This window comes from Schistocerca cancellata, chromosome 5 (genome assembly GCF_023864275.1).
Source record: "Schistocerca cancellata isolate TAMUIC-IGC-003103 chromosome 5, iqSchCanc2.1, whole genome shotgun sequence".
In the NCBI taxonomy this organism is placed as follows: domain Eukaryota; kingdom Metazoa; phylum Arthropoda; class Insecta; order Orthoptera; family Acrididae; genus Schistocerca; species Schistocerca cancellata.
Window position 1 is genome coordinate 668855343 of NC_064630.1, and position 72089 is coordinate 668927431.

The window sequence follows — 72089 nt, forward strand, 5'->3', positions numbered from 1 at the left end:
GCGGGGGTTGGGGTTGGCGGGTAGGAGATGGGGAGGGAGCAGGGGTGAGGGAGGCGTGAGGACCAAAACGGGTGATGGGGAGGCGGGAGAGGATGTCAGTATGGAGGGTTGGGCTGGGGGAGGAGATAAGAACAGAATCCCGTCTGGGAGTAAGGAGAGAGATGGGGGCGCCTGGGAAATGTTGGCGGAGGAGGAGGGAGAGATTCCGGGCCTCGAGGAAGGAAGGATCGGGACGGGACAGGAGATATTTGTAGAGACCGGGTGGGGAGGAGGAGGAGGAGGAGGGAGCGGGGCCTGGTGGGGAGACGTCCATGGCATTTTGGGGTGGGGATGGGGGGCGGGGTGGAGCCTTTTTAGGAGTAGAGGAAGTGGAGGCGCCACCAGGGCGTTTGACAGCGGCAGATGGGCGGGTGGTGACAGGAGGGACGGGAACGACGGGGAGGTGGTGGGAAGGGACAGGTCCCGGCACGGACGCAGCAGTCGGCGCCGGAGGAAGTGACTGTGACGGTGCAGGCGAATGTGGCAGTGATGGCGATGGCGACGATGATGATGACGGCGGTGGTGATGGCGATGGCGACGGCGACGGGGAGAGCTGGGCGTGGGCAGTGGCCCGACGGGCCACCACCCTAGCCGGAGCTGCAGTGACAGGCTGGGGGAGTGGGGGGAAGGGATCAGAACGAGAGGAGGAAGCGGGAGAGGGGGCGACAAAGAGCGAGGGCGAAGGGATAGAGAGGAGGGGAGGGATGGAAGGAGGGGGGTGGGACTGGGCACACCAAGTGATTGTGGTGGAGGCGGCAGAAGGGGACGTATACACGATGGCGGTGGTGGTAGTAGTGACGGTGGTGGTGGGGGCGGACATGACGACAAGAAGAAGAAACAAAAAACACAGCACTAAAAGGACAGGACCCACACACTGGGAGACGGCGGACGGACGGCGACGGCGACGGCGACGGCGACGGCGACGGCGACGGCGACGGCGACGGCGACGGCGAGAGGCAGGGACGCTGCTGCCGCGGACGGGGCCGGGGCGGCGACGGCGAGAGGCAGGGACGCTGCTGCCGCGGACGGGGCCGGGGCGGCGGCGGCGGCGGCGGCGGCGGCTGCTGCTGCTGCTGCTGCTGCTGCTGCTGGCTGGACTGCTGCTGGCAGGACTGCTGCTGCTGCCACCGGAGGGCTGGCAGGCTGGCTGGCAGGCTGGCTGGCTGGCAGGCTGGCTGGCTGGCTGGCTGGCTGGCTGGCTGACCACTGCTGCAGGCCGGGACCGCGAACTGCTGCTGCTGCTGCTGCTGGCTGGCTGGCTGGCTGGCTGGCTGGCTGGCTGGCTGGCTGGCTGGCACCTTTAGTTCTCAGGTTTCGTTTTAGCTCGTTTCGAACTGGAGCGCCAAGTAATCATTAATCTCGTTCAAACGACGAAAATACATCAATCATCCAACATCATCCAAGCGTTCACTGGACGTCCTGGATGACAAGGTGCCAAGCGCGGCCTTATATGCTCCACCGCGGCGGTACTGCGCATGCGGGTCACAGATGCTGCGCCGCCTGTGGCGAAAGCGTACGGACGTTCGATGTGCTTATCGATGTTTGATCGGCGGCGATGACACGGTGACGACTTCTCTGCAATTTAATTAGTCCAAGAGCCGGATTCCATGCTTTGTCCAAATTGAAACCTTTATCTCTGTTTATTAAATTGTTGGCTAATCGAATTTCTATGGCTTCCTTGAATACAGAATCCCAAAAAGAAGAGGTGGATGTTAAAATCTTCACATCACTGTAATTCATGGAATGACCCGTATCAATACAGTGTTCGGCCACAGCTGACTTGTCTGGTTGTAATAGGCGTGTGTATCTTCGGTGCTCCACGCACCTTTCATGAACGGTGCGTGTTGTTTGACCTATGTATGACTGCTCACAATTTCCGCAAGGAATCTGGTACACACCCGCCTTACGAAGCAATAAATCGTCCTTTACAGAGCCGAGTAAAGCCGCAATCTTCGTGGGGGGCCGGAAGATCACCTTAACACAGTGTTTCTCTAGAAAGAGTCCTTTAAAGGTACCTTGGTGTATAATGATACTACGTCAAAACTAACAAGAACATCCATACTATTTAGCCTGACATTGCTAAGTCTCTGAATAAAATCCATAGAATTACGAATGTGGTGACTACATTTTCCTACCAATGGTTTTAATAAGGAAGCTAAATATTTGGCAGAAAAATATGTTTGTGAACCAATAGTGCTCGTTATAGCTTCCTTATTAAAACCATTGGTAGGAAAATATAGTCACCACATTCGTAATTCTATGGATTTTATTCAGAGACTTAGCAGTGTCAGGCTAAATAGTATGGATGTTCTTGTTAGTTCTGACGTAGTATCATTATACACCAAGGTACCTTTAAAGGACTCTTTAGCTCTTATCAACCAACATTTTGATAAGAACATTACGGCCTTATTTGAACATGTGCTTTTATCATCTTATTTTCAGTTTGATGGTGAATTTTATGAGCAAATTGACGGTGTTGCCATGGGAAGCCCCCTCTCCCCTCTGGTAGCTAATTTATTCATGGAAGACTTTGAGGACAAGGCACTGGACTCAGCATGTTTTAAACCCACGGTCTTCTGGAGGTACGTGGACGACACATTCGTGGTATGGCCCCATGGTATGGATGAATTACATCGATTTCTTCAGCATTTGAATTCTATCCATGCTAGCATTAAATTTACCATGGAAATAGAAAAAGACGGGTGCCTCCCCTTTCTGGATGTTGTCGTTCGCCGTAAAAGTGATGGCACATTAGGACATGCCGTACATCGGAAACCAACGCATACAAATCTATACCTTCATGCCAGTAGCTGCCATCACCCTTCTCAGAGCATGGGTGTCCTTAAGACCTTAGTGCATCGGGCGCACTGTGTATCCGATGAAGACAATTTACAAGGAGAGCTAACATACCTCAAGAGTATTTTTAAATCGAATGGATATTCTCCGCAACAAATTCGTAGAGCATTCGATGTAAAACCTAAAAAGAAGGTATACGATGCGGAAGAAGATAGTAATTTCTTCAGATCTAGGGCGTTTCTGCCTTATGTGGGTGCTCTTTCTTCAAAGATAGGCCGTATTCTAGAGAAACACTGTGTTAAGGTGATCTTCCGGCCCCCCACGAAGATTGCGGCTTTACTCGGCTCTGTAAAGGACGATTTATTGCTTCGTAAGGCGGGTGTGTACCAGATTCCTTGCGGAAATTGTGAGCAGTCATACATAGGTCAAACAACACGCACCGTTCATGAAAGGTGCGTGGAGCACCGAAGATACACACGCCTATTACAACCAGACAAGTCAGCTGTGGCCGAACACTGTATTGATACGGGTCATTCCATGAATTACAGTGATGTGAAGATTTTAACATCCACCTCTTCTTTTTGGGATTCTGTATTCAAGGAAGCTATAGAAATTCGATTAGCCAACAATTTAATAAACAGAGATAAAGGTTTCAATTTGGACAAAGCATGGAATCCGGCTCTTGGACTAATTAAATTGCAGAGAAGTCGTCACCGTGTCATCGCCGCCGATCAAACATCGATAAGCACATCGAACGTCCGTACGCTTTCGCCACAGGCGGCGCAGCATCTGTGACCCGCATGCGCAGTACCGCCGCGGTGGAGCATATAAGGCCGCGCTTGGCACCTTGTCATCAGTCTTGTGACTCGCTCTGAAGATGGCCGGACGATACGCGGCCGAAATATCAGTAGAAGAAATTTTATTTGCGCGGCTGCATGCCCGAAATTTAATGGAGTATCATACATGTCGATACCTTGACGTTGTGCGTTTGTGCTGCTCGGCGGCTGGCTCTGGGTGCTGGTACAGAGTCCTCGTTCAGCGTCAGCAACCTGCAACAGTTAGGTTTGTTATCGATCTTGTGTCCGATAGGTCATATACCGGAGGCACAGTGTGAGGGAATGTTGGCAGATTGTTTGTGCGTCTGTGGGCGATCTCGTCGGTGTCTCTGCTGTGGCCTGTTGGTCGGCTCTAATAGCAGCTGGTAGTTGCCAGTCAGTCAGTGCCTATTGGAAATATCGTCTTTTGATTTTCCTTCATGACCATTCGTCACGATCACTCAATAGACACTTTTATCCGCTTTGAGACTTAACGGGTGACGTTTTCTCGGTACAAATTTTCGTTAGGCTGACTAGTTAAGCACCAAACTCTTCGGTTGTCTTCGTTACGGAAGCCCCTGTCATTCGAGAACCAATAATTTGCCCAAGTTTTTAATTCACCTAGCTCCAATATAATGCACTCCCAGCTACACGAAACTATACACAACATTATTCTGAGCAAGACTGACAACTCTGAGCGTATCGAGGACATACGACATGTGCCTTCCGTGGTCAGTTACAATAGGCTTGGCTAACGTTCGTATTTATATTCAAGTATACATCTCTCTTGGTATTTCCATTTTTCTTGTCCAACAACTGTACAATAACGATTTAAGGGGAATAAAAGAAAGATCACTGTTGGGTCACAGCGATTATAAGGAATATTTGCATTTCGAGACGAGATATTATAATTTCGCGCTATGGAACAGCAGCGAACCACCACAGTTTCTCACGGATAGCAATAATTATATACGGCTGGATGACTTGTCAGCATAGTGGCAATAAGTTACACGTAAATGTTCCTCGTGATCTATCCCTACAGTAGTTCCTGAGATTATCCTGAACATACGGACAGAAATGGAGATGGGGGACTTTCATTTATGACGTGTGTGGATTGTTGCCGCCAAGTTCCTACTTCGCACCTGCAGCATTGAAAACCGTAAGATCGAGCTGCGTCCGACTTTTAGTTTTGCAAACAGGTTGCTGGTGTTTTGTGCCATTTGAACAATATGAAGTTATGTGTGAACTTTAATTATAACCTCTCAGCCATCATTAAGCACAGTCATTATTACCTGGAACTAGATCGATGTCCTGTTGTCCCATATTCCGAGCGCTACCTGAATATGACTAATATCGGGGACAATAACTTTGCCAGTAAAAGTAGTTGTTTTCGTGAGTCTGAAAGTTTATATTATTGCCAGTTAATTAAATCCATTAAGTGAAGTTTGAGTAACCACAATAACAATCAATATTAAATTACCTTTTGAAACCACTGAAAGTACCAAATGATAGTGCATTTCTCTTCTTCTTCAACTGTATTTATTGATAGTCTGTAATTCGTGCCGATGTCTTGGCTATAGTTTTGCCATAGTATTTGCTATTACTTTGAGTGATTAATCTTAACTGAAGCAATACTGAGAGTGAATTTTAAGCATTTGAAAAAGTTTATCTAAACTCGTAACGGTAAAGATTACAGTCATGTTCCCTCACGTCATTATTATCGCTGTGATCTATTCGGTTTTCATTTTATTTGTCATTTTTTTTAATCGCGTATACAGTTTTGAGAATGAGTTTTGATTTAACTAAATATTTTGTGATCACATGACTAGGAAAAGTAGCTCCTGTGCATGTAAAAACTGACGTGATCAACACATGTATAGCTGATTGTTACATGAATTTAAGACTGATTATACCTAATCGGTTTCAAAAATAAGTTGTCCATTTTTTAGACTGAAGCCGGAAATGTTTCACTCTAAGATTGAAATGCAAGTTTCAGTTAAAGACATAATCGATTAACTAATCTACTATGATCACTGCAGTTACATTTCTTTGCACTAAGTCTTTATTAAGGCAGTGTATTCTATGGCCATTTCCATGATTATTTCTACACTTTTGCACATCGTTCTCAGTCAAATTACTTCGGAATCTATGCCTTTTCAACAAATTAGGTTGGTGTAATCACGGTCGACTATAGCTTATACCGAACTGGGAAAATTACAGATGTTAGTATTTAGTTAGATAACACAAGATAATTGAAGCAAGGAAGATATTTTCTTTCGTGAAAGAACTTTGACGTGGAAATGGTGTCATCCGGGAGTTCACTGAAATATATTTGCGTGTAATAAAAACACTGTTCCGCCAAATTAGTATATCTTCATGTGCACTTACCGTCCCCTTTCCCTAATACTGAACGGTTACTACATGGTTGTTACCAGACTAATCCTAAATGTGTTACGACAATGGAGAACAATCGAGGTGCTAATTAAAATATTCCAAGAAAGAATTTAATAATGCTACAACAAATGAGAATTTCACCTCTGGTGCCTACGTTTAATAACAAGAGCTACCTCGAGCAGCTCACCTCCATTCTACAAAATTACGAAAATTCCACAGGTTCCGCTGGTCTGCATTCTTTTTTGGGAATATTACTCTCATCTATATCTCCTTCGCGTCTTTGACGCGCAGTTGCACTCAAAAGGCTTCGTTTTATTGAACACCACTCCAGTTTTCTCTACGACATTACTTCAACATATAGGACACGTGACAAAAAACTTGCGAAAAATTAATAAAGTGGTAACAGCAGAGCAAGGGTTACAAGTAACAAATATCAACACTCCAGGAAGTAAGGCTCTATAGATAAATCAGCAATATTAGTGCAGATAAAGAGGTTTTGTACCACCAGAACCAGAAGACGAACAACGCCGATAGACAGATATTCTAAATTGGATGGATAGTTTAACGCTCTGTCGACAACGAAACTCAGAGAGAGGGAGAGAGAGAGAGAGAGAGAGAGAGAGAGAGAGTACATGCTAAGTATGGACTTGGAGGAGGCCTTAACTCGTCATATGCTATTACGGAAAATAACTGAAAATATGTAAAGGCGTGACAAGAGCTTGAATCCTGGACTTTCCGAATGCCAGTCGAGTTAATATCTGCACCTGAGACATTAATGCTGATAGATACTTCATTATCTCGAAAAGACAACATTCCTTGAAACGGCTACGAATTAATATTCCTCGGTTGCTGCTTTTGTGGCAATCAGTCTAACTTGCGGAAGGCTTTTCGTTACTACTGAGGCACTGAGCGCTACATCCACTTGGACTTCCTTACTGTATCCATTTCTTAGTCTACAATTGTTACCCCCAAACCTCCGTCCATTACCAAATTCGTTAATGTCTTAGAATGGTTAAAATCACCCGATCCCTTCTTCTAGTCAGATTTTGCCCTGAAGCACTTTTATCCCACATTCCATTCAGTTCTTCGTCTTTCCATGTACACATGTAACCTGCATTACTCAATAGCACCACGTTTCATCTTCTTTTCTCCTCTTGTCTTTGCTGTTGATCAGCTAAGTTTTAGTTCAGTATTAAGCTGGAAATGAAATCTCATGCTTCTTGACAGAGCGTGGGGGGAACGATGAGGGAGACCCGCACCGCCGTACTAGGCAAGGTCCTAATGGAGGTGGTTTGCCGTTGCCTTCCTCCGACCGTAATGGGGGTGAATGATGATGATGAAGACGACACATCAACACCCAGCCATCTGGGGGCAGGTGAAAATCTCCGACCCCGCTGGGAATCGAACCCGGGACCCGTACTCGGGAAGCGAGAACACTACCGCGAGACCACGAGTGGCGGACAGTATTCAGCTACACTCCAAATACTTTCATAGAGGAAGTATTAAAATTTAAATTAAACCTTCCATGAGTACGGTGGGGTGCAATACACCCAACGGGTCTTACTTTCACATACAACACCTAGATGGAACTACAGGTACTGCTGAGGCCCTGAATAACTTTCAGTGGCAGTACCCAGTTGTGCTCAATGCGTTTTCCTCATTCAAGCGCTGGAGCTTGATTAGTAAACATCATCTTTCTCTGAGTTTGGGTGTACCGCACCACACCTTTCTGTGTTTGTTGTTGGAACAGGGTTAACCACACCTCACCTTTCTAAGCGTGTTTCCCGGTTTTCCACCACTGCTGCGCCGGTGGTAAGTGCCCGTACTACTATATTGTAATGTATTATAATAATTTCAGATGCAAATAATATGTGTTCTTTTATATCTGGTCTACTGGTATTCGTGTATTTTATTACAGTTATTGTATTATAGTATGTTATACTATATTATACTTAAGAAAAGAAAACCGCTAGACTGATGGAGATTCAGCAAAGCGTGGAGGACATGGAGGAGACTACCGAGAAATTGGAGAAGGCCAAGAGAAAGAACCGCTACCTGGTGATTATGGCGGGGTCGAGGAGTCTGATGGTCCAATCTCAGAGAGCGAACACGACACTGACCAAAGCCGAGGATACCACTGGGATGAAACCAGTCACAAGATCAAATGTGGGGGCTTCCAGCTCGGAAACGATGGTGTCACCAAGTGGATGAAGGAACCTTCAGGCTTGCAGAGGTTCCAGACCATCATCATGAGAGAGCCTCCCGACCTGACGAGAAACGCAAAGAATGCAATCTCGATGAAACCATCAGTTTTTTCATTACCCCTGAGAGTGTCCAGATCATCGTTGACTATATCAACAAGAAGATCGAGAAGAGTGTACTGAAAACTATAAGGACAAGACGGAAAACCTGTGTGGATAGACGGACAATCCTTAAGTCATGTCCTTCCTCTGGCTTCTCTATATAATGGGAAGGTTCAAATGGAGACGACCGAACCTGAAAAGCCCCTGGACCACCGAAGAAACCGGAACTTGTAATTTTTATTGGAAGTTGAATCTACTAGTTAAGCAGTTATTTGTTTCTTGTGAAATGTGGTAAAGGTAAAATAAAGTGTAAAAAAGCAACAAAGAAACAAAAAAGGTTAGTAGTAGAAGTGTTATACCAAGAATAAATGAGGCAGGATAATTGTAGATATTGGGGTCCACTGCACCCCACCTCTCTGCTGATGGTAAATGATTCACCTTTCTAACCAAGGAATAAATTTTATGTTGACATACATTATCTGATTCTAAGAATGAGGACATCTATCTGAGGACATTAAATGGCCTGTGTCCACTCTTCAAATTTACGATGGCTGAATTATGCTGGGATAGCTTTCAGTGAGGTCTCTGAATGTCTGCAGAAGAGTGGCAACCCACGAGCATAATCCAGAGAAGGTAGAGACGTTGGACGCTGGGGTCTGGAGCGAAGTCGATTCTAGCTCATCGCACACGTATTCAATAGAATCACGCCGGGACTCTGTCCAAGCCAGTGCATTTCTGGAATGTTGACGTCCACAAGCCATTGCCTGACAAAAAATGGCTCTGAGCACTATGCGACTTAACTTCTGAGGTCATCAGTCCCATAGAACTTAGAACTAATTAAACCTAACTAACCTAAGGACATGACACACAGCCATGCCCGAGGCAGGATTCGAACCTGCGATTGTAGCGGTCGCGCTGTTCCAGACTGTAGCGCCTAGAACCGCTCGGCCACCGCGGCCGGCCCATTGCCTCGCAAATGGTGCTTTATGTCTGTGTGCGTTCTCATGTTGATACAACGAGTCGTCGTCTCTGAACAGTTCCTCCACTTCATGCAGTACAGAATGCTGTGAAATATGTTCTTATCTTCCGTATTAAACATTTTCTTAAGCGCAATAGTGGAGACAACTGTCTAATCACGAACATTTCCATACCGTAACACCATCTCCTCCGCACCTCACTGTTCGCATTACACATCAAGGCAGGTAACGTTCTCCGGGCATTCGTCAAACGCAAACCCTTCCATCGGATTCGCATAGGGTATAGCGTGATTCGTCAGTCCAAATCACTCGTTTCCACTATCCACTGTGGAGTAGTGTCATTCTTTACACTACCTCGACTGTTACTTTACATTGACTAGAGAATAATGTGGAGCTCGTTGAGCAGCGTACCACACTTTCTTCAACCCCCTGCTCCACGGAATGAGGTAGGTGGACTTCTGGCAGCACTTTGGAACTCACGAGTAATTCGTTCCGCTAATTTCATGTGACTTTTTACAATCATCCTCCGCAATGCTTTACAGTCTTTGTCCAACACTACATGAGGTACGCCTGGTGTTGTTTTAGTTATGATTGTTCCTTCGCTTCTTCAGTCACGTCACCAACAGTTGACTCGAGCAGATTTAGTAGTGTCGTAGTGTCCTGCGGGTTTGTTACTAAAGTAACATCCAATGACTAGTTTTATGTAACTGAGTTCTCCTACACGACCCGGTCTCCTGTTACAGCTTCTCTGCTGAGAACACAGTACTCCACGTCTTCTTTTAACCTGGCGGTACCGCCACTAGTGACATCTGGTGGCCAATTCCGCATTACGTCGGCGTGTCCAAATACTTTAGATCAGATAGTTTATAACTGTGAATCTTGTTAATGACGCTGCTACAGCATGCTTTTGCTACTAAAATGTTTAGGGAACATAAGTATCTTCGAACGAAACCATACTGAATCAAATCGTAAATATTTGTATTACAAACACGAATGTTCTACTTAACATGAATTATCTTACTGGCATGCAAACGGAGTTTCAGACACCGCGGATAGCAGCAATCTTGCTAATGCTGGCTCTCTTCATCTACGTGCTGTTTTCGTACCAACTACAGCAGTTACTGCTGCTGTCGCTGCGTATGTTTGTGTTTGTGTGTATGTGTATATTTAGGGCTATTAACAGCGAGATTCTTAGGCTCCCTGCTAAAATAGGTGAAACTAAAACATAGTTTCGCTTAAAATTACGATCACGCGCCCCATTTTCAATCACCTCTCCTAAGTCAGAACAGTACATTAACAATGTAAAATTTGCAATACGTCGATGGGAAAAATGCTATTCAAATGCTAGCTGTACTACACTGAGGTGACGAAACTCCTGGGATAGTGATATACACATATACAGATGACGGTAGTGTCCTGTACACAAGGTAAAATGGCTCTGAGCACTATGCGACTCAACTGCTGAGGTCATCAGTCGCCTAGAAGTACGCTAGGTATAAAAGGGCAGTGCAAATATAGGCAGGTGGGTCATGTAAAAAGATTTCCGGTTTGGTTATGGCCGTCCGAAAGGAATTAACAGACTTTGAACGCTGAATGGTAGTTAGAGCTAGACATATGGGACATTCCATTTCGGAAACTGTTAAGGAATTCAATATCCGAGATCCACAGTGTGCCGAGAATATGGAATTTCAGGCATAACCTCTCGCAACGGACAACGTAGTGGCCAACGTCGTTCAGTTAACGACCGAGAGTAGAGGCGATGGCGAAGAGCTACCAGAGCTAGCCGAGAAGTAACACTGCGTGAAATAATTGAAGAACTTAGTGATGGACGTGTCAATAGGATATGGGTACGGACGACGCACGCGAGTGCCTTGCTAACAGCACTCAGCACAATATCGCCTGCAGAGCCTCCTCTGGGTTCGTACCAATTTGGTTGGATCTTAGACGACTTGAAAACAGTGACCTCGCCAAGTGAATCCAGATATCGATTGTAGGGTTCGAGTGCGTTCGAGTGTGGCGATGGCCCCCCGAAGAAATGGCACCATGCTGTCAACAAGGCACCGTGCAAGCTGGTGGTTGCTCCATAATAGTGTGGGCTGTGTTTACATGGAATGGGTTGGGACCTCTGGTCTTTTCGACTACTTGGAAACCATTTGCAGCCTTTCAAGGACTTGATGTTCCCAAACAATGATGGACTTTTTATGGATGACAACGCTCCTTGTCATCGGGTAGCAAGTGTTCACGATTGGTTTGAAGGACATTGTGGGCAGTTGGATCGAACGGTTTGGCCACCCAGAAGGTCCAACGTGAATTCCATCGAACATTTATGGGACATCCTCGAGATGTAGTTCGTCCTCCTGCACCGGGAACACTTTCGCAACTGTGGAAGACTGTACAGACAGCATAGCTCAGTATTTCTCCAGTAGACTGCAACGACATGAGACCATGCCACCCCCAGTTGTTGCACAACATCGGGTAAAGGGAAGCGCGACACGATATTCGGAGGTATCCTATGACTTTTGTCACCTCAGCGTATAGTGTAAGAGTGAAATAAAAAAATCCAGGGAAGTGTAGTTGGCTGAATACTTAAAAACCTGTTATGAACCAACCACCACTTCAGAGCATTAAAACAATCTCTTCATAGCGTGAGGAGCATCACACCACATTGTCATCTAAAATTGAGAACAGATCTGCTTGTAAAGTAGCCTCTGCCCCCATGTTTGAATATAAAATATAACCAGTGAAAATGTGGCATACTGAAGCACGCCATAACCATAGCACATTAGTAGATGCTCCCGCTAGAGCAGTGAGATTTGTGCCATTGCACTGTGCCCTATCCGCTGGAGAGTGAAATGTACTTCACGTCACCACAGTGGGCGGAAAGAGATTTACCATGGCCCAGTAGCTGATTTTACCAATCGGTCTTCTCTTCTAGTCACTCTTTTTGCCATCAACACTTGACCCTGTACCACATGAAGAGGATATATAGGACAGCAGATACAGCCACCTTATTTAGAGTATAGAGTTTTATTGTAAGAGGTACAGACAATGATGAGAGTAGAGGGCAATGAAGTGAGCAAACAACTCCAGTAAACATAGGCCCGATGGCTGGCCCGATTGTTTCCCCGATACGGCAGTACTCCCTGGCTTTCCGACTTACTGGTCGTGTGTATCTTCATTTCCTGCAGCACAGGCTAATCGACTATTTATATGTTATCCCTTATGGTGAAGAGATGCGTGCATGGTTCATGTGTGGTGGTGCACTGCCACACTGTCATGTGGCTCTTCGGAAATACTAGCAGGAATCTTCGACAAGTGTATCGGTAGTGGCTCACGAATACCATGAGTTCCTAGGTCCACTCGACTTGAACCCATTAGATCTTTTGTGTGAGTATATTTAATAGGTTTGGAGTATTCCAGTTCCTTTCGTTACTGTTGATGAATCTCTTAATGGTTACAGTGCATTCGGGACACGCCTGGAATTTTTGAACGTGTATCGGCATCAATGATGAGGCGTGCCGAAGGATGTCTTCACATTTACAGTGGCTATGTCGAAGACTTGTTGTAATGTATTTGACCGGAATAGCATACCTGTAGTATGGATTGTCAGGGACTCTTTTATGAGGTGGTCGTTACTCATCAGTAAAACGTGGTATCGTGGAAACCATTACTTTCTGGGTCTATGTTTATTATGGTTATTTGCTTGTTTCATTGACCTTTATTCGCTACTTTCGTTTTCACCTACTATACTAAAAAAACTGTATACACCTCCTTGCTTGCTTGGAGTTCATCAGGCCACAACAGTATCCATCACCACCATTCCATCCATTTCATCCAGAAAATGAAGGCTGTGACTCACACACCACAGACATCTGCAACTCCACTTCGAGGCGAGGACCATAACTGACGTTGCTTTTCTGTTATCCACTAACCCCCAAGTAATTATTCTGCTACAAAAATTATATCCTCCCAATGTACTGCAGTGTTTAAAACTGTCAAAAATCCATAATTTTCTGTCTAGGTGTATTTAAATTGCAGGTGCATGACGCAGGAGTTAGGGACTAATTATTTAGCTGTCACGACAATACCCAACAGTCGTATGCTGCAGGGGCGTCTGATCTCAAAAGGCTGGCCCGAAAGTGTGGCTTTTTGTGTAAACTAGTTGTAAGCAATCCTGTGCTGAATAGACAGTGTGTGATGTAATTATTACATACGCACCTGATAAAGAAGTTGGTGCACAGGTACAGAAATTAACAAATTATAATCTTGAGGAAGAGTTAGCAATACCACAAATCTTTGAAATGTCACACACAGCTATATTTTGATGAAAGTCACGTACCTTCCGTAAAACCGCTTAAACTATCGAATTCAGCACAGTAGGTCCGTATCTTCCGTGAAATGACGTTCCTATTCGAGCCACATTAGGACTGACCGGATCTCACCAGGTTCGTCGCTGTCAGAGTACTCTGCATTCAAACCCCGATGTGAATTTAAGGACTATGTCTAATAATCAACAATTCGCCAGCGGCATTTATTCGACTCACAGTCTTATTGTTTATTTATTTATGCATTTATTTTACCTAGCAAGATTAGGGCCTTCAGGCCCTCTCTTACACCTAACCAGGCATACTCAGATTCAACAAATATCAGTTTCTACAGAATATTAAGGACATATAACATGTTATACAGTATTAATGTTAAAGAAAAAAATAGAGATTATAAAAGTAGTACAATGATAATTATAACAATCAAAAAATAATTATAACAATCAAGAATAATAATAATAATAATAATAATGACTATGTATATGAAAGTAAACATATTTTTCTTTTATGAATGTCAGTCCTATTGCTAGTTTTTATTCTTGCAGCTTGTGAGTTATCAAGCAGAGACATAAGACGATAGAATGGGGTGAAAGAGATATAGAAGAGGTAGATAGGTTAGAGGAAGAGAAATAGAATGGTAAAATTCGAAGCTATGAGGGAGAGGAGAAAGAAAAAGATGAGAGGGGCACAACACTGGTGGCTATACCGTCCCTAATATGTAAGTTTTGCATTCCCTCTTGAATGCTGAGTGGTTCTGGATAAGACGCAGATCACAGGGGAGCGCGTTCCATAGTCGTATGGCTGAGATGGAGAATGACACGGAGAAAGATTTTGTGTTATGTAAAGGTACAGCCAAGATGCATGACGTATCCGATCTGGTATTGCGGTTGTGGAATGATGATAGGTGTTTAATGTGAGAAGATAAGTATTGGGGGCACCAGTGGCTAATAAATCGATGAAGTAAGCACATCGTGTGGAGATCGCGTGCCTTATGTGGGCGTATCCAACCTAGCTGGGAGTATGAAGGACTGATATGATCATACAACCGTATATTGCATACGTATCTAACGGAAGCATTCATCACTAGCTCGAGGCATCTCGAATTTTCACTATTTGTGCCGTGTTGAACTACATCACAGTAGTAAAGGTTAGGCAAGACTATTGTTTGGACTAATTTTTGTTTAACGTGGGTTGGAAATATTTTTCTAAATTTTTGAATTGCATGTAGGGAGGAGAGCGATTTCCGGCAAGCTGTGACCGTTTGCTCTTCCCAGTTTAGGTGTTCATCAAAGATTATTCCAAGGTCTTTTACACATCCGCCCATCCTCACTATAATAACAGGAGGTAATGGTAATGCGGATACTAAGATTCTTTTGCTAAATACATGCGTACTAATGCTCTGCACAAGGATATGCGATGTGCGCAGTACTTAACATAAGGGCATGTGGCGGAAGTTTGCAAAGATCACAACGATATGCACTAACAACACCACCTCCAGCATAAGCACACTACAATCAACGCTAAATCTTTTCACATCTCAGATGCAAAAGTTTTCTCTCCCACTAATGATCAACAATCAGTAAATACTCCTCATCATTACTGGCTCACCAGTGTCTATAATAGATGAGGGCATTTTGTGGTATCACGTATTGATACCACCCTACAGGTGTCTTCGGTTGGCAACGGAATTGGAAGTTTCTGTCAGGCACTGACAGCGGTCGTGCTGGATCCAGCGGACCCAACGGAGTACACCCACTGAGCCCCCCCCCCCCCCCCCAGCTCCGTACCACGAGCCTCCGCAATGTATGACGGTCTGCGGCAGCCAGACAATCACTCGGAGTTCGAGCCCCTTCGCCTTGTGACGCCATGCAGACATCGTCCAGTTACAGCTCTGATACCATCATTCATGCTCACTCTTGTTGACATCATGATAGCTGGACTGTTTATTGCTGCATTATTTTTAATGAGTCTCCATACACTTGTAAAAATACAAGTTAAGTAAATCTTCTGTTTACTGTATTAAGTTCAAAAATGGTTGAAATGGCGTTGAGCACTATGGGACTCAACATCTTAGGTCATAAGTCCCCTAGAACTTAGAACTACTTAAACCTAACTTACCTAAGGACATCATACACACCCATGCCCGAGGCAGGATTCGAACCTGCGACCGTAGCAGTCCCGCGGTTCCGGACTGCAGCGCCAGAATCGCTAGACCACCGCGGCCGGCACTGTATTAAGTTGTTTGCTAGTCATTTCTGCTCCTGTCCAACTTTCCTATGACGACAACTGCCACACCACTCAGTAGCCCACCTCTCCTTACCGTTGTGTATGAAATCTTTAACAACATACCTATGCTGGCTTTGGTTCTTCACTTCCAGCTGACATCACAAAGGCTAAAGTCCTACAACAAGCACTAATAGCTTTGTACAATAAATTCGCAGTAAAGTCGTTTGTTAACATTCTTGGCTGTGCGCAATATCCACTCTAAGGAGGGCTTACTTTGACCTCATTTGACCTGTGATCGTCGCCCTTTTCTCTCTGGGGTCTAAAGTTGTCCTGAATCGACACTGGTGAAGCTGTTAGATCTGGGCAACCTGGTTTGCAAGATGTACCTATATGGTACAACTGGCTTCCATGGTAAACATGTCTCCAGATGGCTCTGATGATCCTGAAATTCAAAGGTGTGAGCCCATACCTTTGCACCCAGAGAGCAGCAGGGGCAACTGCTGAGCTGGCGTTGATGTGTTGTAGATCGCAGGAAGTTCTAAGTCTTCGGTTTTTGCAGCCGTACAGCAGTTCCACTGGAAGGTGTCCCTTGATTGATGAGCTCGTTCAGGAGGCCAGGAATTTGGTCAGGACCTCGCCGTTGACTGCAGCTGACCTCATTTTTCGCGTCCACACCTTAAAAGTACAGACGAATCTCTCTGCTTCACCGTTGTAGGTTGCGAGCAAAGGCGCTCTTGTCAGATGTGTTATGTCATCCCAAAAACTGAATTTCTCAAATATACTCGATGTGAATTGTTGGCACGCTATGAATTGATTTTTTCTGGGGCTCCTTCAAATGTCGAAGATTTTCTGCAAGCTGCTTAGTTTTACCCTTGTTGTGATATTTGACATTCGAATGACGTCTGAGGATTTGGTGAATGCATCCATGATGACGAGCTTTATCTGACAATGCTGGTCCAGCGAAGTCTATATTTATACGCTTCCATAGGCACTGCCGCATTGACAAGGCATGCCGCTGTTCCAGGAGGCTCTAACCTGGTCGTTGCACAATTCACGTGGGGGCGGGCTGTCCGCTGCTTCTGTTGCCAGTAGGCTTGCCGCCCTGTTATTGCCTTTATGCAAGTCATCCGCCCGTGGTCAGCGTACTGGAGGTCTACGACACGCTGACGCAGTGGTGGCAGGATGACCAATCAGCTGTCAGCATCCGATCCGGTTGTTGAGATAAAAGTGTGTGCGTAGCTCTGGAAGAGAGTGGGGTTTGACTTGGACCACCGAAACTTGTGTTGTTGGTTGATAACGATTTGTGTAACTATTATTGCTTAGGAAGATACTGCAGTATTGGAGGTGATGGGTGATTTTCCTTCAGGAAATGGGGTATTAGCGTTGGATAAGGAAATCATTGGTTTATGGCCAGCAGTGAGGCGAATTTTTTTCTCTCAAAGAAATATATGGAATTTCTGAATGAGGAGTACGATCGCAATGAATCGTTTTCCGATTCGAGAATAGCTTATTTGGACTGAAGTTAGATGCATATGCAATAGGTTGTTCACGCTCATTATAGTTTTTGTGGGAAAGGACTGCTCCAGCGGTACATTATCGTCGATGGCCAGGATAAGATGTAATGACACACCATAGATCGCCACACAAGGAGCAGACTTTAGATATTGCTTTAACTTTGGAAAAGCCTCCTAACACAGCGGTGGTCATTAGTGTTTTGCACTTTTCTATTAAGAGATCTGTCGAACTATGCAACATTTGGTATCGATTTGGCATAGTAATTGATTTGGTCAAGAAATGACTGAAGGTCTCTTTGGAGACATTTCCATTTTTACTGTGGCCTCTGCATGTAACTGAGTTGGTTGGAGTCTTAGGCTTTGTCTAAAGATGAACCATGTTTTAAGTATCTCTCCCAAAGTTTCCACAGCTTTCAGAAGCTAAACTAGAAGAAGGCGTCTTTGTCGGACCTGACATTAGAAAAGTGATGTCTGATGTTAACTTTGAATCTACAATGACCTTAAATGAGAAAGAAACATGGGTATCATTTAAGCAAGTCATTACATATTTCTTAGAACATGAAAGAGACCCAAATATGTTTCTATTGTAGCTACAATGTTAAAGAAGTTTAAAACCTTACGATGTTTAATGAGCCTGAAAGGTCACTTTTTGAACAGTCACCTTGATTACTTCCCCGACAATATGGAAGATGTTAGTGAGGAGCAAGAAGAGCGTTTTCACCAGGACATTAACGTGATGGAAAAACGCTACCAAGACTGCTGGAACACCAGCATGATGGGGGACTACTGTTGGTCACTTCATCGAGAAGTTCAGCAAGCGACTCATCGTATAAAATGCTACACAATAAGATTCAAAGAGAAAAGAGAAAGAAAATACAAACCAATTCCAGCTGACAAGTGAAACCTCTATTAACACATATCATTGTTTTAAGTAGCCTACTGTAAATGCAAACCATGCTTATTTTGTAACGAAGTGTTTCACTAATTTCCTTGTTTACCGTATAAGCATTGGATTTTTACACTGTATAATAAAAGGCATATTGCTCGAAAACTATGAGTGACAAGAAAAATAAGGCTAGATTTGGATTCAGCTCACAAAAATCTATAAAGATCAGCTATCAAAGGAAAAAAAGTTTTTCAAAAAATTGTTCTATTGGCCTGTGTTACTTTTGAAAACTTAAGTACGCCACTGTTCTCATTCATAATCCTCCAACAAGTTACTGTTTTTATTTTATTGTGGTGATATATGAAATTTAGTAGTATTAAAATATGTCATTTGATTATTAACTTGAATTCTGAAAGTGACCACAGACATAGGCGACCAAAACGGCATGAGGTAATTCACTAATTTCATGTATAAATATTGAGAGTGTAGATCACGAGTTGAAGATTGTTGAGAAGATAATACTTTCCTTTATGTACAGATGATAACGTTTACCATCATTTGGACATATATTTATGATTCAAGCAAGCGACCGCTTACTGTGTGTTATTGTAAGACTAACTTGTTTCTGTCTCAAGTCGTGATACATGATAGATGGGCGTTTACAATCGTTGTAAAGTCGAGGATTTTCGAAGCATCTAAGAGAAAGGTGAATTTTTCTCCCATCTAACAAATTTTCCTTTGTAATTATTTTTATATGTCTCTTTAACCATTGTGATAACATTATTTGCTAGACACAATGAGTACAATGCATTTTTTTAAATTCTTCTGTTGATAATCTTCCTGTGATGATGGTCTGAATGACCGAAACCGGTAGAGAATGAAGGCTTATTTACACACCTGATGGTTGAGACTGTAGTTCGTAAAGTATTGGTAGATGTAGAAAGTCACCTCACTAAAATGTTAAGAAGTACTTCCGAAATAAACTCGTGCACCTAATTCTCCTACAGTTTGAAACAAAATATTTCTATCTGGCAACAGGAAGAACTGCTCCCCTGTGACAAAAGGTCATCAAAGGTTTTCTGCGAACATCTTAGAGTGACATACCTGATGCCCGAACTGCTAACCATAATTATGTAACAAAAACTTGGGATTATGTAAAACGCTGCATCAGACAAAATAGTTACATGGTAGACTCTTCAAAAAGAATGCTAGAAATATGGCCAGACAGCTACGTAAATCGATGGAGAATATGACAGAAACGGAACAGACATAGTTAACTCCAGGCATAAATGTGAACGGCTGTATACCAATTAGTTACTAACCGCAACTACTTGAGGGTATGATATAAAGGTCTGTACCTAATCGTGCCAACAAACCAGTTACATGGGCTTCACATGGTTCCTGATTAAGACCAGTTTGGTAGGTAACGTCACAGAGAAAGATTGGTTCCATATTTCATACCAGATATTTACCTCTTCCTATTTCCTAAAAATAACGACACAGTTTAGACAGTAAAAATAACAGATCTCTAAATATTATCAGTTCCACACTAAGACGTGATCTACTGCGAAATGTTTTGATGGGATGTACATTGGAAAATTACGTAATTTTCATCGTATAAAGCACCGTTCAGAATTGTTCACAGCACTGCCGTTTGGATACGGGAAAACTGTCAAATGCTATGTGTGAGTGTACGAATGACTTCACTGAAATTACATTTCCACGCTTACGCCTGCATTCTTGAAAACTGCTGACTGTTAGAGATGATTCTGCGATTACCTTTAGTACTGATTTTGATAATTACGTCAATGAGGTATTACGAGCAGATTTCCCTCCATCAATGTAATGCATTAACGAACATGCTTGAAACAACAGTCTTATTCCACTGTACCAATATTACGGAAATATGAGCCTACTGGAAACACTGACTCTAAAAATTCTTATTCTTACATAATTACATGAATACCGAGCTTTCCCGCCGTACTTGTATCTACTACATCTCAAGTTCTAACTGCGAGTCGTGTAGCAAGAGATGCCTTGGTGAATATCGACAGAATATTGAAATCCATTTGCTGTAGTTTCAGAATTTTACGACTGGCTAAAAATTTTCTTTTTCTGTATATTCTTTCGGAATATACTTCGAACATTAAGTGTTATCTTCCTAGTGATTTTCAGTGGGAAAGTACTCTGGCATAGAGTCTGTGCTCTACTTATGCATCCCCAAATGAATTGTTTCATTGAAAGTTGAGCTAAAATGCTGCTCAGAAAGCGGTATGTGGTGTTTGATAGTAGCAAGCGGAAAACATACACTCCTGGAAATGGAAAAAAGAACACATTGACACCGGTGTGTCAGACCCACCATACTTGCTCCGGACACTGCGAGAGGGCTGTACAAGCAATGATCACACGCACGGCACAGCGGACACACCAGGAACCGCGGTGTTGGCCGTCGAATGGCGCTAGCTGCGCAGCATTTGTGCACCGCCGCCGTCAGTGTCAGCCAGTTTGCCGTGGCATACGGAGCTCCATCGCAGTCTTTAACACTGGTAGCATGCCGCGACAGCGTGGACGTGAACCGTATGTGCAGTTGACGGACTTTGAGCGAGGGCGTATGGTGGGCATGCGGGAGGCCGGGTGGACGTACCGCCGAATTGCTCAACACGTGGGGCGTGAGGTCTCCACAGTACATCGATGTTGTCGCCAGTGGTCGGCGGAAGGTGCACGTGCCCGTCGACCTGAGACCGGACCGCAGCGACGCACGGATGCACGCCAAGACCGTAGGATCCTACGCAGTGCCGTAGGGGACCGCACCGCCACTTCCCAGCAAATTAGGGACACTGTTGCTCCTGGGGTATCGGCGAGGACCATTCGCAACCGTCTCCATGAAGCTGGGCTACGGTCCCGCACACCGTTAGGCCGTCTTCCGCTCACGCCCCAACATCGTGCAGCCCGCCTCCAGTGGTGTCGCGACAGGCGTGAATGGAGGGACGAATGGAGACGTGTCGTCTTCAGCGATGAGAGTCGCTTCTGCCTTGGTGCCAATGATGGTCGTATGCGTGTTTGGCACCGTGCAGGTGAGCGCCACCATCAGGACTGCATACGACCGAGGCACACAGGGCCAACACCCGGCATCATGGTGTGGGGAGCGATCTCCTACACTGGCCGTACACCACTGGTGATCGTCGAGGGGACACTGAATAGTTCACGGTACATCCAAACCGTCATCGAACCCATCGTTCTACCAATCCTAGACCGGCAAGGGAACTTGCTGTTCCAACAGGACAATGCACGTCCGCATGTATCCCGTGCCACCCAACGTGCTCTAGAAGGTGTAAGTCAACTACCCTGGCCAGCAAGATCTCCGGATCTGTCCCCCATTGAGCATGTTTGGGACTGGATGAAGCGTCGTCTCACGCGGTCTGCACGTTCAGCACGAACGCTGGTCCAACTGAGGCGCCAGGTGGAAATGGCATGGCAAGCCGTTCCACAGGACTACATCCAGCATCTCTACGATCGTCTCCATGGGAGAATAGCAGCCTGCATTGCTGCGAAAGGTGGCTATACACTGTACTAGTGCCGACATTGTGCATGCTCTGTTGCCTGTGTCTATGTGCCTGTGGTTCTGTCAGTGTGATCATGTGATGTATCTGACCCCAGGAATGTGTCAATAAAGTTTCCCCTTCCTGGGACAATGAATTCACGGTGTTCTTATTTCAATTTCCAGGAGTGTATTTTCCCTTACACTGTTCGGAGAGATTTGATTCCCTTTCCGACTGAGAGAACGTGGCTATCGGGTGGCAGATAATAAAAGCAATGCTTCTTAATGCACCATTGGTGAAATGTAAGAGATTAATGTGGCTTTGCAGGAATTATATTGCAGAATGTCATACTGCAAATGGAGCACTATACTCGAATAATCACAGCGGATTTGACAACTACTTGTATTCACGACGTCATGGAATATAAAATTACTGTATTGTCATATCTGAGCCTGCATCTAGTGCATTCATAACCATTAAGTACTATAAAAGCATTTCATTATATTTAACTCACGGATTGGGTATTATAACGGCTAATTTAAGTGGACACTCGTCAATCCTCGACGCATTATAACAGGGGCATTTTTAAATACTGCAGGGAAGCTGTAGCTTACTTATTAATTTGCTGGTTTCTTTGCGTCTGTTATCTAGATATTAACACAGGAAAAATATCACACATGATTTCGTCTGAAAGAGCACAACGAATAATATCTAAACATAAAATTTTAAATGTGAAGCTATTCACACCACGGTTTCTGTGTGTGACTATATTCCGGTGGGTGGCAATAGCCAGCAGAAAATACCCTAATAAATTTATTAGCCACACTGGCTAACGCAGCATCAAACTAAATTAATAGACAGTGCATCCAGCTGTTCAGGAAGTGGATAAACCAAACCTTTCCAACGGATTGATACTGAGCTTTTTGCCATCAGTGGACACCAGTGGAATCGGGAAGAATATTCCAGAAATGGTATCAAAATATCGAGTAAAGAAGAAGCTTTAATGAGGAACGTGACACAGTACAGAATTTATCGTCAATCTTAATACAGATTTTCCGTGTTTTACTAAACCGATAACTTCAGCTGAAGGGCAAATATGGCACCTATAATAAGCCTTCTACTCTTCCTCCCAGCGCTCATAGTTAACCGACGTCGACGAAACTGTAAGGTATTCATTACCCAAATGACCGTCAAACGGAAGAGATGACACGACGTGGTCATGTAAATCACGACCTGGAACAAGCAGAAAATTCTCGTGAGCCGTGGTACACAACAGAAGATTGTGCAAACGATAGTTCTTCAGATATGAGAGGCTATATTTAAATGACGTTGTTTAGCTCTTCCGTTGTCTGAAAGACTATTCAACATATTTAATGCGCCCGCTCGTAAGGTAACCACAGTACACGCCTGGTACAATTCCCCTGCTCTATGAATCCTTTAGAGGACTTAGTCATTTACTCTATGGCCTTAATACCTAACGCTATGTTTTATAATGACATTATGTCTTCATACCACTAATGTACCTGGACAGATGGATATGGATGGATTTACTCAATGAATTCTTGAACAACTTCAGCCACGGAACCATAAAAACGTCTTCAATATGAACTGACACCTGGGAAGAATTCGTTGTGTCTTCAAACAAGCTTTCGTCAGGAGTAATTACAACAACGGACACAATTTGTCTTTCGAAAGATATAATTCTCATGAAAGAAAATTCAGTCTCTGAGAAAATAGAGGATATAATTGCTCACTTCACTGGGATACTAATTTCAACAATTGGAAAGAAAAACCTTACATACTCGTATTTATTGGCTCTACTGTATGAAGAACATTGAAATTGTCTAAGGATCGAAACAGTTACTGCAATGAATAGTTCCACGAATGACACAATAAACAATAAGACAAAAGAAAGACGCATTAAGAAGAAATCGTCCGAATGGGAAGGAAATAAGTGTTATGTACACGTACACACAAATACATTAAACGGCCAAAGAAACTGGTGTAGGCAAGCGTATTCAAATACAGAGATATGTAAACAGGCAGAACACAAGAGTCTGGCGCAGTTGTTATATCGGTTACTGCTCCTACAATGGCAGGTTATCGAGATCTAAGTGAGTTTGAAGGTGGCGTTATAGTTGGCGCACGAGCGATGGAACACAGCATCTCCGAAGTAGGGATTTTACCGTACGACCGTTTCACGAGTGTACCGTGAATATCAGGAATCCGCTAAAACATCAGATCTCCGATGTCGCAGTGGCCGGAAAAAAATCCTGCAAGAAAGGGACCAACGATGACGAAATTGCAGCAGATTTCAATGCTGAGCCATCAACAAGTGTCAGCATCTCTGAACTAGCGATGAAGTAGGGATTTTCCCGTAAGCTTATTTCACTAATGTACCATGAGTATTAGGACTCCAGTAAAACATCAACATTCTGACATCACTGTGGCCGGAAAAAAATCCTGTAAGAATGGGACCTACGGCGACTGAAGAGAATCGTTCAGTGTGACAGAACTGCAACCCTTCTGCAAATTCTACAGATTTCAGTTCTGGGCCGACATCAAATGTGAGGGTGCGAACCATTCAACGAAACTTCATTGACATGGGCTTTCGGGCCGAAGGCCCACTCGTGGACCCTTGATGACTGCAAGACACGGAGGCTTACACCCCGCCTGGGCCCATCAACACCGACGTTGGACTGTTGATGACTGTAAACATGTTGCCTGGTCTCGTTTCAAATTGTATCCAGCAGATGGACGTGTATCGGTATGGAGACAATCTCATGAATCCATGGAATCTGCATGGCAGTAGGGGACTGCTCAAGCTGGAGGGAGATCTGTAACGTCTTGGGGCGTGTGTGGTTTGAGTGAAATAGGATCCCTGATACGTCTAGATACGACTCTTATATGCGACACGCACATAAGCATTCTGTCTGATCACCTACATCCATTCATGTCCATTGTCCATTCCGACGGAGTTTCACAATTCCTGCAGGACAATGCGACATCCCACACGCCCATAATTGCAACAGAATGCCTCCAGGAACACTCTTCGGAGTTTAAACACTTCCGCTGGCCACCAAATTCCCCAGCTATAAACATTATTGAGCATGTCTGGGTTGACTTACAACATGCTGTTCAGAAGAGATCTCCACTGCCTCGTAATCTTCCGGACTTATGGACAGCCCTGGAGGATTCACGGTCTCAATTCCCTCCAGCACTACTTCAGACTTTAGTCGCGTCCATGCCACGTCGTATTGCAACATTTCTGCGTGCTCACCTGGGCCCTACACGGCGTTAGGCAAGTGTACCAGTTTCTTTGGCTCTCCAGCGTAATTAAAATAAAAACACCGATGAATAATAAAATTCGTAAAACACGGATAAGAGAATTAGAAATGGAAAGGACGAAGCAATTCGTAACAATGTAATAAAAGAATTATATGGTACTCACTCACTAAAGCTTCTAGTCAGTCAACATGCTACACTTTCAACGGCTACTAAGTTTAGAATATTATAGTTAAGAATATTATACATGGGAACCTCTAAGAGCTTACACCAAAAACAAACAGAACGAACATGACCGTTAACATCACAAGTACCAACTTAACCAAAAGGGTTAAAGTGCAACGAACTGTCGTCAAATTACAATAAAACACATAATTTTAGTCAGCTCACCAGCTACAAAGATCAATCGACAAATATACATAATGATCCATTGACTTCATGCACATCAAAATGGCTCGTGAATATTGATAGACCCAAGTGGTCACTGACAGGTTGCGATATCAGACATGTACAGTCCAGTCATGATAATAATTCTAACTATTGCCTGCAACATAATAAATTTCATTAACACCCTTATCACTCACTTAAGCTCGCGTATCGCATAACGTAAAGAAAACTAAATTAAGCAGATTTTACTGGTGAATACTTTGATAAATCTGACACAGGTCGTAACAACTCCTCTGTAGAAACATTAAATGTGATAGAATAAGAACACAAAATAGGAGGGGAAATCTACGGCTACGTGCAAACGTGGAGATATCAAATTGGCCACACGCATACTGGGAAATGACACCCGCGCGGTAGATACTACTAACAGACATTGTAGCCTAAACACGTCCGACCCACAAACAGTGCAAGTACCATGGCTGTTGTGTTACTGGAACAGGAAATAACAGACTCGTAGTAGGGTACTACTACTGGACACTACAATATCAACACATCGTACGCGCAAACAGCCCAAGTACCAGCTTGACGGCGTCCCTGAAATAGGAAATGAAACCCGCTCATGGGGGTACTACCCCGACGGACGTTAAACAACAGAACAACACACTAAGAGATAGATGGAAACCTGCTACACACCAAGCAATTGACCTACCATAGGTTGTAATGACCGTGGCAAAGGTGAGCTTTACAGGAAATTTGAACATAGAAGTTAAATACCCGTTGCTACCGAATAGGCGCATCACAAAAATGGTTCAAATGGCTCTGAGTACTATGGGACTTAACATCTGAGGTCATAAATCCCCTAGAACGTAGAATTACTTAAACCTAACTAACCTAAGGACATCACACACATCCGTGCCTGAGGCAGGATTTGAACCTGCGACTGTAGCGGTCACGCGGTTTCAGGCTGAAGCGCCTAGAACCGCTCGGCCACCACGGCCGGCGACGCATCACAGAATTAAGTATCAAAAACATCGAAAGTCAGATAAATCGCGATAGCTGATCACTCGGTACTTAAGGTGGCACTTAAATTCTTGCACGGCCACAAAACGACATCTGTGGTTACAACGTGTACAGCTGAATAGCATTTAACAACTTAAGAAGTCACACACTATGCCCAGATAACAAGAGAGCCGAAAAGTAGGAAACATTGAGAAACGTATCTCCCAAACAGACGATTATCATTAAAATTTGCTTCACTTTCAGAGAATAAGAGAATTCTGTGCCACGGTTAGTATCGCGAAGACATAAAAAGCTGCACCGAACGAGTACAGATCACAAGTTGACAGCAACGAAGATGAGGCCAGGCCACCACCTCCTTCGTGTTTAGCTGTGCACAGCCAGGGAAAACACATTGCAGTGAACATGGCTGAGAATCAGAACTGAGCACTTCCACTCAGTCATTTCAACTTCCTCTCCAAACCACAATCCACATAGCCTTAAATAGGAGCACAACCATGCACGGGCCTGCCACCTCTCTGGAGGGCATGGTGCCGTTGCTAGGTAACGGCCAAAGACATGCAAAGCAAAGCCGCAGCTATTTATATCCAATGTGCACAGCGGAAAACAGGCGCGCGCACAGCTTAAAACTGTATAAAATGGTTGAAACTCCTTGTGGCCGTCCCTAATGCGCATGAGTCACAGACAAACAGAAAAAGTAATCACGTGATCCTAGGCACACTACCCTCTAGGTGTCGGCGGTTGTGGCCGAGTGGTTCTAGGCGCTTCAGTCTGGAACCACGCTCCTGCTACGGTCGCACGTTCGAATCGTGCCTCAGGCATGGATGTGTGTTATGTCCTTAGTTTAGTTAGGTTTAAGTAATTCTAAGTGTAGGGGACTGATGACAGTGAACCGTGGTAAAAATTGCTCTTTTGAAGAGCGCGCCGCAGCGCGTAGTATAAAAGCAGTCGCCCTCCGTTTCTGGCGGTGGCGCCGCTGTGGCAGTTGCAGCTTTGGTGTCTCCCTCTGGTGGGAAAGGGGAAAGGTTGCCTGTTCACGTGCATTTAAGGGGCGTTATGAGCTCGTCAGTGGTCAGTCTGGGTGAGTCTGGAGTCAGTCTGGGGTCAGTCTCTCGTCCCCAGCTTGCTAGTCTGTCTCTCGTCCGAATTTGGGGCGCAGTGAGAGAACTCAACCAGTGGTCGCCTGGTCGGGGGCTTAGTTCCTGCATCTGAGTCTGCGCGTTAGGCCGCCAGTCTGCTCAAGTTGCTTAGTCAACGGTCATTTGCGGTTGGATCGATCGGTTGGGCGGTCGCGCACTGAGACACAAGATGACTTGTCCGCCTTGAGCGTCGGCATATGTGAGGTCGCCACGTGAGTCCAGTGGGCCGCGCCGTATAGCGAGGGGCAGTGGCTTCGCGGCCGACACGAGAGCAACAGGACTCAACCTACGACACCAGTCTGGCCGGTGCGAGCTGCAGTGATGCGCCAGGTGTTCGCCAGAAATCGCAGTTTATTAGAAGTTAAGTGACTGGTGAGATGTTGTTTCATTTACTTGTTAAATTCTACTTGTTTTCTTGGTGAGTCTCTCGTCCCCAGCTTGCTCGTCTGTCTCTCGTCCGCATTTGTTAGACAGTTAGTGTCTGTCTGTCTGACTGCCGTACGTTAGTAGCTGCCTCTGTCATGTTTGTCGGATGCGGTGAGTTAACGAATTTATTGCTTGAAGTGTAACGGTCTAATTCCTGAAATATGTTTTTATGTTGCCTATCATCTTGAGAGGCGGTACATGTGTACTGTAGAGCATGTTTGGCCAACCTTGTATAATTTTATGTAAGATTGCATTTCATGGGCTTCTATTTAAATTGTCATTTTAGTATACAAAGTTGCCACCCTTCCACTGTAAGACTTTCTTAGAAGCTAAAATCAAGTTGCACCTTCGGTGGAAAGTTTATTTTTAATTTTAGACTTTTGTACCATTTCCATCCCTCCTACGGGGTGCATAGTTTGGGTGCTTGTGTGAATTGTCAAAACTTTTACTTTAAGGTAATCTGGTGTGTTGCAGATTTGAACCTGTGTAGTCTTTCAGAGGTTGTTGTGAGCGGTCGTGAATACAGCCGTGTAAAAAGGGAGCGGCCCGAAAGCTCAAACACTCAAAAATTTAGAGGGTGATTTCTGCTTATAGTTTTTTTTAAGAAAAGATTTTAGGAATAAAATTCCCATTTTTTGAAAGCAATTCGATTTTGATTGCAACTACTTCCACGCTTACGTAGTGTGATTAAATGTGTTAATGTTCTTGATGAAACGCTAGTAAATAAATTCTTAAGCAATATTTTTTGAAAATAAATTCACGGTTCAGACAGATTTTAAGTCCCAATGTAGTTAGAGCCATTTGAACCATTTGAAGCCACTAGGTACAACACCCTCTCCTGTGTAACAGTTCCGAAACTACACTGAAGCGCCAGAGAAACTGGTTCGCCTGCCTAATATCGTGTAGGGCCCCCCACGAGCACGCAGAAGTGACGCAACACAAACTGGCATGGAGGAAATTGACACCATGAATCCTGCAGGGGTGTCCATAAATCCGTAACATTACGAGGCGGTGGAGATCTCTTCTGAACAGCATATTGTAAGTCAACCCAGACGTGCTCACTAATGTTCATGGCTGGGGAATTTGGTGGCCAGCGGAAGTGTTTAAACTCAGAATAGTGTTCCTGCAGTCACACTGTAGCTACTCTGGACGTGTGGGGTGTGGCATTGTGCTGCTGGAATTGCACTAGTCTGTCGGAATGCACAATGGACATGAATGGATGCAGGTGATCAGATAGGATGCTTACGTACGTGTCACCTGTCAGAGTCGTATCTAGACATACCAGGGGTCCCATATCACTCCAACTGCACATGTCCCACACCATTACAGAGCCTCCACCAGCTTAAACAGCGCTTGAGGACATGCAGGGTCCATGGATTCATGAGGCTGTCTCCATACCCGTACACGCCTATCCGTTCGATACAGTTTGAAACGAAACTCCTTCGACCAGGCAATATGTTTCCAGTTATCAACAGTCAAATGTCGGTGTAGACGGGCCCAGGCGAGGCGTGAAGCTATGTGCCGTGCACTCATCAAGGGCACACGACTAGGCGTTCGGCTCCGAAAGCCCTGGTTATCACGCTGGCCCAGAATTGAAATCTGCAGCAATTTGCCGAATGGTTGCACTTCCATCACATTGGACGATTCTTTTCAGTCGTCGTTCTTGCAAAATCTTTTTCCGGCCGCAGTGATGTCGGAGATTTGATGTTTTACCGGGTTCTTGATATTCACGGTTGTAACCTCCCAGCAAAAATATAAAAAAAAAGTCAATGATAATAAAAATGTGCCCGTATGTTAACTTCCCTACAAAATTAAAGAATGATGATTGATCATAAACCCACAATAATATTAATTAAACAATGAATCATGGACTGAATGTAACATCTGAACAGAAATAACTAAACCTGATAAATTTTATAAGGGCAGCAGCGCTGACCTTCGGCCCTGTATTCAGAATAAAAAAGCAAAAGATTCTTACCTCAATAAAAAAAAACTGCATCTATATCTGCTCTTAATTGTAGATTCTACTACACAGCTTCGTGCAATGCTGGCTTATATTTAATTTTGATTCTTGGAGGAAATGCATAGGAAATATTCTTTAAATTGCAATGAATGTTTTTCTTTAAAAGAGTTACTTTATAAAAAAATTATTATTGGGGCATTTTTTTGAACAAATTAATTACAATTAACATACATTATTAGATTTGCGCAATGCTGCTTCATTACCTTCTATAACAATATACATCGTCCCGAACCGTGACCAGAGTCGCGAGAAGAGCACGCCGCCGACGCATGCCGACGCCCGCTTAGTACAATCGTCCACTCGCTACTACTGTCGACTGACTACTATTCCTCCCGACTCGCTACACACAACAACTGTTCCTGCCGACTCGCTACGTGCTACTGTTCCTGCCGGCTCACTACACGCTACTACTGTCGTCTCACGCGGTCAAGCGCAGACTAGCAACGATAAATAACTTTCTGGTCAGAGATTCTGTCATGCCTCGCCATCGCTGGTAATGAATACATACGCGTTTCACGGTACACTCGTGAAATGGTCGTGCGGGAAAATTCCCACTTCATCATTGCCTCGGAGGATGCTGTGTCCCATCGTTCGTGCGCCGACTAAAACACCACGTTCAGATTCACTTAAATCTTGGTAATTGGCACTGTAGCAGCAGTAACCGACCTTACAATTGCGCCAGACACTTGTTGTCTTATATAGGCGTTGCCGACCGCAGCGCCGTATTCTGCTTGTTTACATACTTCTGTATTTGAATACGCATGCCTATACCAGTTTCTTTGGAGCTTCAACGTATATATGGAAACAAAACATAACATAGATGTGAAAAAAATGCAAGCGAATAAGAGATGAAGATGAAACTGAAATGTATAAAATGTTGTCGCTACACATTGCATAACGAAAGGGACGTCTTAACTTTCAAGATGTCTGTTTCACACACAGGAAAACGATATACACTGAGGTGACAAAAGTGATGGGATAACCATATGTACATATACAGATGGCAGTAGTATCGCTTACACACGGTATAAAAGAGCAGTGCATTCCCGAAATTGTCATTTGTACTCAGTTGATTAATGTGAAACGTTTTCCGACTTGATTAAGGAGGCTCGACGGGAAGTGACACACATTGAATGCGGGATGGTACTTGGAGCTAGACGTCAAGGACATGCCATTTGACAAATCGTTAGAGTATTCAATATCTCGAAATCCGCAGCATCAAGCAGGTACCGAAAATACCAAATTTCAGACGTTCCCTCTCACCATGGACAACGCAGTGGCCGATGACCTACATTTAATTACTGATAGCAGCGGTGTTTGCGTAGAGCTGTCAGTGCTAACAGACAAACATCACAACGTTAAATAACTGCAGAAATCCGTGTTGCGAACCTATCTGTTGGAACACGGCCATGATATTTCACGTTAATGAGCTCGGACAACAGATGATCGACCTGAGTGCCTTCGTTAACTGCACGTCGCCTGCAGGCCCTCTCCTGGTTTAGTCTCCATATCAGTTGGACGACTGCAAAACCGTTTCCTTCTGGTCAGATCAGTCCTGATTCCAGCTGGTAACAGCTGATGCTAGGGGTCGAATGTGGTTCAGACTCCACGAAGCCATGGATCCAACTTGTCAACAAGCCACTGTGCAAGCTGGTGGTGGCTCCACAATGGTGTGTGCTGAGTCCACGTGCAATGGAATTGATCATTTGGTCCAATTGAACCGATCATTGACTGGAAAAACTTATGTTTGGCTACTTGTAGACCATTTTCAGCCATTCATGGATTTCAGACAACGATAGTATTGTCACCCGGCCACAGCAGTTCGCGATTGGTTTGAAGAACATTCTGGACAATTGAAGCGAATGATCTGGCCAGCCAGATCGTCTGACACGAATCTCGTCGAACATTTCTGGGAAATAATCGAGAGTTCGGTTTGTGCAGAAATTCCTGCGCTGGCAACACTTCCGCAGTCATGGAGCGCTATAGAGGCAGCATGGCTCAATATTTATTCAGAGGACTTCCAACGACTCGATGAGTCAATACTACGTCGAGTTGTTGCACTACGCTCGGCAAAAGGGGGTCCGGCATGTAATTAGGAGATATCCCATGGCTTTTGTCACCTCAGTGTGTCTAACGTGGTCATGAGTCAGGAAACGCTTCATTTCCATGTTTTTCAAAAAAAAATTAGTAGATCATTCAACACAGAAAACACTTATCATAACGCACTATCATACCATATGAAACTATTTGTTACGCTAACTGTTCAAACTATCTCCGTTAGGAAGAATACACACACCAGCCCCTCATATTTAATTTCACATACACTCCTGCAAATTGAAATAAGAACACCGTGAATTCATTGTCCCAGGAAGGGGAAACTTTATTGACACATTCCTGGGGTCAGATACATCACATGATCACACTGACAGAACCACACGCACATAGACACAGGCAACAGAGCATGCACAATGTCGGCACTAGTACAGTGTATATCCACCTTTCGCAGCAATGCAGGCTGCTATTCTCCCATGGAGACGATCGTAGAGATGCTGGATGTAGTCCTGTGGAACGGCTTGCCATGCCATTTCCACCTGGCGCCTCAGTTGGACCAGCGTTCGTGCTGGACGTGCAGACCGCGTGAGACAACGCTTCATCCAGTCCCAAACATGCTCAATGGGGGACAGATCCGGAGATCTTGCTGGCCAGGGTAGTTGACTTACACCTTCTAGAGCACGTTGGGTGGCACGGGATACATGCGGACGTGCATTGTCCTGTTGGAACAGCAAGTTCCCTTGCCGGTCTAGGAATGGTAGAACGATGGGTTCGATGACGGTTTGGATGTACCGTGCACTATTCAGTGTCCCCTCGACGATCACCAGTGGTGTACGGCCAGTGTAGGAGATCGCTCCCCACACCATGATGCCGGGTGTTGGCCCTGTGTGCCTCGGTCGTATGCAGTCCTGATTGTGGCGCTCACCTGCACGGTGCCAAACACGCATACGACCATCATTGGCACCAAGGCAGAAGCGACTCTCATCGCTGAAGACGACACGTCTCCATTCGTCCCTCCATTCACGCCTGTCGCGACACCACTGGAGGCGGGCTGCACGATGTTGGGGCGTGAGCGGAAGACGGCCTAACGGTGTGCGGGACCGTAGCCCAGCTTCATGGAGACGGTTGCGAATGGTCCTTGCCGATACCCCAGGAGCAACAGTGTCCCTAATTTGCTGGGAAGTGGCGGTGCGGTCCCCTACGGCACTGCGTAGGATCCTACGGTCTTGGCGTGCATCCGTGCGTCGCTGCGGTCCGGTCCCAGGTCGACGGGCACGTGCACCTTCCGCCGACCACTGGCGACAACATCGATGTACTGTGGAGACCTCACGCCCCACGTGTTGAGCAATTCGGCGGTACATCCACCCGGCCTCCCGCATGCCCACTATACGCCCTCGCTCAAAGTCCGTCAACTGCACATACGGTTCACGTCCACGCTGTCGCGGCATGCTACCAGTGTTAAAGACTGCGATGGAGCTCCGTATGCCACGGCAAACTGGCTGACACTGACGGCGGCGGTGCACAAATGCTGCGCAGCTAGCGCCATTCGACGGCCAACACCGAAGTTCCTGGTGTGTCCGCTGTACCGTGCGTGTGATCATTGTTTGTACAGCCCTCTCGCAGTGTCCGGAGCAAGTATGGTGGGTCTGACACACCGGTGTCAATGTGTTCTTTTTTCCATTTCCAGGAGTGTAGTATCTTGCATCCGTGGAGTGGTGCAAACACAATGCAGACACGATGATTCTCTGCATGTGTTATCACTGGTTTACAGAAATCTGTGAAATACTCGCCGTAAATAAGTCAAGTGGGTTTAGCCCGAGTAGATGAACACTGGGTCTTTTCTTTAAAATGTTACCGGCAATAACTTTCAAAAGAGAAATTCATTCGTGTTTGAAGTACATGTTTTGCAGATCAAGATACGTGTTGTAGCAGACCAAAGGCAGAATGCTCTGAGATGTAATTTCATGTACGTCTTCCTAGCCTGGATGTAAGAATATTGCGTTCAGCCACTGATGGTAAGCCTAAGAATTAAAATTTTAAGTAGGCATAAGAAAGAGAGCTGTCTGAACATTGTCTACAGAATGCTGGTTTTATGCATGTCTCTATGCTAGTGTGCTACTTGCCGGCCTCTTCATCTCTGCATGCCTACTGCAACCTACATCCATCTGAATCTGCTTTTTATAATTAAGCCTTGCTCTGTTTCTACAATTTTTGTCCTTAACATTTCTCTCTGTTATCAAACAGACTATTCCTTGACCCACCACACCAGTACCGTCTTTTACTCAGATTGTGCCACAAATTTGTTTTTCCTCAGTTAGATTCAAGATAGTATTGCCAGATGATCTTCAGATACACTTCAGAAATCCAGAGAAATACGTAATCCAAATTACAGAGCAAAAAGGATATTACACCCATAGAAGATTTTGTTGAAAAGCATCTGCTACCTGTTAGTTAATTAGTTTCGTGTTCCGTGGACCATTTTCATGACAAACCGTAGTGATGAGTCATTTTATATTCACATCAGAAGTTGTTTTGTAAGTATGGCTACATGCTATCCATTTGCAAGTGATCTGTTTTCTTTTAAAAAGATGCGGATGTTAGTAAGTAATTTATACTCACCATCTTTTAAATATTGCAATAATAAAATGTATTCTACGTAACAGAAGTACTTGTCAAGAAGAACCTCTTTCAGTTTCTTTTTTTTTTCACTTCCCTGTCAGACATTTCATATCACTGTAAAAGTGAACAACAATTTTGCTTGCAGCATTGTGCACTACTGTTTGTGCTAAAGGCAACCATAAGGAGGAGTAACGAATGTCATTTTCTTCTTCTGGAATTCTGACTATATACATCACTGTTCTTTTGGAAACCCTGTATATACACTCCTGGAAATGGAAAAAAGAACACATTGACACCGGTGTGTCAGACCCACCATACTTGCTCCGGACACTGCGAGAGGGCTGTACAAGCAATGATCACACGCACGGCACAGCGGACACACCAGCAACCGCGGTGTTGGCCGTCGAATGGCGCTAGCTGCGCAGCATTTGTGCACCGCCGCCGTCAGTGTCAGCCAGTTTGCCGTGGCATACGGAGCTCCATCGCAGTCTTTAACACTGGTAGCATGCCGCGACAGCGTGGACGTGAACCGTAAGTGCAGTTGACGGACTTTGAGCGAGGGCGTATAGTGGGCATGCGGGAGGCCGGGTGGACGTACCGCCGAATTGCTCAACACGTGGGGCGTGAGGTCTCCACAGTACATCGATGTTGTCGCCAGTGGTCGGCGGAAGGTGCACGTGCCCGTCGACCTGGGACCGGACCGCAGCGACGCACGGATGCACGCCAAGACCGTAGGATCCTACGCAGTGCCGTAGGGGACCGCATCGCCACTTCCCAGCAAATTAGGGACACTGTTGCTCCTGGGGTATCGGCGAGGACCATTCGCAACCGTCTCCATGAAGCTGGGCTACGGTCCCGCACACCGTTAGGCCGTCTTCCTCTCACGCCCCAACATCGTGCAGCCCGCCTCCAGTGGTGTCGCGACAGGCGTGAATGGAGGGACGAATGGAGACGTGTCGTCTTCAGCGATGAGAGTCGCTTCTGCCTTGGTGCCAATGATGGTCGTATGCGTGTTTTGCGCCGTGCAGGTGAGCGCCACAATCAGGACTGCATACGACCGAGGCACACAGGGCCAACACCCGGCGTCATGGTGTGGGGAGCGATCTCCTACACTGACCGTACACCACTGGTGATCGTCGAGGGGACACTGAATAGTGCACGGTACATCCAAACCGTCATCGAACCCATCGTTCTACCATTCCTAGACCGGCAAGGGAACTTGCTGTTCCAACAAGACAATGCACGTCCGCATGTATCCCGTGCCACCCAACGTGCTCTAGAAGGTGTAAGTCAACTACCCTGGCCAGCAAGATCTCCGGATCTGTCCCCCATTGAGCATGTTTGGGACTGGATGAAGCGTCGTCTCACGCGGTCTGCACGTCCAGCACGAACGCTGGTCCAACTGAGGCGCCAGGTGGAAATGGCATGGCAAGCCGTTCCACAGGACTACATCCAGCATCTCTACGATCGTCTCCATGGGAGAACAGCAGCCTGCATTGCTGCGAAAGGTGGATATACACTGTACTAGTGCCGACATTGTGCATGCTCTGTTGCCTGTGTCTATGTGCCTGTGGTTCTGTCAGTGTGATCATGTGATGTATCTGACCCCAGGAATGTGTCAATAAAGTTTCTCCTTCCTGGGACAATGAATTCACGGTGTTCTTATTTCAATTTCCAGGAGTGTACATCAAACTTCATGCGGGAATAAAAATATTATGAAGAGTAGTCAGAACACTTTAAACAAATCTCTACAAGATGATTATGGGTCAGCATCACAAGTTATCCTTACAGCACATTTTCGAGCAGTGAAGAATATCTTTCTTGGTGATTAGTTACCTTGGAATATCATTCCACATGATAATATTGAATGAATATACTCAAAACTTGTTAACCTACTTATTTGTTTCTCCCCAAGATACTAAGTGCGCATGTGCCTGAACTAAACAGTTTTAGGAGTTCAAAATTGTGCTTTTCACAGTTTAAATCGTCATCACTATCGAAACCTAAGAATTTTGCAGTTTCGACAATATTTATTATTTCCTCTTCATGTGTTACACTCGTCATTGGTGTAGTACCTCTAGATGTGCTGAGCTGAATATTTTGTGTCTTTTTAAAGTTGAGAGCGTGATCATTCGCAGAAAACCAATCAATGATAAATTTAAAAACGTTATTTGCCATTTCCCTTGTTCCTATATGTATGCTCGGATTCTTAACAACAATCCTGTCATCTGCAGAAAAGAGCTAATTTTGCTTGTTGTACATTAGACAGAAGATCGTATACATGTAAGAGGAACAATATCGTACATAAGATTCATCCTTGGAGAACTCCAAACGTGATTACATCCCAAGTATAACTTCCTGGATTCGTTTGGGTGGATGCGATATCATCCACTGGTTGGCTCCATCATCTTTCTCATAATACCTCAGTTTACATGTGGAACACGAAGTGGGAGTTTACAAGTTATTAGTCTACCAGTAGTACATCAAGAAACTCTCCATACTGCAGAAAATAAATTATCACAATAAATAGTTAAGGAAATTTTTTTGTGGTCGCTGATTATTGTCGCTGTGTGTAACTTATACGTAAAGCTGGATGACGTGAATAAAAACTTTTCAAAAAATCATAGGTACAGAAGGCTCGTGGAGCAACAGTATGTCGGTGAGAGATGGATAACAATCGTTTATCTTATTTACGACAGGCTTTAAAAACGTTATCCGACACTGAAGCGTAACGGAAATTGTTTCATCTGTCATAATAAAAATACGCTCCATCTGGCGGTGCACAGACGTGCTGTGGCTTACAACCCCGTTTCCAGAGAAATAGTAGCAATATCTCCTGTATAATGTATTTCGAAATATTTGACAGGAATTAGAGGGGCAATATACGATCTCATTTCGTTCCATCTAACTGCGTTATAGATGAAGTAACTCCGTACTTTTTACTGTTACGTATAGCTAGCTATCTTCGAGCAACATTCGACGTTAAAATCATATATTCAATTAAAGTTCTCATATGAATTCTTAGATTATCTTCATAGTATCGTAAGTCACTGTAACTCAGAGCTATTTAACTCCAAAAGACCCTGTTGCAGTCATACTTGTAGCTATTTCGCTGTGCATTTAAGACTGACGTCGAATTTTCTTTTCGGCAGTGACTAAAAATTTGGTTTAAAGGAATTACGTTTAAAAGTGGGTGAGTATTGATACACAACTGAAACCCTTGAAAGAATATCTTACAGCCGTAAACGACCTTGAAATGTCTCATAAGGTACTTCGGTTACTATGTCAGAAATTTGAAGGTGATAGGTGACGCACTGGACTAAATGAAATAGTAGCATAGGACAGAAACGTTAATGAAATATGCACGGCCATTAGCCTTTAGTTCCGATCGCCATGCCCGCCACGCTGTAGATTTAAAAGGCTGATTCCAGTTCATTAGTTGCCAGTTAATGACCCTGATGTCCACTAGAGATGGTCCAGTGCTTCTACCTTTATATAACATGTAACTCTTTCCAAAATAGGGAACTCTGGACATAAGGAAGTATAGAAATGTCTAGGAGTGTTTCATTTACTTTAGTATTACTTTATTTTTAGGAGCACATTTCGCGGTAATTATCCTTGATGCAGTAACATGCATTTAGCCAAAGCTGGTCAAAATATAAATAAACCGCTTTTGTCTGAACGGCCCCACACCCCCATAGGCTATTTTAAAGACAAAGAGATTGTTGTAAAATGGAACTTCTGATCCGATAAAAATATTTTTCTTCAGAATTAGTGAATATCACAGCGTGAGCTGTGCAACAAATGTAATCCTTTTTCATACACATTGAAATATAGACTTTAGTTTCTTAAACAAAAGTGGTATGAGACGAATATTTACTATATGTTGATTATGACGTAGGTGTACTATCAGCACGTATAAAAGCAACTGGGATGCGCAATGCGTTTGATAATGTTTCAAGAATCTACTACAGGGACGTGTGAAATGGCTTCCACCTCCGCTCGCTAAATGAATTGCTCAGCAGTACATTATACCCGCCCTGGACTGTTGCTGGGAGCAGCACAATTAGAAGATGTGGATCGACGAAATTTTTGAAAATACAAATTGCATATCGCCATCTGATAACAACTATATGCTGTGTGATTACTTAAAATTCTCGAACTGCTTCTTCTTCGAATGCAAGCAGGATCAGGTTGCACGACAAGACAAAATGATTTAGAAAATCAGTAACAAAGTCACGCCAATGGCGGATCGGTGCCACGTCGAAATGTTTTGCCTCTTCCACAAAAAACTGATAAATAGAACTAGCTGTACAACGATTATTAACATAAATATGTGGACTGGTATTCTAGAGAAGAATTCGAAGACATTTTGAATGAAAGTTTTTTCACTATACTGCAGATAAATCATACCTACAAACATATTTACACGACAAAATCATGTTGGTAATAGATAGAAGCGAACGGAGAGGGATCTCCTAGCAGCCCTCGAACAAAAATTTAAAGGGCGCGCTCCCGATTGTTTGTAGAGATAGTACAAACATTTCCATATGGGTTCCTTGGTCCTCAATCGATATATCAACTATATCTTCCTTTGCACAAGCAGACACAAAATTTTACACAAAAAATAATTTATATTAAAGGGCACAACAGACTGTCAGCATGTCTTAAGAATGCTTAACATACTTGCGATGTATGACATGCATTTCATAATGCTTGATGTTTCCTACTACCTTACGTTGATTGAAACATTTTTGTTGCGCATTGGCCACTGAGGAAGAGTTACACTTTCTGTTATGTCAAACCTAAGTCGAAAGTTTGCCTAGCAATTCCACCAATGAAACCAAAGGTGGTCTCCACTTGTGGATTGAGTTGCATCTGAATTCTGAATAGAGTTGTACAAACTTTATACGGCTATAATATGTTTTGATTCATGCATGTGTCTGATTGTAATGTGTTATTTAAGTTTTTAGTACTGATGATAGCCAAGCAATGGCTGAAATCTAGATGTGCAATAAACTGATTATTCAAGAGTGATTTCTGTGCATTTTTTCAACTTTAAAATTATGCATCGTTTTTATGTCACATGTGAGATTTTGAACACTTTGATAGCTCCATGGAGCTGTGTTCTACCCAAGTTTGCTAGTTAAAAAAAAAATGGCCTTCATCTACAATGACTGATCTCTCACAGTTAACAAAATCCAAAATTGTGTATTACAATACATTTTATGAGTAAAAGCTGTTCGTTGATACTGAGTCTATTATGACAAATATGCTCTTATTGTAACTGTGATAGCATTTCGATACACTGACCATGAGGAAAGGGAGGATGCACGTTTAACACAAATAGCGGCGTTGTCTGCCTGAAAAGAATGGCACTCCCATCTCTCCAGCTTTCCAGTAGGCGGTGCCATTTTGTTAACTCTGCTATTTTAGCGTGGTACCGAATTATCCATTGGGGATTTCAATTTGTAAAAGACTGGAAATAAAAAAATAATTACATAACGTAACTGTTTTCGAAGTGATAACGACAAATTTGTGACTACTCCATACAGAAACCTTTATAAGTAAATTTACCATCACTTACTCTGGCTCTTTCGATTCGGTGGTCTTCAACCCATGACACTAATAACAAAATAAAAAAAAATAAAAACACGAAATTTAGAAATATATTCGAAAATCAAGGACCGCATATCGCGCTGTATTCTGCACCAGAGTTAATATTACATCTTCCGTATTCACCATGCTCAAACACTGAGCGTAGATTACGCCAATGCTAGCGTGCCGCATCGCGAGTGTTCAAACAAGAACACTTCTCCCGGGACACATGTGCTAATGTCCTGCTGCCCTCGCGACCGCCACAGTTAAACACGAGGGTGTTTATGTGGGATCTCTGAATACAGAGTGTGTTTATCTCGTAGCTTCGGCTTTATGTGTAAGCTCTCTATTAAAAGTTTGATGGGGTCCACTGTTCGTTTCATTACACTGGACAGTCATAGGGGAATAACAACAAATATTGCCAACAGCGACTCTCTTGCAAGTTTGCGCTTCTGCTGCAGTCGACTCTTGCGTTTCATGCGGATCAAAATTCGTTTGTTGACTTATTTGCATTGAATTATTGGAGTGAGATAGACGGCGGAAAATATGAATCGCCCTAGAGAACGAAGCCAACTGCGCTAGATTCTCCAATTCACTGGAATGGAAATTTGTTTCCCAGAGCGGTCAGTTTATTTAGTTCCATAATGCTAATGCGTTGCCCCACTTCGAAGAAAATTTAAATTGATACCTACTATTAGCATGTAGTAAACACGTTTGTCAGATCATGTCATTCTTCTGCATTGTACGTCAATTTAGTAAACAGACTTAGCTTCAGTGAATCCGATGGTATTGGCCTTCCTAGACGACCGCAATGTAATCGTACTAAGATTTTTAACTATTCTGTCCTCAGTTTCGGAATTCGAAGCATTATTGATAAGAAAAATAATGTTTGAAAGTTAATGACAACGTAAGAGTTGATGAAAATGACAAATCTGTTGCCAGTACTAGATTACGTCCTGTTACCACAATGAAGTGTGGAAGTAATATGATTTACGTAACGAACTTCTAACTGCAACGATATTTTTAAGAAATTAGTAATGCCATCCACCTGAATGTGTTTTCGTTCATCTATGAGGCGGCAACTGATGTAGTCTCACTCTTGCAGAGAATAAGCTACGCCTTGTCAGAATTGTTTGCTCAGACACTATGGGAGCTAATAACCGGCACCAAACTTCCATAGAGTATGTCACGTAAATTGCACAGATATCATAGAAAGGAAATATTACTTAATAGAAATTGAAAAGTAAGATTCAGCAGTCATTATTGTTGTTTGTCTTAAGCAGTTTGTAATCTACTTTGTGACGAAAGAGATGTTTTAAAATTTTTTTGAAGACTGACAGCTACTGCAACTACAAAGTACAGACTGAATCGGGAGATGTTAAGAATAAATTGAAATACAGCATATGAGGAGAGTTGGAGTCGACATTTGAAGCTGATGTTGTTTGACAGAGAGAAACAGTTTTAATGGGATCAAAGGGGTGGAATAGCATTTTAAAATGGAAACTAAAGGATAATGTAATGTGAATGTCTAGAATATACACTAATGGCCATTAAAAATTGCGACACCAGGAAGAAATGCGGTTGATAAACGGGTATTCAATGGACAAATATATTCTACTAGAACTGACATATGATTAAATTTTCACGCAATTTAGTTGCATAGATCCTGAGAAATCAGTACCCAGAACAACCACTTCTGGCCGTAATAACGGCCTAGATACGCCTGGGCATTGAGTGAGACAGAACTTGGATGGCGTGTGCAGTTACAGTTGCCTATGCAGCTTCAACACGATACCACAGTTCATCAAGAGTAATGACTGCGGATTGTGACGAGCCAGTTGCTCGGCCACTATTGACCAGACGTTTTCCATTGGTGAGAGATCTGGAGAATGTGCTGGCCAGGGCAGCAGTCGAACATTTTCTGTATCCAGTAAAGGCCCGTACAGGACCTGCAACATGCGGTCGTGCATTATCCTGCTGAAACGTAGGGTTTCGCAGGGATCGAATGAAGGGTAGAGTCACGGGTCGTAACACATCTGAAATGTAACGACCACTGCTCAAAGTGCCGTCAATGCGAACAAGAGGTGACCCAGACGTATAACCAATGGCACCCCATGCCATCACTCCAGGTGATACGCCAGTATGGTGATGACGAATACACGCTTCCAATGTGCGTTCACCGCGATGTCGCCAAACACGGATGCGACCATCATGATGCTGTAAACAGAACCTGGATTCATCCGAAAAAATGACGTTTTGCCATTCGTGCACCCAGTTTCATCGTTGAGTACACCATCGCAGGCGCTCTTGTCTGTGATGCAGCGTCAAGGGTAACCGCAGCCATGGTCTCCGAGCTGATAGTCCCTGCTGCTGCAAACGTCGTCGAACTGTTCGTGCAGGTGGTTGTTGTCTTGCAAACGTCCCCATCTGTTGACCCAGGGATCGAGACGTGGCTGCACGATCCGTTACAGCCATGCGGATAAGATGCCTGTCATCTCGACAGCTAGTGATACGAGGCCGTTGGGACCCAGTACGGCGTTCCGTATTACCCTCCTGAACCCACTGATTCCATATTCTGTTCCAGTCATTGGATCTCGGCCAACGCGAGCAGCAATGTCGCGATACGATAAACCGCAATCGCGATAGGCTACAATCCGACCTTTATCAAAGTCGGAAACGTGATGGTACGCATTTCGCCTCCTTACACGAGGCATCACAATAGCGTGCCATCAGGCAACGCCGGTCAACTTCTGTTTGTGTATTAGGAATCGGTTGGAAACTTTCCTCATGTCATCACGTTGTAGGTGTCGCCACCGGCGCCAACCTTGTGTGAATGTTCTCAAAAGTTAATCATTTGCATATCACAGCATCTTATTTCTGTCGGTTAAATTTCGCGTTTGTAGCACGTCATCTCCAAGGATGTAGCAATTTTAATGGCCAGTAGTGTACGTAGGTATATCAAGATTCATAGGTATTGGAGCGAGTTTATATTCAAGAAGTATAAATTGATTGTTAAAATACTGGAAGTACAAGAGGGCAGCTCGAGACAAATTGTTGCCGCTTTTAACGGATATTTTTTAAAGGAAATTTAGAAGTCTCGGCAGTCTGAACGCTTGACTATGGGAAGAATCATCTTCATCATACTTAGCATCTAGTTGCTTTTTCGTGGGCTTGGCTTCTGAATATGGTGAAAATGAATTCATTAATTTAGCATATTTCATCTAGGATGAATTATTTCTCTTCAGACAACGCAATATCTAAAAAACTGCGCATCGGATTAAAAAATGCAAAAATGTGTGTCCACCCCCAGGCGGTGGGGAAGGAAGCAGATTTTAATTTTAAATAGGAACATACTATTTTTATTGTCGTTTCGGATTCTACATAACGCTTTTCGTTACCTGATAGACGGCGGCACAGTAATCACCAAAAAACGAAACTGTGTTCAAAGACGGTATTGTCTCGAAAAAATGCATTGGATAAAAAAAAAAGAAAGAAAACCGGACTGGTTCTGCAATTGTGAAAAAAGTGTGTTTGAGGTGCGTCCTTTTACCTCTCAGCAACGAGGTGCTCGTTACATGGGTGTCCCCTCACCTCTCACCAACGGGTGCTTGTTTGTAAAAATAATTTCGCAGTAAGCCCTCGAAAATGTCGCTGCCCATTTCAGTTCACTTATTTATCCTCACTGGAATGAGTCGACACATCTGAGAAGCACTTGCAATGTGATCTTCTAGCAAACATTCATCATACACCGCATCATGTTATCGCGCGTTTTTGGCACTTCGTTATAAACTTCGCTTTTCAAGTAACACCTCAAACAAAAGTCAGACGAAGTAAGATCTGTCGATGTTGCAGGTCAAGACACTGAACTGGCTCTTCCTATCCACCGAGGATCGTACGCGTGATCTAATAGTTGCCGTGCTGCTACAAAACAATGCACTAGACATCAATCATGTTGAAACCACATTGTCGCGGGTCCAAGGGCAGGCCTGCAAGTAATACTGCAGTATCGTCCTCCAAGAATCTTCAATATTGATCGCCATTTAAGGTACCAGCGATAAGGACTGCACCAATGCTATTTTCACCAGTATTACACACCAAACATCCACATTTCAAGGTTGCTTATGTTCAGCTTGGGGTAACCAATGTATGTTTCCCCTATTCCAATAATCCAATAATGCATGTTGTGTCGGTTAATCGTACCTTGGTTCGTGAAGGTCGACCAGTCAGAGAACGATACTCGAGCAAAGGAACTGTGGTCTCTCTGTATTTTCTGAGACGACCACTGGCAAAAAGCTACTCGGTCGGTTCTGGAAACCATTGCCATGAAGTTTCTAATGCCGAGAAATATGAAACGGATGGAATTTTCTGCGTTTCAAAATTTTATGACAGTACTCTAATTTCCCATTCACGTTTCAAATGACGAGTGCTAATGTGATGGTTACGATTCACTCCGTCTAATATCACATTTCATTATTCTCTCCAGCAACGGTTCTTCGACGGTTCCTTTCTCTTGGTTCTTCAGTCCCCCCAATGGAGAACTCGAATAACCCAACAAAGACAAGCGCATGATCCCACCGCGCCTGGAACACGTTGAGCGTAAAGGGCTACAGCGTTGTGGACTTTCCTACCACTTTCTCCATAAATGTAAACCATTTTAATTTTCCTTCTATCGGAATATCCTGCATTCTGACTAATAGTGCTGTCAGACTATGAAAGAACATGTTTAAGAAATGAGGGACAATGTGCATGCAATCAGGTCAAGTGAAATACTGAAGTAATGATCGTCTCAAAGCAGCTACACCAAGAAAATTACGGAACACTGAGTCGTTTGAAAAACACGTCTTTCTTTTCTTATTTGATGCAATATATCTTTCTCAAGTTAATGCCATTTTGGGCTGGGTCGTGTTATTTGTCTGTTGCAGCGCCATGAACCACGCAACGGCAAATGTGTTAAATATATAAGTTATGTATTTTCCCGTAGAATCCAGTTTTATAATAAAAATGGCATGTTCCTATTTCCTATTTAAGATCTCAAAATTGGCCCACACACCGGGGGTGGGACAGAGGGCCAACATTGCAACCGCCAGATCACATTTTTAAAACAATGAACAGGTGTATTTCTGTTTTTTAATACGAAACGCTGTTTTAGCGATGATTCGTTGTTCGAAGATAAAAATCTCAACCTGTGTAGACGTAAGTAAAAAACCATATGGTACTATAGAAGAAATCAATAAATAGCTTTCTCATATTGTGATAGTGAACCTGAATCACGAAACTCATTAAAATCAATTGTGAATTTAGTTATGAATAAAATGTTTCTTGGTGAAAATATCTCTGGGCATCGGGCCATATGTTTCTGTGTAACTAAGAGAAAACAAACCTCCTGGCAGATTAAAACTGTGTGCCGGATCGAGACTCGAACTCGGGACGGGTCGTGAGTCGTGTTTGGGTAGCTTAGTTGGTAGATCACTTGCCCACGAAAGGCAAAGGTCCCGAGTTCGAGTCTCGGTCCGGCACACGGTTTTAATCTGCCAGGAAGTTTCATATCAGCACACACTCCGCTGCAGACCGAAAATCTCACTCTGAAGAGAAAACAAAAGAGACATTTCGATTAGCTTACGGAGGTTCTCTTTCGTCATGTCGATTCATTTGTCAAAAATGAAGTGCGTTAGAGATGGAGCATAAGTTCGTGTTGGAACTGGATGGGGAAGGGTAATGGCCATGTTTTTCTAAGCGAACCATCCCAGTGTTGGCCAAAAGCGACTTTGGGAGGCAACGGAAAGCTTAAATCAGGATGGCTGGGCGGAATTGGTTGTCCTCATTGTGTTTCCCCTCAAGTAGACAGCAAAATATTTATCCACTATTATGTGGTCTATCGTTTCATAATTGAGGTAAATTATGTACCTACTGTCAAGCAAGAGAGAAAAGTCTGCACTCGACAAGGCTATAAGAAATACAGCTACACTGAAGCAAAGTATGTCAAGATTTGAACTGCTAACTGACAATGGAAATAAATATGAGAAAGAGGGTGAATGACCTACCAGCTTGTAGCTCTCGACTATCAAGATTGCCGCATCTTAAACCCTTCCCATCCGATTAGGAGATCAATTTGAACAGTAATAACCCCGGAAAACCGTCCAAAGAAGACAACATGAAAGTGTGAGGTTTAATCGACGACATGCGAACACGTCTGTAAGATCGGTAATGGTCCTCTGTCACTTTGTTCTGTTTCCCAAATTCTTCCTCGGCCAGAATACCATCCAGATTAATTAGTCCGTGATAATGCCATCTGTGCTCGAGGACTGTAAATCAAACGATTTGAAGATATGTCGCAAAACCTTTATTTATATGTCGGCCGTAAGATGATTGCTGCGCTTCATCAGTAGTGGAAAGTGTTAAACGTAGAGATTTTCAGTCTAGTGTCCGATTTTAGATTTACACGAAGGAATGCGCGCTAGAGACCGTTATAAGCACTTCCCGACAGTCATTTCAGTCTGCCTGTTCCTTGCAGCTGGAGAGCTTCTTCCGAAATTGTCAAGAGATAAGATGGCTCCCTATGGTGGCTAATATCATTACGATTTATCTGATACATCGTAAAATTCAACAGTGTATAGCGTACATATAATTTAAATGCCATTTTTGAGTGTGGGATTGTAAACATGACTGTGAGAAAGTGCCTCGCCTTAACAACCGAAGTAGACACTGCTTTCTGTTGCTGAAACGTCCCCTTTAGAACAATTTATACACGACTGTGCTGATAAACCTCTTACACTATTTGCTTTTCAAACAGCTGAGCAAAACTGAACGTACTCAAACATTCACTAAAGTGACACACAATATTTTTAGCGCAACGCAATCTGACTATCAAAGATCCCTGCAAAAGAATGGCCCTGACTAACATTAACCTATACCTTTCACAAATCACTTACCTCACAAAAATCTCCGTTACTCGAACTACTGCAATACGGCGAGCGCCACTACTGCCAGCTAAATAAAAGATTCAAACTACGGAAGGCACTAACTACTGATAGGGATAGTTAGCAAATGAAAGATTTTAATAGAGAGCAAACAATGTATTTACCTTAATAGTCGTAATATATATAGCAGTTCATGGCAAATTACAAAACTCCGCCTTCTCTCTCCTCACATCCACCACTGCTGGCGGCTCACCTCCAACTGCGCAACGCTACGCGCTGTTCACATCCAGCTGCCGCTCTACAATGGCAGACAACAATGCAAACTAGCCACAGACTGCACACAGCACAGCCAGTGATTTTCATACAGAGAGCGCTACGTGGCGGCAGCGTTACCAATATAAGAACCTAAACAGCCTACTTACATAAAGAAAACATAAACAGCCTACTTACATAAAGAAAACATAAACGGCCTACTTACATAGCTCCCATGCTCCCCACAAAAAATTTTTACAAATGGTGTTGGGCACTGGCCAATACAGATTTAAAAAAAAATTTTCACAATTACAGTAACAAAGATATAAAATGCACACACTTATTGATACAATGTTGGTCAAAAGCTAAAATTTTCTCACAGTCCATAAAGATAGTCCTGATCATTCATCATAATAGTAATTACAGTGTCTCATTAGTAAAAGAAATTGCACACAGAAGTAGTGGATTTTCATGCAGTCTTGAAGAAGTAGTGTTGTCCTTCCAACGGAAAGACAGTGCTGACTCTTGACATGCTGACAGGTAATGGGCCACAACAGAGCAAACCCACAGCAGAGTCATTCGACGTTTTGAAGAAGATTGGTAGGTAGGTCATCACAGAGTAGACCCACTGTAGTCCTGGTAGAGATTACGGTATTGGTGATTCAGCAAAGGTGTAGACCCACTGTAGTCCTTGTAGAGATGGCCAGCAGCCATCTGTTGTGACTGTGCGGGTGCACAATCACCATTGAAGAGTCTTTCAGTTAATATATCAAGTCCATAACCACCACTTGTGCACTCACAAACTTTTTGGAGTTGTCCTTAGAACCAGCAATGCTGTTATCCAGTCCCTTGCTGAATTATTAACACACTTGCAAACACTAACAGTCCCTACTTCTCACATATTGTCCATATACTATGACCAACAGAAACGTGTGCAGTGAAATGGAACTTACAAGTTACTTAATTTGATTAACTGGTGTCAATTACAATATTATAACATGAGAATACAATTACAAAGGTACAAAATACATCATTAAAAACATAACAATACAGATAACATTTGTAGTACAGGCTTTAGAACAGAATAGAAATAAACATATACATCAGTGTTACAAAAATAATGACATAAGTACATACACAAAGATCAGAATAACTTTTGAAACATCACCTTCACATATGAGCAACAAAACAGAATAAATAATGTCTCAACATCTTTACAAAGTAAATAACATAGAAAAATTCTACAACATAGCTCTCATCAGCTAAACACATAAAGACAGGAAAAACACAAATACACAAGGGTACACAGACATATAGTGGGATGACACAAAAGGAAAGGACAGGGTGTGTTTTACTGCAGTATTTTGCATGGAGATCTTCCTGCGTTCATCATTATTCCCAAAAGTCCTATCTAAGCCTGATTTCTGTATTCTGTTCACATCCTCTGTCAAAAATAGTTTTTCTCCACTGTACAGTATCCTTCTTTTTCGCCCAAACCATTTTCATATAGCTTCTCAATACATTTCTTCCAAGTCATCATAGTTAGTTTCCTTTATAGTCTACCCCCCTTAAGCTAACTTAAATCTACTGAGCTCAGATATATACACCAAGGTACGAGGCAATGCAGCATCACATAAAACAGTTAATATAAACAGCAATGAAAAAAAAACGCAGATTTGAGAAGCAAGCAGCATTAAGAAATTAGCAAAAGTCAAATTCAATAACACTATGCCTGGCAAACAGCAGCAACTTATACCTAAACGTGACATAGCTCAAGCAGAAAAAATATTACAGTAAAAACAACAATGCAGATAAGGGAAATGTATATTCACATCTTAATGTCTATGTAATTAAAGTGGTGCACCACAACAACTTATTGTAAAAAGAAATATTACCATGTACTTGAAAAGAAAATTATGTGTTACTGTTACTAGTTCCTTCTTATTGTTCTATCCTTTCCAAGTGCTCCTTTTTTAAAGAATGTGGATCATAAAATAATTATTTAATAGATCTGTTGACAGAAAGTGTTCACATTAGCAAATGCATTTTATTTTATAAAAGCAATGCTGCAACACAGCTGGAAACCAGATATCAAATGAAATAAGCAATTACGCAAACCAAAGCATAAAAATATCATTCAATAGTCATGTGGCATTTCGTAAGTCAGTAGCTCTCAACTCTCGTAGAAAGACACTTGTCATAATCAGGTGTGCAGATGTACGAATATTTCCCATCAATTCATAAGCATTTCAGTAATTAGCACAAAGTACGAGTAATCATGTTTTCAGGTAATGAGCGTGTAATATTTGCGATGCTTTCTACAAAGGAATGTCAATAGCAAGGTTAATGGAAGTAATGAGGGTGTCGCATTTGCAATATTTTCTCTAAAGGAATGTCAATGGCGAGGATAAAGGCCTGCCTTTTTTCTTTTTTTTCTACCTGTGCTTCCGGAAAGGCACACCCTAATGGCTTGTTCTCCAGGTGTTTGACACAGCTGTGTGCCCACGACGCATTACGTGCAGGTGGTCACTTAACTTTCTTACGGAAATATTTACGACACCAGTTTCCGCTACAGCGACAGTCTCATATGAAAATTTCACAGGTCGAAAATTACGTCACAAGTGTGTAGAAACAAAATCCTATGAATATAACAGTGTCCAAAAAAATTGTGATACATTCACGCATTTACACACACATTTCACAACTCTTAAAGTACGATTCTCGGTTTCCAACATCCTTTTTCACAAGTCAAGAGTCCTTAACTTCTTTCATTATTCATATACATATAAACACGTAATCACATTCCTCATATATGGTAGCATCATCTTATTGACATAAACATACCTCAACAGCATAATACACATCGTCGTCGTAAAAATAACATCATAACACCTCAGCCAAATCTCAAAAAAGTCGTAGCTTTCTGCAATAATTTCAAACCATAAAAAATATTCTCTGCTCATTTCAATAGTGTCATCTGCCTCAAACGTACTTTAAAAATCATGATCTCATACCAAATACATCATTCAAAGCTCACATAGTATCACAATGGTTCCGAAAAAATATGAAAGTTCACACAGTACAGACAGAATACAATTTCATAAGTGTGAAGTTACCCAACGGTGTAATTACGTAAACATGTGTCACTGACGTAGTAAAAAACATGTTTATCTCTCAGTTAAATGATCAGATAGCTGTGTAATTTATGTGTTAGAGAAATATGGTACCGAAGTGTTAAATTGTATAAGCAAATACCATATTAGCTAGGGCTCCTTGTGCTTGCCAAACACATGATACACAAAGTAGGCGTGTACCCCCCTGAGGATTATTGTAATTATACCCTCAGGTGTTACAGATTACAAGAATGGAATGAAATGTATTACGGAAAACCTTTGTATCATTGTATTTCAAATATCTTTGAAAATAAATGTTTTTAGTACAAAATTAATCACTCAAATACGTGTCCTGTAGCGCTAAATATGCGTCTTGCTGTAAGATAATCTCTGTGGAAGTGTCGTAGTTATCGTCCTCCAAAAGCTAAGTTCTGCAGAAGTCAATGTACTTACCTCATGATAAACAAAGTGAAATGCTTTGTGTATAGATATCATACTTATTACGCTTATTGCCGTGATGAAGAAAGTACTGTGCTGTAATGTATTGTTGTACTACAGAAAAGGCTGTCTCATTGTAGCTATACCACAAAAGTTACTACTAAAACATATTTTACTTTCCAGAATAATACAGAAAAACTGTGCAGATATAAAACAGAAACACCGCAAAAGCAACATTGTAAATTGTCGCTCATTAGTAGCGTCGTGATAAAATCGTGTAGCTGTCACATAAACTAACCACTGTCTCATCTGGTATCTCACTGAAAGTACCTTAAATCCAGAATCCACTCTCAAGCAAACCAAAATGTTGCATGAAAATTTCATTACCAGTGCCGGTATATGTTCCAAGTATGTGAGCCTTATAGTCGTTACATAATCGTGCAACTAACAAGCAAGAATGCACACACACAATAACACTGTGTCGCCTGTTCACAATAACAATGCATTCGTAATTTCTGTTTAAATAAGTTCTCTTGGTTCTTGACTGGATATTTAACTTCAAACATTGTTGCATGTTAACAGTTTCTCAGTGTGACAAATTGTACAAGTAGCGTGAAGTGAAAATTGCAAAGACTAAGTTAAAAAGCAGATTATCTGTCAATAAATGGTTTTACATGTGAAATGTGGTGTAAACCTTTACTCTTCCTAGTATGCAGAGTTTCAACTTGAATGCAATTATCATGCGGTATTCGTCCGTAAAGAATACGGGAATTTTGATCAAGGTTAGCGTCAATGTTATTTTTCCCTGAGCCAGCCGGCGCACTCGGCAGCCTGCGGTGCGAGTCATTGTCTGTTCCTTTGTTGGCGCGCGTCGTTATTGGGATTTGGAGACCTAACGTCTACAAATTCGCCTTGCCGAGAGGGCCCAGCTCTGTTAGAAACCCGCCAGTTTTGTTGGTAGTTTCTGTAGTTTCTTTCTTGTCGGTTAAGTGGTGGAGAATTTCTCCCTGAATCGTAACTGCGCGCTGGACCGTTGCGTCTGAAGTTATTCTGTCTCCCGTGATAATAATTGTTTTGGTTCCCATATTGTCTGTTTCTCTGATTGTCTCTGTTATATTCATTACTACAGAAATGCGATCTTTCTCTGTAACTATTACTCTGCCAGTGGTTGTCATATGGGTGGTGTCTGTTTTGGTCACGATTTACGTTGTAAGAATAGGCTTGTCCTGGCCATTTATTGTTTCTGTCATCACGGAATTGTGACGGTTGTGACCTGTAGTGATTGTTTTCCTGTTTTCGCATCCCGCGATTGTCTGTGTCAATTTCTAATTCTTGTAAGAGTCCCTAAAAAGCTTCAATGTCGTCTTTGCAACGTCCTGCTAAAATAATATGTCTCAAATGCTCAGGCAGTTTGATTAAGCAAATGCGGATGAGTTCTGAGGGGCTGTATGGGTTTGAAAGATACTGATTCTTATGCAACATGTCTTCAAAATATTTCACAAGACTGGAAAATTTAGATTGTTCGAAGTGTTTCATCATTATGATGCTATGTTTTACTCGGTCTTGTGTAGCTTGAGACCAATATGCTGAGAGGAAGGCATGATAAAAATCTCCTTCACTGTGACAATCGTGAATGACCGATCGCATTCTTACACCTGGTTCATTCTCTAAGTAGCCACACATAAATTCTAACCTGTGTTCCAATGACCAGTTGGGAGGGAAACAATGAGAGAATTGATGGAGCCACGCTTGTGGACGAATGTCGTTGGCAGAATTCTTAAACGTTTTGAATTTACGTGTAGTAATGAACAGCTTATAGTCAAAATCATCATGTCGGCGAATAGCATATCGGTCATTGTTACGTCGTGTCGGCGGTTCCATCTCAAAATTCGGTGTACCTTGCCAATTTCTTTCATAATTACCGAAATGCCCTGTGTTATTATTTTGTGGCTTTTCCGTAATTCTAAGTTCCTCTTCCCGTGTTGGAGCGCGAGTGTCCTCTGAAATATGTAATTCTTGTATTACCTGTGTCAGCTGATCTTGTACTTCCCGGATTTCTCTTTGGTGTTGCGTATTAATTTGATTCAGATTTTGTTTCAGTTTCCTAATTTGTTCCCACTCTTCTGTGTCATTAAAGACTACCGGTTTTGTGTCATTCAGATTATCATCTACCTTCGCAGATAAATTATTTAGCTGATCCGAAAGTTCAACTACTTTCTCTGATAATGAACTAATTTCCTCCATGTGTCTTTCTGAACCAATTTTCAGAGTATCTACTGTGTCCTTTAAGTTTTCCTGAGTTTTTGCAAGTTGCATAACCGAATCGGTAGATGCAACTGAGTCCATTTTAGCTTGCAAGGTTTCATGATTTTCATGAACAATAGTTTGCAGTTCTTTTATGGCTGCTTCGTGATTCTGTAATGCATTTTCATGCCGCGAAAAAATAAGCTGAAAATGCTCACAAATTTGTGTTTTTACATCATTACAGACTTTTTGACATTTCGATTCAATGTTATGTAACTCAGTAGTTAAATCTTCACGTGTTTGTTCAAGTGTGTTGTCTAACTTCCGAAGATTTTGTTCCATTGTGTCTAACTTTTGCAGCTTTTGCTGTGTTTGTCTCTGATTTTGTTCCATTGTGTCTAACTTTTGAAGATTCTGTTCCATTGTGTCTAACTTTTGAAGATTTTGTCCCATTGTGTCTAACTGTTGCTGTGTTTGTCTCTGATTTTGTTCCATTTGTTGCATTAGTTGTAATAACAATGCATTAGTGTCTGGAATCTGTTCCTCTACTCTTTTCGGCAGTGCATTTGCACCGGCAACATTCACATTTTGACAAGCTGAAAATGTGTCTTGACTTATTTGAGAAAACGGTGAGGACGCAAAACCTAAATCTACAGTATTTGTAAAAGTGTGTCCTGTCATTTCGGATTCCTGAGGCGAGCTGTTGCCGACCGATCGATCGATAATGCTTCCCTGTTCACAACCTGTATCACTGTCTACACCATTATTTGCCGCCCGCTCCATTTCCCTATGCACAATTACCAAATTACTATTGGAACGTCTGTTAATTCACTACACAGTGGTGCTGATAAGCTACGCTCGTCGTCACTATTATTTCTCAGTTTACTTTGGAGCCTAGTGTTACGTTTTTCACACGCCATTATTGTGACAATATTTCACACGATAACACAGAAAAACACAATTTGAAGAGCAAAAATAAGAGAACACATTAATATAACACTGAAAATAATATCTAGTTAATTGCAGCTGCGAAATACTTGGTGCAAATCTACATGCATGCCACAACTGTTTTACAGTACAACAATGAAAGACTGCAACTACAAAGGAGATTCTCTCTACAATTACGCACTAGCAATAAACAAAAGCTACACTAAATACACAAACTACAAGAAAAAATCAGAAGATTCCAGTGAGGTATCCTAGGCTCCTAGGCTAAGGGTCGACATATGAAACGTCCCCTTTAGAACAATTTATACACGACTGTGCTGATAAACCTCTTACGCTATTTGCTTTTCAAACAGCTGAGCAAAACTGAACGTACTCAAACATTCACTAAAGTGACACACAATATTTTTAGCGCAACGCAATCTGACTATCAAAGATCCCTGCAAAAGAATGGCCCTGACTAACATTAACCTATACCTTTCACAAATCACTTACCTCACAAAAATCTCCGTTACTCGAACTACTGCAATACGGCGAGCGCCACTACTGCCAGCTAAATAAAAGATTCAAACTACGGAAGGCACTAACTACTGATAGGGATAGTTAGCAAATGAAAGATTTTAATAGAGAGCAAACAATGTATTTACCTTAATAGTCATAATATATATAGCTGTTCATGGCAAATTACAAAACTCCGCCATCTCTCTCCTCACAGCCACCACTGTTGGCGGCTTACCTCCAACTGCGCAACGCTACGCGCTGTTCACATCCAGCTGCCGCTCTACAATGGCAGACAACAATGCAAACTAGCCACAGACTGCACACAGCACAGCCAGTGATTTTCATACAGAGAGCGCTACGTGGCGGCGGCGTTACCAATATAAGAACCTAAACAGCCTACTTACATAAAGAAAACATAAACAGCCTACTTACATAAAGAAAACATAAACAGCCTACTTACATTGCGTCTATTAAAAATGGCCATTTAAATGGTCCACACTAGTAATCGTTGTTCTCTTCCTTTTCATCTTGTCAAGTCGGCTGCTGTGATGGAGGGGTTCTAGGCGCTTCAGTCCGGAACCGCGTTGCTGCTACGGTCGCAGGTTCGAGTCCTGCCTCCGGCATGGATGTGTGTGATGTCCTTAGGTTAGTTGGATTTAAGTAGCTCTTAGTCTAGGGGTCTGATCACCTCAGATGTTAAGTCCCGTAGTGCATAGAGTCATTTGAACCATTTGATCTTGTCAAATTAAAAGTTTTCCAAAAGAAGACCACAATATTATATTAAAAATGGCCTCCCGCAATACTGACAATATTAGGTAATCATAACTAAACACTGATAAGCCCATACATTATGACCACAGCCCACAGCGACGTTGTATGCCACTCGGTGGCGTTACGGGCACGTTACGCTGTAACAAAAAAATTTAAACGGAGCATACACAGACGAGGGATCACTCTAGCAAAGATACAGGCTGCAAATGGGGAAATCTATTGAAATAAGCGATATCTACAAAGGGCGCATTATTTTTACGCAGAGCTTGTGAACGAGTATCTCAAAAACGGCGAAGCTGGTCGTATGCTCACTAGAGATGGGGGATCTGCTCTTGAACTAATTCATAGAGTTCAATCTTTCAAAGGAGTGAACAATCAGTGATTCAGAAAAAAAGAACGGTAGCTCCAAACGTTCCCACGGCAGAGAGAGAGAGAGAGAGAGAGAGACGGAGCATATCAGCAGCGCCTCTGCTGGTCAGAGCACAGTGCACGCCACACAACACAGCCAGCGCCGGCCTCTGCCCTGCTTCTACCTTGGCTGCCTGCATTGTGCAGTGTCCCATTGGATTTTGTGTTTCACATATGCCGTGCCGTCTCTGTGCGTCGTCTGCCGCACAGTGTCTGGCGCAGCGTAACTTCGCATCGCACTGTGTCGGCGATCGTTTCAGTCGCACGTCCTGCCCTCTGGGCAGTTGATGCGAGCAACAGGACAGAGAGCCACCTAGCGGATAACATAGGAACTACTTGCAACAACCTGCTCGAAAGGGAACGGACGATTTGTCTCGGAGCGGGTGAGTTCACCGCTCCCCCCACCCTCGGAACTCGCCCGCTCAACGCTCACCCCACTGTCTCGACTCTAGCCAGAGCGTTGAGCAAAGCGACTCAGGTGTCACTGTGGTCTCTGCGGTCTCAGCTCACGCAGTAATACAGCTCGCTGCTCGACCCGCTCGACTCAGCGCCTCTGCATCGGAGTTCGTCCCTATTGGATATTGTTCTTCGTAGTAATACCGCTATGTATATTACATTATTATGTTATGTATACATGAATTGTTTTTATTTAATTTTATTTGTTTAAACTGATTAGATTAGGTTCCTGATGACTCCTCTTACTATAGGATTTTTATTATGGACACTCGAATTTACGCTTTAATTACGAGCGAACCGATAAACGTATCGCAAAATGTGATACACCAATATTTTCCTTGTTTTATTCTGCGTAAGGCTATATGCAGCACTTTCGTTTTACAGTCAAATTTATATTTTTTCTTCTTATTCTGGTACGGATTTTGCGATTTTAGGCGTCTTCGGAAGGAAACGTTCACTTTAAAAATATATGGCTTGCGATGTATTTGTATGAGGTTAATGAAATTTTAATACATTATAGCCAAATATATTGTTAATGTAAATCTCAAGTTACAACATTTTCCGATCACCCAAAAAACCACGATAGTGCAAAATAAATCAATAATCAAAAACTTTGCCATATCGTGGAAATTTCAATAAACAATACAAAATTCTTACTCATTATCTGTGTTACTTCAAAATAGGATCAAATAAGATCAAAATACAGGTATAGTACTGGAATAAACCAAGTTTAAAGGGCAATGTGCAGTTCAGATCCAATCTCTGAAAAGAACAGTTTTGCCCATCTCTAATGCTCACTTGATGCTGTCGTGAGCATCTACAGAAAGAGGCAGAAGGACAGTGAACCTACCCTAGCCGCAAAATGGTTGAACGTCGACAGCTCTTCACAGAACGTGGGGTTCGGAGCCCTGTCTGCTCTGTACAGTAGGACAGATGGTTATCTGTGGCATCTCTGCCAAAAGAGCACAATGCTGGTGCACGCACAAGTGTTTGGGAGCACACCATTCGTCGTACATTGTTGAGCATGGAGTTCCGCAGCAGACACCTCCTGCATTGTTGACCCAACGACATATGCAATTACGACTGCAGGTAAACGGCAGCTCGAAATCGCACCTCAGACGTAGGCTGGTGGGAGCAGTATTATGCTATGGGAGACATTAACCTGCGCTTGCATTGGACCTTTGGTAGTACGCAAAGACACGCGACAGCTGCGAACTATTTGCTTCCCTTCACGATTGATGTCTTCCCCGACAGCGTTGTCATGTTTCAGCAGTGTAGTTGTCGGTATCTCGGAGCCAGAACGGTGCTACAGTGGTTTAAGGAGGATTATAATAAACTCACGTTAATGTCTCGGCGACCGAATTCGCCTGATGTACATCCTATGAAACCCATCTGGGTCGCTTTCAGGCCCCATCACAGCGTACGCAGATCAGCGGGTCGTTATTTACTCGAATTATGTGACCTGCGCTTAGACATCTAATGTCATATACCTCCACAAACCTACCATGAAACTGTCGGATGTCTAGTAATAAGAATCAGTTCCAAAGGGGGATAAACAAGCTATTAAGCAGATGGTCATATCGTGTTGGCTCATTCGTGTATAACGTGTGTACGGTTAAGCCACACTTCGTCTGTCATGCACCATCCTGTACCTTGAAACACAATAAGGTCTTTTACCGTGGAAAATGGGATATTTGCAAGTAAGCTAACTTTCGTTAACGTTTTAGCAACTTTACCTGTCCTGTAAATTTAATTGTGTGTTAATTTCCAATAGTTTCAGTTTTAACTTGTAACTACTTTTTGATAATACTTCTGCTTATTTTGATTTCACTTACTAATTATTAGTGTGTTGTAAGATAGCAATTGTTCAAATGACAAGAGACTGAAAACAGTACTGACAACATTTTTCTCGTTGCAACACTTTTAATTTTCAATAGACTATTTGTTTCTATGTACTTCATCATGTTGTACCTCGGAACATGTTTTCACATTTGCGAAAACATTAGTTTTCCGGAGTAATTTTCGCAGTTTGAGAAAAAGACTGCAGTACATAAAAAGTGAATGCCAACGTTTAAAAATGGAGCAAGGAAATATTGTCTTCATAGATTTTGAGAAAGCATATGACATAGTGTCCCTAAGTTATTGTTCGAGGTGCTGCGATCAATAAAATTGCCGAAGAGTTATGTAAGATGTCGACAGAATGGAGTAAAAAATTTGTAGAAGCTTTCAGACCTAGAGGAATGGAACAAGGTTGCTGTCTGTCTGCCGCACTAAAATAAGACACATGTGCAGGAAACACTGGATTTAAGATATAGAAAATTTGTGAGTGTGGGGACAGAAATGGCGAACTAGCGTATGTACACCCTTTTCCATGTTGATAATCAGCTCATTGGCAGTAAATTATGAAGAGCATATATCGTATATGCTTAGGAGGTTGTTGGAGGAGTACAAAGGGCGGGGTTCGAAAATTACACTCATGTTCAGAAAAAACAGAACACCTTGACGACCAGAGATAGGACGTTCATATTCACAGGACATGTACATTTCTACGAGGGTCGTTAAATAAGTAATGCCCACATTTTTTTCTCAGAACATATTTATTGTTAAGAGTAACAATTTGGCATGCATCAACATGTCTTGTGCATGTCCTGTTTTTCTACGTCGTCTCCATCACGTTCTATGGACGTACGCCAACGTTGAGGAAGATTATGTATTCCCTGCTGGTAAAAGCTCTTATCCTGTAGGTGTAGCCATGTTTTCACTGCATGACTGACACTCTCGTCATCTTCAAAGTGTGTTCTCTGTAGAGAATCTCCAAGTGGCCCAAAGAGATGGAAGAGGGAGTGTGCCAGGTCTTGACTGTAGAGTGTATGAGGCACTGATATCCCATCCAATTTGGCGATGTGTTCCCCGGTTCTCAGACTTGTGTGTGGGCGTGCATTATCGTGTTGGAGCACGATCTGTGTTGGATTCTTGTCGGATTGAACATGTCGCAATTGGTTGCCGAGTTTATTCAGAGTCTTCACGTACGCCTCTGAATTGATGGTTGACCTTCTTGGCATCACGTCCACGAGAATAATGTCATCACAATCCTAGGAGATTGTCAGCATGATTTTTCTGGCGAGTGGGTTGTCTTGAATTTCTTTTTTTGTGGTGAATGAGGATGATGCCACTCCATGGACTGCTTTTTTTTTCCGACGCAGAGTGGTGCACCCAGCTTTCGTCACCCATAACGATCCGGGACAGAAAGGCCTCTCTGTCGGTCTCAAAACGCTCCAACAATTCAGATGAAATGGCATTTATATGAACCTTGTGGTCCGCTGTGAGAATTCGTGGAACCTATCGTGAGCACCTCTTTCAATATCCGAGAGTCTCGACCATTTCAGACGTACTTCCAATGCTGACTGACGACTGTAGAGCAAATCGTCGAGTTGTGATGCGCCGGCAAGAATAATGGCATCCGCACGATTCAGCATGTCTGTAGCGGTGGCTGTGACAGGACGTCCCGACCGTGGCTGAGCTTTACTTCTGCATTTCCTGAGGCTCTAACTTGTTTCAACTATCGCCCAACCGTACTCCTAACAAATGCACACAAATCTTTACGGGTGTTCACCACAGTTTCTTTTTCTGTACACAAGAATTCAATAACGGCACGCTGCTTGTAACGTGAGTCGTATGCGGACGCCATTTTGACGCTGTACTACGGCTCTGCCATCTGCCAGAACGGCCAGAACGGTTCGGAACTTCACCGGCGCACAGAACAAACATCAAAAGTGAAGCACTGGCAAGGACGTTTGTCTATATATATTAATGGCTTTTTTTTTAATATATGGGGCATTACTTCTTGAATCACCCTCGTATGTTCTGCAGAAATAATTAGCGCAACACCACTTACCGGTAAAATGTGCCTGCGGCTCTCGTTCTCGTTATAAAGCGAAGGAACTTGATGAGTTTCACTTGAGCAGACGGTCAGGATGCCTCGAATCGTATCGTCAGGTCAGTGAGTTCGAAAGAGAGCGCATTGTTGGCGTGAGAAAATGTGGTGCGTCCATACGGGAAATTGCTGCTCGTGTCGGACGAAGTGTTTTGGCAGAGCAACGCGTGTGTGCAGAACGGTTCACGGAAGGCCGTAGAACAAGACGAGATGGTTCAGCTCGCACCACCCAGACCACCCTTCGATAGATCGACTCCTTATTCGAATATCATTGTAAGACAGATCCGTGTCCTCCTCGGCAGTGTAACTCATGTCACGCTATCAAGGGTGACAGTCCGTCGCCGTTTATTTCGGCATGGGCTGCGTGCGTGTCGTCCACTTCTCCACCTACCTCTGACGAATGTGCGGTAACATGCCAGACAGCAATGGCGTATGGAGCGTCGTCATTGTGCACAGGAATGGCATCAGATAGTGTTTTAGGACGAATCTAGTTTTTATTTGTTTGAAAATTATGGCCATACTTTGGCTCGCCCCAGACAGGAGAGGCGGTATCACAGTGATCGCATTCGCACAAGAATACAACGCCAACTCAAGATCTTATTGTGTGGGGTGCTATTGGGTACAACCATAAATCACAGCTGGTGCGTGTCCAGGGCACTGTGACCAAATATCACTGTCAGTGATATGCTGCGGCCTGTAGCCATACCCTTTCTACAGAACAGCCCAGACGCCATTTTTCAGCAAGACAATGCACAACCTCCTGTTGCTGCACGAACACGTGCCTTCTTGGTGTCACAGGATTTCAGCCTTTTTGCCCTGGCTTGCCAGATCACCAGACTTGTCGCCAATCGAAAATATATGGGATATGGAGAAACCATTGGGTGCAGCACTGTGACACAGTGCCAGACGCCAAAGATGAACTTTGTAACAAGGTGAATGCCACAAGTGTAGCTATATCACAGGACGCCATTTCGCCCCTTATATGTGTCGATGCCATCACGCTTGGAACCTGTCCCTACTAGGCAACAGGACACCTGCTGAACCGAGGTAGCTGTTGAAGGAGGACAATGGAATGTAGTCGAATTAAATTGCTAATGCTGAGGGGAATTAGATTAGGAAATCAGACAAAGTAGTAAATGAGTTTTGCTATTTGGGATGCAAAATAACTGATAACTGTCGAAGTAGGGAGGATATAAAATGTAGACAGGCTGTGGGAAGGAAAGCGTTTCTGAAGGAGAAAAAATTGTTAACATTGAGTATAGAATTAAGCGTCAGGAAGTGTTTTCTGAAACTATATGTATAGAGTGTAGCCTTGTATGGAAGTGAAACATGGACCATAACTAGTTTAAATAAGAAGCTTTCGAAATGTGGTACTACAGGAGAATGGTGAAGAATACATGGGTAGATCACTTAACAATGAGGAGGTACTGAATAGAATAGGGGGGATGAGGAATTTGTGGCACAACTTGACTAGAAGAAGGGATCGATTAGTAGGACACGTTCTGAGGCACATCTAGGGATCACCAGTTTAGTATTGGAGGGAAGAGTGGAGGGTAAAAATCGTAGAAGGAGACCAAGAGATGAATACACTGAAGAGATTCAGAAGGATGTAAGTTGCAGTAGTTATTCGGAGGTGAAGAGGCTCGCACAGGATAGGGTAGCAAGGAGAGCTGTATCAAATCAGTCTATGGAATGAGTAACTACAACCTGCCGCAATAAAAGTACAAAATTTGAAATCAGTTACCTTAAATTAAATCTTCTTCTATTACTCATCAAAAGAATCATAATAAAATGTGGGAGATTTCATGTTTTACCGGATTCCTGATATTCACGGTACACTCGTCAAATGGTCGTACAGTAAAATCACAACTTCTTTGTTACCTCGGAGATGCTGTGTCCCATCACTCATGCACCGACTAAAACGCCACATTCAAACTCACTTAAATCTTGATAAACTGCCATTGTAGCAGCAGTAACCGATCTAACAACTACGCCGGACACTTGTCTTATACAGGCGTTGCCGACCACAGAGCCGTATTCCGCCTGTTTACATACCTCTGTATTTGGACCTGCATGCCTATAACAGTTTCTCTGCCGCTTCAGTGTTATTTATCCTGTCATTGTTCGCATCCAAAGTCCATGCCAAAATATGAGTTATCATCTTTACTTATTCAGGTTTGTTATAAACCAAGTACGCTTTGCCTTTTTTTTAAAAAAAAATGGTCGTACCAGGCGCACCTTAGCAAATGCGACGTGTTTTCAGAAGAGCAGAGTCACAGTGTTTCCATTGTGTAACAGGTTAGCGAAAATTAAATAATGAAAAAGGGAACATTGAATTTTTCCAGGGCTAGTTTATCAGATTAAAAGTTTACTGATTCACAGTTCCTTGTATTTAGAATGTTTAAACAACAGGGAATGAGGTAGAAGCTTTCAAGTTCCTTTCTCGCAGTGACATTTTGCCACATATTCTCGCAGTCGAATTCTTATGTTCAAAGATAACGAATTCCCATGTTGGTAGTTTATGTAAGTTTACAGACAGGTTCCACTGCCACCTAGACAGACTTTTAACAAATAATAAATCATATTATTTTTATTAAGGTAACTTTCATGGAGTATAAATTTTTGTGTTTCTTAAGGAATTTAAAAGCATCTTGCATGATTTATAGTCGATCGACTACAAATAGTTCTGTGGTTAAAATGATGCCTGTATCCCATCTGATTGAAGATCTCCTAAACGATTTGTGGCAAATGATAGATAGCCCCGTTTTGCTTTCTTTGATTGACTCCATGTTACTTTTGGGTGTTAATAAATGCGTGGAATAACGCAAGAAGACGTTTTTCGCGAGTGGCAGGTCAGTGAAGGCAGATGGTACTTCATCCAGTTCCATTTTCTTGCACTTTACAGGTCAAAGACTGATATATTGCGAACAATTTTCCAACATCAACAGGAATATTGTTATCTGCTAGGAGCTTACGAATCCTTTTGTTTTCTCCTCACAAAAGGAAGAGTTAAGGAAACATTTGGCAATCGCAAAGGCTTGGCCGGTAAAGTGTCAATGCCTACAAAGAATTTTCTCACCGCTCCTCGATGATCTTTTCCGTTCTCGGTCCTTCTCAAACACTTCTCTGTCTTCAATGTTGCTGGAAGACCTTCCACGTTTACAAGGCGTCAATGGTGGTCGGCAACGCTTGCACACCTCAGGTGATGAACCTGAGACGTTCAATAGTCGACGTTGGAAGCTGCCTGGCAGCGAGCAGCGCTGTTGCCAACGCTAAACTTCGAAGCACAAGCGGCTGCAAGAGAAACAATAATCATCTACTGATTTGTGACAACACTGAGGCATTGTCATATAGTCATGAAAACTAGCTGTATCAGCGTCTTCTGTCCTCGAAATATCAAGGATTTAGTGCTAAGTTCGAACGAACAAAGGTATGCGGACAGTTAAATATCACACGAACGTAACTTCTTATATCCGAACAATGAAGCGTAGAAGAGATGAAATTGGCACTTCATTTACTTAGGTATTGGCAGCAGTTCGTGAAATACTTATGTTCCATCAAATCACCAATAAATTTTTTTTAAGAAATCTGTTTACTCTCAAAGATTTAATTTTTTTTCCTAAAACTATACACCTTACACACATATATTTGATATCAAATTTATCGATTTCCTACTCTTCATTTGGCTACGAAAATTCGCACACAGCAGTCCACAATGTAATTCTCTCTAAAACTAGCAGCTACGCTTTTCTTAATTACTCAGAGTACTTTCAAGTAATTAATTATGTTTTTGAAACCTAGACGTCATACTAATGAATTGGATACCAGATCTGTGGTGTCACCGCCATACACCACACTTGCTAGGTGGTAGCTTTTAAATCGGCCGCGGTCCGCTAGTATACGACGGACCCGCGTGTCACCACTGTCAGTGATTGCAGACCGAGCGCCGCCACACGGCAGGTCTAGTGAGACGTCCTAGCACTCGCCCCAGTTGTACAGCCGACTTTGCTAGCGATGCTACACTGACAATTACGCTCTCATTTGCCGAGACGATAGTTAGTATAGCCTTCAGCTACGTCATTTGCTACGACCTACCAAGGCGCCATTACCAGTGTATATTGAGATTGCACTTATGTATCATCAAGAGCGATGTATAACAATTATGGATTAAAGTTAAGTATTCCAGAAGCTATGTACTATTTTTGGCTACTATAATTCCTTGTCATTTTCCAGACCTCACGCCAGCCTGCGTGAGCTTTAACGCGTGGATTTCGGCCTCCTCTAGCTATACGGTGTTGGCTCTTCTGCCAACACATCAAGATCTATCCGCTTCCCAATCTTCGGTTGCCAATGAAAACTAGGACGTACACTTTTCCCTCAAATTCTCTTCATTTGACTATGAAAATTCAGAAAAAAGTACCGTCGTGTAAATCATGTGTTTGTTACAGACATTCGACCAGCATTGAAAATTAAGTTTTTTATTGAAAACAATGAGTTTTTTCTCTCTGTAGCGGAGTGTGTGATGAAATGAAACTCCCTGGCTGATTAAAACTGAGTGCCGGACTGGGTCTCGAACATGCCACACTAGCTTTCCCAAGGAAGTGCTCTGTCAACTGCGCTACTCAAGCACGAATCAGGACCAATCATCGTAGCTTTACTTCGGCCACAGGGTGATGAGATACTGGCGGAAGTAATTCGGTGAGGCTGAGTTCTGTGTAATGCTTGAGTAGCTCAGTTGGAACACGCCTCCTCCATTAAATGGAAGGTCCTGTGTTCGAGTCCAGGTACGGCATGCAGTTTCAATCTGCCAGGGAGTTTTCAATTTTTGTTGCTCCTGGAAGCCGTCATACAGGCAACCTGCGAGCGACACTATGCACTGTGCATCGTGCACCAGTTTTATTGTTGAATATTGTAGATATATGTGTTCTTATGGTAAACTATTAACGTACAATTATACCTTTTAATGAATAAATTATGAGAGTAATTTAAATTTTTAAATCAAAATTTGGTTGCCCGTGGATACCACTACATAGGCAAATTGCAACTTTGACTGAATGATTATTTTACCCGATCAGTAATACGAGAATAGGTAAGCTGCCTGAACGGTGGAACGGCCGGAAGGTGTGTACAGATCTCACATTGAATCATTGGCATCCAAAAGTTGCCTGGAATTCCGGTATATGATGTTTTATTTATTCATTTTGGTTAGGGTTTGTGAAAAAATATAACCTCCGTGCCTCCCATTCCAACAACTATGGGTACGCTAAAACGTTGTTAGCAACAACAGCGCACTCAATAATTCCAGATAAGCTGGCAAAAGTATAGTATAAAATACTGTCGCGCGTCCAGTGGTTGTCGTATCGAACACATGTGAAAGGTAAATAAAAAATTTTATCGCTAAGTCTGTAAACAGTATATATGACGGTAGTATCTGTTCCCAAAAGAACAGTCACCGTTAATGAACATGCAGCTTTGCTAGAAATGAAATGATGATTAAATGGACACCCTAGCTGCAAATAGGCGTTAATTTACCTCATTGGGGACATGTTGAAAATGTGTGTCCCGACCGGGACTCGAACCAGGGATCTCCAGCTTACATGGCACTCTATCCATCCGAGCCACCGAGGGCACAGAGGAGAGTGCACCTGCAGGTACTTATCCGTTGCACGCTCCCCGTGAGAGCCACATTGACAACATGTCCACACTACTACATTTGTAGTGCGCCTAATAGATGTTTGCCCATCATACTCATTACTCGTGGCAGATTAATCCACCAAGTCCCGTACGAGTTCGGGCATAGCGTGTGCGTTCGCACAAGAAGGTCAATGGCCGGGAAGCCATATTTTAACTATATATGACGCCTACATGGCAGACGCTCTATCCATCTGAGCCACCGAGGGCACAGAGGATAGTGCGCCTGCAGGGACTTTTCCCTTGCACGCTCCCCGTGAGACCAACATTCCCAACATGTCCACACCACTAAATTCGTAGTGCGCCTAATAGATGTTGTAAACAGTGTCCTGAGATGGGATCAGTATTTGCATATTTGTAGAAGAAACACCCTTGTAAAATCGGATGTTCCTTTCGAAAACAGAACCTTTTTAGTTCTGTACAACAGTTACAAGTATAGTCTTACGAAGTCGGACGAATCTTTTTGAAAGACGTTTTATCGCTCGTCAGCGGTCGGAAGAATTTTACTAGATACCCATTTCAATAACCAATGTACAATTTAAAAATAAAAGCCTCTGCAGGCGACTGCTAATAATTCTTAATTCACAGCAAAATAAATGATATTGTATTGATTTTCGTTATGTTCTAAGCTTAATCATTAGAAAATTTGGTCGACTCGTTGAAGTCCAATTACCAGTAAGGGGTAAGAACATACGAATTCAATAGATCGTTGCTTAGCCTGCCCGCTGGTGTTGAAATTTGTAAATATTGGAGCTGCATGAATTCTGTCTGCGTCTCCCGTACTCGCATCCAGAACATCAGGAATGTCTACAATAATTTCACGTGCCAGTACGTTACGGCATAATCGCTCTATAATGGCTCGGAGTTCATGGAAAGTGAAGCTCTGCGCTCCGTGGGCTTGGCATGTAATACTCCGCATTCCGGGCCTCCGTTCGCTGGATGCGCCAGGAGGTATTCACCCGTCTGACGGGAATATTCTCCCCATTATTACAGCGCATGCGCCGAAACCTTTTACAGACAGACGAGGGAAGAGCAATGGGTGGAGCCTGACAATCCCCCAAACTAACCTTCCCAGTGGAATAGGCGTTCTTTCCCAGACAAAAGTTTCTAAATGTACTGATAAAAATGTGAACCTGGTGTAAGCCATTCTGTGACTTTTTAATATTATTAATTTAAGCCTATGTTTTTGTAGTGTACAGAATAGACATTTCTTAGAAGGCTGATTCAGTCTTTTGATACATTTGCACTATCCCTGAGTGGCCATAACTAGATGATACGTACCGTAAATAATAATATTAATAACATTAGCGTGTGCTTATAAGGCACGTGTTACAGTTGCAAAACAAAAGATTAATGAAAGAAATCAGGAAACGTTTCTGTTAGCTTCCAAATTCTCTTAATAAAATATGTCTATGCGAGGCATGTGTAAGTATTTTCTCGTCCACTATTACACGTATCCGCCCAATGTAAACCCAGCTTTACTCGCCAATCTACTGTTTGACAAAAAAGATATTTGAAACAAAGACATCAAAAGTAAGTGTTTCACCCACTGTTCTCCTTAAAAATAGTATACACTCATAATTACCCAATGGAAAAACATCTAGAAAATTACGTTGTCGAAATATTTTTACATGAAATTCAATATAATTTAATTCTTGTTTGGCTCAACATTAAAGCATTATTATGTAATTTAATGTTGGTATTGTTGAAAATTCAAGCAAAGAAACGTATACATCTTTCTTTTGAACACAAAGAAAATTTCGTAAAAATGTAACCAAATATCAGTGTTTTCCTTTCTTTATAGCACGATTCAAAGTAAAATAAGTTATACTCCATTCACCGAAACAAGAGACGTACTGTAAACACGGCAAGGCGCGTGACCACAGCGCTGCCGTCGAGAGGTGTACAAGGCAGGGGCGTCAGAAATTAAAAAATGAAAGTCGTGTTTTTTATAATTTGGCACCTGAACATGATAAACTGATCCGAAAACTACCTTCCGACACCTTTTTTTACATTACATTAAAATTTATTGTCACTGAAAAAGAGAAATATTTAAACTTTCAGGAAAAGTTGTTTTTTCGCGTTACTCTATATTTATCACGTCATATCTCCTAAACTGTGTGTCGCACAGCAAAATAATTTAATAATTGTCTTCAGTACTATATGTTAATGACGTCTGCAAATTTTCTGCCCAATAGAGTCAGTAATAGTGAAGTAATAAATTAAAATCTCACGTCTGATGCAAAACTTTTACCAAATCATATCCGAAATATAGTAAGCGACAAACTTTTCCCCTTTAATTTTTTTGTGGGGGTGTAAGCAGGAAAAGTTTCAGAAGGGTTTGAATTTAATTTGGTAGTTTGTTCGAATGCGATGGGTGCAACCGTTTGTCCTTTATGAGCGATGCATTGTGCGGTTCGCAGGCGCGGCGCTGTCAGTGTGGCCGTCTCAGTTGCAGGTGTGAACTCGATAGTGGGTGTTGTACAGTGGCGATTTCAGGATATCTTAAGTTCATCTGTAAAAACGCTTCAAAGACTAGTTGTTGATTATTAGAATAAGTATACGTGTTTGTAGTCACGCTGAGCATTCACTGGTTATGTGCGCATCCAATACCATCGCATGGTTTCTTATTTTATATATTTACTTATTTCATTTGCATCACATACGATTGTCCTCATTATGTCATCCACGGATTCAGCGAGCGAGGTCGATGTGTCAGTTCTGAGTCCACCAAAGAAGCGAGCAAAGAAGAAATCATTAAGTTCTTCTGAGAAGCACAGGGTGCTTAATGTGTATAAAACGGAACTGTTACATCCAGAGCAGTCGATGAGTGACACTGTTTCGAAAACAGCTGCATGTACAGGTGTTGGACGTTCTTCAGTGTATCGTGTGATACGTGAGTACAAGGCCAGACACTCTTTGAAGTCTCCCAAGAAAGAAAAATTATGACAGAAACTTTCTGAAAGTGTTGATGACTTCGATAGAAATGCAATACGAAGGAAAGTACACGAATTTTTGTTTTCGTAACGAATTGCCAACAATTGCTTACAGTCGTGAACGAAGATGCAGATCTGGGCAATTTTTGGAGAACTACATTTTATAAGTTATTGAGAGAAATGAATTTCAAATATGTCCGGCGTGGGCGCGATAGCATGCTAATAGAGAGGGGTGACATCATATTATGGAGGCGGCGTTATCTTCGAACCATTAAACGGTTCAGAGATGAAGGCAGACCCATTTACTACTTGGACGAGACGTGGGTGAACGCAGGACATACCAGAAGTTGCGTCTGGGTAGATGACACTATAAATTCCTCAAAACAAGCGTTTCTGTTTAGATTATCCACCGGAAGCAAGGGCCCATCAGATAAAGGGTAACATCTGATTATCGCACACATTGGCTGCAAAGCAGGGTTCGTTGAAGAATGTTTGTGGACTTTCGAATCCAAGAAAAGTGGAGATTATCATGAGGAGATGTGCGCCGAAACATTCGAGAAGTGGTTTCAACATGGTCTTCCTCGGCTTCAGGAAAGTGCAGTTATTGTTCTTGATAACGCGCCGTAAAAAGAAAAGAAAAAGTTCCCAATGCGAATTCCGATACGCACGAAATATCAGAGTGGCTAAAATCTAAAAACATCAATTTCGAGGACGGTATGTTGAAGAAAGGACATTTAGATATAGTTAAAAATCACAGAACAGCGCACAACGAATACGCAATAGATGAAATGGCGAAGAATGCAGGGAAAACTGTTCTCAGAATTCCTCCGTACGACTGTGAATTAAACGCCATCGAGTTAGTGTTGGCCAGAATCAAAGGCTATGTTGCAGCGAAAAACAAAACATACAAAATGCCGGAAGTACTGCTAGAAGAAGCAGTAAGAACAGCGACTGCAGAGGATTGGAACAAGTGCGTCCTCCACGTCGTAGAAAAAGTGGAAACTCAAATGCGGAAATTAGACTGCATTACAGAGGAGAGAGAGGAGCGGTTTGTTATAAACCTCAATGAAAACAGTTCAAGTTCGACAGAGTGAACCTTGTTTCGTCCTTTATCATTATTATTACTGGTATTGTTATTAAAATTAACAATTAATTGTGTTTGAATGGAGCGTTTTGTTGGCAACCTGAATGAAAATAAATCTGCTTCGACAGAATGAACTCAGTCTAACATTATTTCGTACATCGTTGCCCAGGTTTCTCACGGTCCGCTGTGGCAACTCGGCAGCCAGCCGAACGCCGCCAGCTGCAAAGCGTGCGCCAAGGATTTTCCACACCCCTACATATCACGTGAACACCGAATGCTTTCTCTGGAAACGAGCGTAATCGCTCACGTGACACTGTTTATGTTTCGTCCCAGCTCTCGGTGAATAGACTTTAGTAATAGATAAATTTATTTTCAACGAGGAATATCAAAATATATACAAATAAAAATATGAGTAGTTCAATTGAACGTACAACATTGAACAAAATACATCCTCCCCATTATCAGATTCATTGTCTATTGCTTCTAAGGCAATTTCAGTTAGGTGATACATTGCCATGATAACAATACACAGCTGTTTAATGCAAGAGCTAAAAATATAACGTCTTCCTGCAACAGTCAGTCAGATGTAAGTAATTTCTTACTCTGCAACATTTACATCTTCAACAATATAGTATCTCTTGTTGAAAGAGCAAGATTTGTTGTGTTCGTTGATGTGCACATGCATATGGATACAGTGGAACATGAAACTTAATTAAAGAAGTGTAGAAATGAGTATTAAAATCATTTAGGTCATTATGACCCAAGGAACATAAATGTTACAATTTCAACTACAAAGAAAATAGAATAACAGTTTTTCGCCACTTCATCATTTAATGAGAAGTAGTAATGAACAGCAGACATGCAATTATATTAGGAATAGAAAGGTAAATTTACTGTTGGATCATATTAATCCTAGGACAACAACAGGATTGAGAAAAAGATGCTTTTGTAAAAGTCATTATTTGTAAGCATTTTAGAAGTAGGTTGCTTATCATAAAACCTTAATATAAGAAATTATTTTTATTGATTTTAAATAATTACAGAGACACGCTTGACGTTTATAAGGCAAATGTAATGCTACAGAAATTCCCTGGAGACTTCCATACAATGATATTAAACTACAAATGTGCTATCAACATATCGCCAGATCACTGTATCTTTTAAAATTGTCAAGCCTAGATTGTGCGTACCTTAATATTTACCATCTTCTTTTTTGAGTCGCCAGTCTTTTAACTGGTTTGTTGCAGCTCACCACGAATTCCTCTGATGCGCCAACCTCTTCATCTCAGAGGAGAACTTAGAGCTTAGATGCGCAATTATTTGTTGGATGTATTCCAATCTCTGTCTTCCTCTATGGTACCATGGACGTTATTCCCTGATGTCTTAAAAATGTCCTATGTCTTGTCCCTTCTTCTTGACAGTGTTTTTCGCACATTCTTTCTGCGCAAATCCTCCTCATTCGTTACATTATCAATCCACCTAATTTTCAACATAAGTGCGTAGCACCATACCTCAAATGCTTTGATTTTCTCCTCCTCCGTTTTTCCCACAGTCCATGTTTCACTACCGTACAATGCGTGCTCCAAACGTACATTCTCAGGAATTTCTTCCTCAGATTAAGGCTTTTGTTTGATACTTGTAGACATCTTTTGGTCAGGAGTGACCTTTTCACCAATGCTAGTATGCTTTTGACATTCTCCTTGCTCTGTTCATCATTGGTTATTTTGCTGTCTAGGTAACAGACATCCTTCATTTAATCTCCTTCGTGTCTATCAATCCAGATGTTATGCTTCTCGCTTTGCTCATTCCTGTTACTTCTCTTTTCTGTCGTATTTCTTTGATGTACACTTAATCCATACCCTGTACTCATGAGACGGTTCGTTCCATTCAGCATATCAATTAATTCTTCTTCGCTTTTGCTGACGATAGCAAAGTCATTAGCAAATCTTATCACTGATATCATTTCACCTTGATTTTTGTATTCCCCCCCCTGAACCTTTCTTTTAATTCCATCATTGCTTCTCCGAAGTATAGGTTGA